Source organism: Eschscholzia californica, unplaced genomic scaffold, assembly GCF_041429995.1.
Source record: "Eschscholzia californica isolate CP2 unplaced genomic scaffold, dmEscCali1.0.p SCAF_3, whole genome shotgun sequence".
Taxonomy (NCBI): Eukaryota; Viridiplantae; Streptophyta; class Magnoliopsida; order Ranunculales; family Papaveraceae; genus Eschscholzia; species Eschscholzia californica.
Genome location: NW_028238420.1, coordinates 19467829 through 19539917, shown reverse-complemented (window position 1 = coordinate 19539917; position 72089 = coordinate 19467829). Strand labels below are relative to the sequence as shown.

Below are 72089 nucleotides of genomic sequence, written 5' to 3'. Positions count from 1 at the left end.
ATCCCGATAACCCTAATACTCCAATACTAAATTAAAACTTCTAAAGCTTTAAATATTTTCTTTTATTCGTAGAGTTTGCAACAGTCTCTTCTTAGAACCTTTCTAGCTTTACTGTTCTTCCAAGTTAAGATTGTCATCTTGTTCTGAAAGTTTGCAACATATGACTGTTTTGTTTTATTTCCTTGCATTGTACTAAGAATCCATCATAAGTCTTTCTCAAATACTTTATGATATTTATCAGCTGCTATCCTGATCAGCTACCTAGATTTGATTGGTGATGACCATAAATACTCCAAGTATTAAAGACGTCAAGGTGAACACTAATCATGTCTAACATGACCGATCTTATGCTTTCAGCATAACTATCTTTTCTCATGCATGCTTGTTCATCAGAATATCTCGAATTCTTAATTTTGCCAAGCTATGTTTCCTAAGACTTGGGTAGAATTACTCTTCTAGAGTCTTTCGCATCAGACTTTTCAAGACTTTTTCTTGAAAAAGTCTTATCATCTTCTCGATTTATTCCCATAGATCTTTGATGCCCAAAAGCTTTTCACCTTTGTGAATGGTTCTTTTATTGAGTCAGTTCTAAACTGTTTTTCAACATCTGAATGTTGATCTGAATCTCTACTATGTCGTCTACATACTGGACCAAAGAAAACTGGGTCACTCCCACTAACCTTCTTGAAGTTCCTGAATTCAAGATTTTTCTTCCTTCTTAAAGAAAGCAACTTTTGATTACTTTGCAGAATCGAAGATTCCTACTCCTATTTGCATGCTTCAATCCTTCGAATTTCTAAAGATTGCAATTGTCACTTAGCTTTCAGGATGGTCAACTCTCATTTGGAATGTGTCATGTGCACATTCTTTTGCTTAGTGATTGATCATTATGATTTTAAGCATCTTCACTCGAGAGATGGTCTTTTCATGGTCTAAACCAAGAATTCTTTTACCTTCTTTCTAATCTAGCTCTGGGAAACACTATTGTTTCAATCCTCGTCCGTTTTTCAAACTCTTTCAAAAATCTATTTGTACTTAACAAGAACCATTCCTTTAAGAAAATAGATTAAGTTCCAAACTTGAATTCAGACGTGGATTCCATTCTGATCTTATGACTCCAAGACATATTTCGGAGTGATTCCATCATAGCTTTTGTGTAGGTAGCTTATCTCTTCTTCAGTAGGATTTAGTCATTTGAGACAAATCTATGAGCCCTCAAGGCCTACGAGGGGTTTGAACAACTTAGAGACGCTCTCAAATCCTTAAGGGCTCTCCTGCGAATCTAATTCGATTTATGCGGAAGGATCTCCGAGATCTACTATCTCTACCCCTATCTCCATATCTATCGTCTAGAATATATAAGAACCGCAATTTCTGACATTCATATACCACCATTGGTTTGTCATACCATTGTCAGTTTGTTGCTCTTATCGAATTTCTTTGATATCTTAAATTTAGGAGTGGATATATGACTAATTACCCCCCCTATTATTGGACCTTAAACTCATAAATCCTTAATCGATATCCGAAGCCAAAAGATAAATCATGTTAATGCTCCCTGGTCTCCTCTCCCGCAGCCTCCTCCTAAGTCTGTCAATTAGTCATTGCCGCACCCCCCTTTTTGATGTATTAGTGTTCTCCTTTTATGCCTTGCACACCCGGTTGCTGAGGGTAAGAGAAGATCCCTTAATTAGTGCTACTGATCTTCCCAAAATCGAAAGAATGAGATCCTTTCTATTCTCCACGTCTGGGCTGCCATTCGTGAGTCACAGGTTCCCACAATTCAACAAAATGAGAAAATCAATTTGTGTTCATTAAGGAATGTCCAATCAATTTCCAAAAGGAAATAAGTGCCCACTTGAATCAACATCCACCACTGCCAAGTTGTTTTCAAACTAATGGGACCCATCTTCAGTTAGAATGTAGGCAGTGGCTAGGAACCAAAAGTTTATTTATTGTCCCATTGACAGTCCTCTGCAAAATGATCCCTATAAACGTCTTTATTGTAAAATAATCCCAAAATTGACTTTAATTGCATCGAGTCAATTCTTCCTACAAAACTATTTAACTTCATTAGTTTTAACACAAATTAGTGACTAACTAATATAAATTAACGATGATTAATTGAGTTCTAACGGACTCATCTTGTACACATCCTCTTCCAGATTTCCATTCAGGAAATCGATTTTGACATCCATAATGGTAAGAGCATTAGGTGTCCAATACGGAAGAGGGAATTTACCGTATTTGTTAAATTAACAGCCAATGTGTATACCTTAACCGGAAACCATTATTCCGTTCTTTTTGTCCTCTTATAAGTTAGGGTGTTTCTCTTCCAATGGCTCTTGCCATCACAGTTCAAACATTTGGTATTAGAAGGAGGCCCTTTGTCCTTTGCTTTAGCAACTCGTTTATATTTTCCTTTGAACACTGGTTTCTTCTTCTGTTTTCCAGCCTTCTTGAACCCTTTGTCCTTCTAAACCCTAAGAACCTCCTCTTTTGATTCCACTATAAAATCCTGTTAGGTTGTCTGAAGCATCGCATGAAGTTCCTCCAAAGATTTTATCTCATATATTAATTTCATGTTGTAGTTCATGTTGAACTAATTGAAACCACTATGAAGAGAGTGAAGGATAGCATCAGTAGCCGCCTCTTGGCTATATGGAAAACCCAACTTTGCCAATTTCTCAATGAGTCTAATCATTTGCCGAACATGAGGCCCTACTGGTTTCCTTTTCTCGAGGCGCATGCTTAGTAATGTCCTCGAGCTTTCAAACCTCTTCAGTCTCGACTTTTTTTGGAACAATTTCCTAAGTTGTCGAATCCTGCGTAGGCATCCATATCAATGAACTGCTCCTGAAGAGTAGGTTCCATGGTGGCCAACATCAGGCACGTTACTGGTTCTGCCATCTTCCGAATAACCTAGGTTATTTTGGAATGTCTAGGTTATTTTGCTTGTTTTCTAATCTGAGAACTATTCCCAGATTGGTTTGGCTTCCGCCTGACCTTAAATAGTCGACAATTAACCGCTGCTCACCCGTAGATAGTCTATTCTGATCTAAAACTACTTCAGACTGATTGGTTAAAGGCTATCCTGGGTTTGTTTTATTAGAATGGAAACTATAATTTTGATTTGTGAAAACTGGTTTTGCGATTGAACCTGGTCGTTGTCGCAGAACAGGACATACTTGAAATTATAACCTAAATGAGGTCTAAAAATAAATAAAAAATGGACAAAATTTGGAGTGAGTCTAAGATAAATCACAAGAACCAATTTCTTGCCTCTTATACCATGTAAGAAATTTAGGGTATGTTTGTTACATGTGAAAATAGCATTATAAAGTGTGAAAGTGGGAAAACATAATTTTCACCCTCTCCCATAAAAAGCACGTTATATCTCTTGTTTATCTAAAAATCTTGTGCTCTCTGTCTAAATCATTACCTAAACTTTTATCTTTCTCTTTATGAAAGGTTCTGTGAATCCTCTCTCTCTCTCTTTCTCTTTCTCAATTGATTAAAACTTCATTCTCTCTTTTGATATCTCTCTCATTCTCTTAAACTTTCTGTCTCTATTGATATCTCTCTCTCATTCTTTTAAACTATCTCTCTCTACCATCGGCAACCATCAGCAACCCAATCTCATAAAACCTAAATTAGGGTGGAAAAATTGCCCATGAGCCAACCAGGCACCCGAGCCTAACGAGGATCATAGACGCCCGCACCCGTCAAAGACACAACCCACCCGACCCTCCAAAGTTTCGTGGGCGTGCTCGGGTTAAAACCTCTACATGAACGCCCTTTCATGCCCGCCCACTAAGCGTCACCAAATGATATCCGACGAAGTTACAACAACTTTTTGGGTTGATAAATCCCAACAATCCATGTTCACAGACGTAGTTGAGATGGAAAACAATATATAAGGACAATCACACGAACCCAATGTATTTCTTTGCAATGGGCCAAGCAAATTCCTAGTGGGCCAGTGAAGCCATGTGATTGGCTTGAAGGAAGCAAGGAGCGGGATAAGTTTATATTACCACACGCTCATGAGAATCTTCATTAGCTTTTAATGTGCGATTAAATTCCAAAAGGAGCAACACAAATAACTTACAGTTTTAGTCTCACATTGCCTCTTTAGAGTTAGGAAAGGTGTTTGGAGACTTTATAAAATGAGAGGAAGAAGTGAGCTTTCTCAAGTTATGGGCTTACCCGCCCGCCGATACCTGAATTATCCAAGCTTCTTAATGGGCTTGGGCGGCAATGGGCAAGGTAAGTTTCCAAATTGCCCGCTCAATTAACCCGCTTACCCTAATAGTCGTTGAAGTTTGTTACCTGACCCAATGCTTCAGGTGCCCATGGACGCCTATACCTACCCAATTCCCACCCTCGTCCTAAATACCATAGACTTGAAGACACATAAAAACGAGAGACAAGTTACGAATCAGAATTTTTTTCTTATTGTTCAACAGATGGTGCAAATTATGGTTTCTTCTTCTTGTTGTTATGAAATTAGAGCTTCTACAAATGACACATATCTGAAATTAGGATTCTCTGAAATTAGGGTTATCTTCCTTTCATTACGGTATTTACAAACAAGTTCCTGGATGACAAGCCTAAAGCTTATCTATTGATAAGTGTAAGAATATCGATATTGATGATAGTGACAATTTGACCTTGACACAGGGCTGCTAACTACAACGAATGCCTTAACAATGTACATGACGTTGAATAATATATGGATTTGATACCACCCTTCATTTTGAATTAGAAAAAAGCAATGTCTCCTTGCATAATATGGATTCCACACATTCATCGTCCACATAATAAGTTCCTATATGATTTCTGGTAGAATCGGGAAGCATTAGAGATTTTTGAAATTATGGTTTCTTAAGTTAGGAGATTTATGATAGAGATATCTGAAATTAGGGTTCATGATGTTGTTAAGTTTTCTTAAATTGTGGTGTATGAAGAGGAGTAATCAGAAATTGAGTTTCTACAATAGGGAAATTTATTTCTACAATTGGGATGTTTATGAATTGAGAAATTTATTTATAATGTTGAGACATTAGAGTTTCTAAAATAATCACCCAACCAGTAGGAAAAAGATGACCACAAAATTTATTTCTAAATATGGAAATTTATTCCTGAAATTGGGACAGTGATGAATTGGGAAGTTTATTACTAAAATTGGGATATTAGGGTTTCCGGTAATATGAAAAAGATAATGACAAAATTTCTCAAGGAACCTATGAGTGAACTGCTTCGTAAAAGAAAAGAGCATTATTTTTAAGGGCACCCATCATTCTCTTATAACTGCTAAACACTTTAAAACTTAATTCACATTGAATTTTTTTAGTTTGTTTCCCATCAGAAAAAAATTGTTTTCACATCTAACATTTTCACACATATCAAACAGACCCTTAGAAATGTAAAAAGATACAAATAGAGATGTAAATTCAAAGGTGATTTTAATCTTTCATTTACACTAGTACTTATATACTTTACACGAGACCTATTGATGGAGACCATCAACATGGGCTTCATGGCCAAGCCATTGGGCCTCACGTCCGAGTCCATTAGGGTTAGATTTGAGAGTTTCTATGTTTTATTATTTCCTACTAAGTCTAGGTTCAGAAGTTTCTATGTTTGAGTATCTTTGAAATTTAGGAATCCTAGTTTGAGTCTATGTGGAAGTGTCTAAGTTCCTATAAAAGGAAGTCCAGTCTGTCTTTGTTATTCAGAATTGAAGTATAATCAATCTAGTTTTTTATTAAGTTTATCGTTTCTTTGTTTATTATTATTTCATCGGTTTATTTAATTAGTTGATCATAGTTTTAATGGTGGATTCCATTACTTTTACGCTTCCGCAACAATCTACATCAGCAGGTATTCAGAGCTTGAAGAATCTGGGAACAGATGAAATTTTTTTTTGGATACGTCTATTCTTGAATGTTAAGTATTTTTTTAACGTTTATGTTGGGATTCTATTCGAGATGCACGTCAATTTTGTGTTGATCGAGAAGATGAGGGAAAAATTAACAAAGTTTCTAAAGTTCCACTCTTCGACAAGCACTTTCACATAGATTTTTGGATTCAACACATGAAAGATTTGTTCAGAAATCAAGAGGTTCGTGCCTAAGATAAGGGTTTTCTCGTTGAGCAACACTTGTCTGAAAGAGTCTACGAAAAATTCAACGAGATGCAATGGAGACTCGTTGATCAAGGAAAAAAGTTCATTGATGATGGGACTCAATTGAAAAGTATTTTCAGGTATGTTTTTCTTCCTATGGACGAATGTTTATCTTATGTTGAAGCAAGAATTGAATCGCGAAAACTATTATCCAAAATTCTTTCGACCACCATGATCGATAAGAGAGGTTTTTGACAACAAAAATACTAGTTTTTCAATGACAGGGGAAGAAATATTCGATGAAACGAATAAGGAAGAAGACATTGAATTGAATAACACAAGTCCGGACAATTTATTCGATTCATATCAAATTCCGGGAGAAGAAATTCTTGTCTCAAACCATAAAATCCTTTCGCTTCAATTCGTATTTTCATGGGTTTCATCTCCTAAATTTCAGACACAAATAGATTTTAGGCTAGCTCAAAGTTTTTGTAATCCAGAAACTTTTCAAAGCTACCAACCAATCTCATCATCAATCCAACAGCTTTACGTCGCTACCCACCTTCCCTTGGCTCCACCTACCCACCCGACCGTGAACCCTCACCATCACCTACAAACTTCTTCACTATTCCTGAGGTTATAAAATTGATTTATTCCCAGGAATATTCCAGTGGGTCTTTTAAATCCTCGGTTTGTGCACTTGTTGATGTTATTCAACATGAGATAACAATTTATGCTCTCGGTGAGCTCCTTGGTGACTAACCTAGGATGATGTTTGATGATGTTTTCTGCCATGAAGAAATTTTACCTTATCAACTTTACAAGGGTTGCCTTCGGATGGACAGTCAAACACTAGTAAACCTAGAGATTTTTGCCAACACTGATGATGGTCTAGCAAGTACCGTATATAAATATGTTGTCAGCTATATACCAACATCTGCTGAACGAATTTTAGGAAACGACATTTGTCTTCCATTGAAGGATGTACGAGAGCTCAATAACATACTTAATGTGGTTGAAAATCTAATCCAACGGCCTGACATATCACTTGTTACGAATCCGTGTCAGCAATAATTTCCTTACCTAGAGAAATTACTCGGATGGGTCAAAGCTATTGTTTATTCTTCTGTTGGTCCTGAGTATTATGTTGAAATTTTGTCTTTGGTTGATATGGGTCGATTTCAACCCGGATGTTCAATTCATGTGCACAATAAAGTGTTAATTCTTGTTAGGTTTCTCGAAGACAAGGTTGATTCAATGGTATCCGTTATGAAGGTCGACACATATCTATTGGATTCTTATGAAGATATATGTTCACAAATTCAGGGAATCAAGGAGACAATGACTTTTCTCAGACGAAATATGGCAACTGTAAAGATGGTTTTGTATGATGAATTAACTCAAGGATTTCATAACTTGACATATTATGATAGAATTATATCATTTAAACTTCATGAAGATGAACGTGGGAAGGTAGTATTTGTGTGTCATAATGAAGCTGAATATTTCCATATCTATACCTTAATTGGAGTTGGTTTCATTAATACTTCGACTCTTGGTGAAGAATTTTTGGGAATTACTACATTGAATCTTTCTTCACACTTGTTCATGTTACTTAACACATTCTTGAAAATTATTAAGTGGCAGATTCCACCATAGGAAGATGGCAAGATCAACATTGTTTATTCTTCACTCGTAGGTCGGAACCTCGATAGTATAATTAAAGTTGGTATTAACAGAACGGAGGTTTGGAACGTGATAGATTGGATGACCAAGTTCATAGTGGATTTTACTTTAGAAAATAACGTGGTGTTTATGATCATCGAATTACTAGATGACAGGAGATGTAGAAATTTGTTGGAAGTTTATTTCCTACCATCTATTTTTTGCAACTATCTTGTCATTATGGGATTCGGATTCTAGTTGGTGGTTTGGTCTATATTTGTCTTCTTCGAAATTTCAGCAAATTTCATGCGAAGTGGGAACTAAGGATCGCATTGTTGAGTCTCACTTGAGGACAAGTTCGTTCTCGAACGGGGAGTATGATGGAGACCATCAACATGGGCCTCACAGCCAAGCCATTGGGCCTCACGTCCGAGTCCATTCGGATTAGATTTGAGAGTTTCTATGTTTTAGTATTTCCTACTAAGTCTAGGTTTAGAAGTTTCTATGTTTGAGTATCTTTGATATTTAGGAATCCTAGTTTGAGTCTATCTAGAAGTCTTAGTTCCTACAAAAGGAAGTTTATTCTATCTTTGTTATTCAGAATTGAAGAATAATCAATCAAGTTTATTAATAAGTTTACCGTTTCGTCGTTTATTATTATTTCATCGGTTTATTTAATTAGTTGATCATAGTTTTAATGGTAGATTCCATTACTTTTACACTTTCGCAACAATCTACATCACCTATTTACATAATTATTAATATAAATAGATGAACAATATAACTCATTTATGAATATTGAATAATAATATTTTCAATGATCGACGATCGTTAGATCGAGACTTGTACTTCGTTTAATTGCCTTCATATTATTCGGACATGTATATATTCTTCTCTTTAATCCATATTATATTCAAAATATATCATTCCAATACAAAGTAATTGGGTATAGCATCCCAAATCAATATATCTGCTTTGAATATTATTCCAATAATTTTCCTTAAAGATTTTAGTATTTAGGAATTATTTTTTGTTCCCATAAAGAGGTTGCCTAACTATAATTAAATCTAAGAATGACGGAATAGACATTATGAAATTGGCCAACACTTAGAGACGAGCATTTAAAATCTTCCCAAATCTAGCAATTTTGAGGAAAGAGGATTGAATTATCAATATGTGGAGGGATACAAACGGGCTACCAGTCATCCATCTGACTTGAAGAAAACCTGAAAAAGAGAAAAGTAACCCTTACCTCTCATAGCATCTTACAAACTAGCTATAATACCAGGTAAGGAATTCAAGAGGGAGAGAGAGATAAGAAAGAAAGAGGAGAGAGACGGAGAGAGAGAAATGGTGGTGGTGGGCAGAGACGATGGCCTGCAAAGATGGAACGTGTTGACGAATATGAAGTTTCGTCGCCCCAAAATTTAACAAAAACCACAATTTTCCTATAAAATTTTTGTACCTGGAAAAAGATTTTGTTTTCCCAAAGCAGTCGCCCAACTATGCAAAACCTAAGAACAACAAAAAAGACATTGTGAAACAAGCAAACACCAAGAGCTGAACATTTTAAAATCTTGAAATTTTAGGAGAACTTATTGAATTACGTAAATATGGAGAACAAACACATGGGCAAACCACGAATCCATTTGACAAATTTTTTTCTTAGAATTTTTGGGTTTATAGCCCAAAAAATGGACCCTAATAAGACATTTAGTCCTCTCTAATCTTACAAAGGGTTTCAAAACCAAAAAAATAATACAAATGGATATCTAGTCCATTTGGTGTCATCTAGAGAGAAAACACAAATCCCTAAAATACATATTAATTTATAATACCTATACTAACCTTTTTTATATATAAAATCTGATTTACATTCTAGAATCCAAAATATCTTTTTCCATTTTTATCTCCCACTTTTTCTCTCCAATCACGTTTCTAAACAAAGTAACCGTGATCTTCATTATCTTTAGTAACTGAAACTTGCTTATTTTCTCTCTCTCTAAACAAAGTAACTGTTTGATAATCATCCATTAATTTTAGAAATCTTGTTTCTTCTTCATTAGACCAACTGAAATCATCTTCTTCATCGTTTATCAGGTAAAACACATTACAAAAGTCATTTTTCATTCCATTGAAACAGATTCTGAATCAGATTTAATATTGCTTTTCAGGTAATGTTAAAGGTTTTAGTTTCTTCTTTTCTGTTTAATGTTTTTCATCTTCATCTTTAACTTTGTTCATGAATTTCATTATAATCAAATTTCTCTCTGTATCATCTTATCAAATCTTTATCATTATTTAGTATTTTCTCTCTCTAAGATTCATAACCGATTTTATGATGTTAATGTTAAATCTGTCTTTACAATTCATTTTATTCGATTAAAAAGTGTTTGTCTCTATGTATTTTGTTACTTTTTAGTAGTTTTAGGTTACAGATTTTGATTTTTAGATCATTTTTTCAAATCTTTATCAAGGTTTCCGTACAATTTTTGATGCAGTGAAGATATCGAACGATTTTGTTATAACTGAATGCAAACGATATATAATCTAAAATAAATTACGGATCGTTTACAATAAATTACATATCATTTTTTTATCCAGAGAAGATCTAGTACGATTTGGTTGTAACAGAATGTAAACGATATATAATGTACACGACATTACATAATGTTTACTGAACATAACACATACATAACGCAAACATCTTCTGTAAGATGTTTTTATAACAGAATGTAAAATATATATATTTTGTTACAAATTATACATATTTTATAAATAATATCAAAAACATCTTATAAATCTGCATAAATTATATATAATTTATTCAACATTACGCGTACTTTTTCCCCAAAACTGTTGTTGTTTATAGTACAATAAATGTTTCAAAAATTATATGTAATTGATTGCACATTATACAAATTTTTTCACATAACAGTGACCTTGTGATTCAAACTAAAGTTATGTTTGTCTCCTAACACATTATGAAGTTTAACAAACAGTGTGCATAATTTATTCCATTATACATGTCATTTCTAGTAAATTATATGTTTTGTTGACAAATGGAATTAGGGTTTATGATGTTGTTAATTTTTCTGAAATTGTGGTGTATGAATAGGAGTAATTTGAAATTAAGTTTCTAAAATTGGGAAATCTGTTTCTACAATTGGGAAGTTTATGAATTGAAAAATTTATTTATAATGTTAAGACATTAGATTTTCTAAAATAATCATCCAACCAGTAGGAAAAAGATGACCACAAAACTTATTTCTAAAAATAGGAAAGTTATTCCTGAAATTTAGACATTGATTTTTTTATCTGTTAACAGGCAATGCATTAAAACAAGAGTCTATTACAGTAACCAAAGTAGAAAAAAAATTACAATAAGCAAAGTAGAAAAACAAAATAACAGAACTAAGGAATTGCATAAGATAACTTCGATTTGTAGAGCATTCTTCATTTTGTAGCTTGCAAGTCCGGCAGCACTTTCAGAGAATGATATGAAATTTGATCTTGAGAGTCCTTCTGGTTGGTTGAAAGATGAAACTTGTACCTAACTTCCTGTAACATTGAAGATGGATTAAACATACACCCAAAGTTTCAAGAAGAATCGAGGGTGTCAGCTAGATGGAACGAAAAGATGATTCCAGGTTATCCCGCCAGTATTCTCCATATAAATAAACCATATCCGCTCGAGTTCTACATAGTAGAATCAAGTCAGATATCTGGTAAGTGCAAATGTTACGGAACTTGGATAAAGTGAAAATGAATGGCAACAAGAGGTGGAAGTGAAAATGTTACGGAACTTGGATAAAGTGTTAAATCTATTTGATAACCAAAGATAAAAGTAAGCAACAAAAAGTGAGCTGGAAGATAAGCAACAAGAGCACGAAAAAGGCACCTACAAGTGAAATTGGGACATTGATGAATTGGGAAATTTATTACTAAAATTGGATATAGGGTTTCTGATAATAGGAAGAACATGGTGACGAAATTCCTAAAGGTACCTATGAGTGAATTGTTAAATAAAAGAAAAGAGCAACATTTTTAAGGGCACCCACCGTTTTCTTATAACTGCCAAACATTTTAAAACTTAATTCACATTAAAAATTTTGATTTTCTTTCCATCAGAAGAAAATGGTTTTCACATCCAACACTTTTACACGTATCAAACGGACCCTTAGAAATGTAAAAAGATACAAATAGAGATGTAAATTCAAAGCTGATTTAATTCTTTCATTTACACAAGGACTTATAAACGTTACACGAGATCTATTACCTAATTAGAAGTATAAATAGATGAACAATGTAAGTTATTTATGAATAGTGAATAATAATATGTGCAATGATTGACGACTGTTAGATCGAGACTTGTACTTCCTTTGATTGCCTTCATGTTATTTGGACATGGCAATATAAAGTAATTGGGTATAACATCCCAAATCAAATAATGACTGAATAAACATTATGAAGTTGGCCAGCACTCAGAGACGAGCATTTAAGATCTTCCAAAAAGTAGGAATTTTGAGCAAAGAAGATTGAATTATCTATATGTGGAGGGATACAAACGGGCTACCAGTGATACATCTGACTTGAATAGAACCTGAAAAAGAGGAAACTAACCCTTACTTCTCATGGCATCTATCAAACTAGCTATAATACCAGGTAAACAATTAGAGATTTAGAAAATCGAAAAGAAGAGAGAGAGAGATGGAAATGAGAAAAATGGTGGTGGTGGTGGGAGGAGATGATGGCTTGCAGAGATTGGATGAGTTGATATAGGAAGTTTTGACGCCCAAAAATTGAACAAAACCAATGATTTTCCTTTAGAAACTTTGTTTCCGGAAGAAGATTTTGTATTCCTAAAGCAGTCGCCTAACTATGTTTAAACCTAAGAACAACGAAAAAGACATTGTGAAACTAGCAAACACTGAGAGAAGAACATTTTAAAATCTAAGAATTCTAGGGCAGAGAATTGAATTCTATGAATATGAAGAACAAACAAATAGGCAAACCAGAGATCCAGCGGACAAACTTTTTTTTATTTTGAGAAAAAAGTTATAGGAGAATATAATCAAGACTTTCTTGGTAGTGTAAAATAAATATATATTTCTTTCCAATAAGAATATTTTTCCATTGCTGAACGAAAAAGTTATCTAAATGTACAAATGACGAGATCAAAATACGGCAAGTGGCTGACCCAGCATAATCATTAAGAAGAAAAAAAACCACTCGTAAGGTGAGATTTTCTACTTCGGAAAGAGTCTGTCAACTCTACGAAATGATGCTACAGGAAAAAACAACAAAAAAAACTAAACTAAACTTACCCACTGTATCTAATTGTACTTTTTCCTAGAACTACAACTAATTATTAATAACCTGAACAAATTAAACCAAACTTGAGGAATAATTCATAGTCAGTTTTCTCCTATGCACGGTGAATCGTTGACCTACAAACTTGACTATCCTATTTTCCTTCTCCCAAACTTTGGATTTTTGTAGAAAACAACGATAAAGACTACCCAGTAACTAGATTGTCGTGGATTATCTTTACAAAATTAGCATCTTCCTACGTTTCGTAAATAACTAATTGGTTTTTTTTAATTTGTATACATAAGTACTCTTTTACATCGCTACTCTCAAAACCTGATCTTTTTCGATAACAAATACTAATCGTATCAACGATTTACACAGAGTTTCTTAAAGAAGTAACACTTCTCTCACTTTTATGGTAAGTCAATGACCGATCAGTCAAACTCTCTTTAGACCCTGCATTACAAAATCTGATTGTAGTTCTAGTATTTATAGCTCTAACGGTACCCTTATGAAGATCTTATTTAAGTATGGGATTGTGATCTGGTTAAAGTGATGTTTTCAAGATTTACAACAAAATCTCAAAGATTTACTTAAAAAAATGGTATTATGGTTGGAAATTAGTTATGGTTATATGAATAACATTTCTCTGGATAGGAAAACAAAATCATCAGAGATTCTCCTAATTATTATTTATCTTGGTCATTTAAAGCAAATATGAAAAGATAAGATCCTATTAAGATCAAAACTGATTTTTTTATGGATTAATTTCATTTCGGCTCTTTTAAGTTGACGTACCAAAATCGCCACCTAAAGATGAACGATTCCAAAAAAGGTCTACTGAACTATTTTTTTCGGTCTCAAGATTTCCCAGGTAATCCGACAAACAATCGCAAATGAACGACAAGAGGTGGAAGTGAAAATGTTACGGAACTTTGATAACCAAAGATAAAGGTAAGCGACAAAAAATGAGCTGGATGATAAGCAACAAAAACTGCACGGCAAAGGCACCTATGACTGAAATTGGGACATTGATGAACTGAGAATTTTATTACTAAAATTGGGATATTAAGGTTTCTATTAATAGGAAGAAGATGATGACAAACTTTCTAAAGGTACCTCATGATGCATAAAATGTTCAGCCGGTGACTAACGTCCGAAGAGTCAATTTCAGACCTGAAGTCAACAAAGTCAGGCCGGCTTAAGGCAGCAGGACCGTTGAGCTCCTGATGGTCCACCGAATGTTCCCCTAATCGGGAGGTCGGCTAGAAGAAACTAGCCCAGCGAGATGCCCTTTGCATGGACAGATCAGCCCTGGGGTCTTCAAAGGAGTGACGGGGGGGGGGGGGGTCCACACAGGTCCGGCCAGTGTCTTACGCCCAGAATTGGGGAGGCAACAACGCCGAGCGATCTATCGACTTAATCCCGAAACTTCTAGAAAGATCTCAGTCGGCCACATATCTCGAAGTGTTTAAGCCAGTTTGGACTCCACGTATCTGAAGGAGGAAACTTCTCCTTTAGAAATTATCACACTGGCAAGATATCTACAGAAAATCCTTAAACTTAGGAACTTCCACTTATCAAAGATCCGGGATAGACTTTAAGAGAAACCCTAGATACTCAAGGGAGGAAACTTTCTCTTCGGATTGACGACAACCGCCTCACCACTGCCACTAATCACAGTCGGCCTAACATCGCCTATAAAAGGCCCCCTACATTATCTTTCACAGGACACGATCTCTTTCCCCTAAAAAGATCACAAGAAACTCAGAGTTCTCATAACTCGCCCCCAAAAGGATCAATCAATATTCATTCTTTTACTGCAAAGAGCACCCTGACTGGCTTGAGCGTCGGAGCGGTTTTCGAACCCCTTACAGGTTTTCCCCCCTCGGGAACAGACGAACAGGAGCAAAGAGCTGGAGCAAGGAGCAAGGAGCATGAGCAGGAGCGGGGAACAGGAGCCAGGAGCTGGCACAAAGAAAAGCAGAGCAGGAAACAGAGATGAAAGCAGGAATACAGAGCTAATCAGTCCCCAACATAACAGAGGATTCATACATAACGGAGGCTGTCATGGATCAACTCCCTATTTCATGCTGATCTAACGGAAAGCCATTTTTTGACGTCGGCATTTGGCGCTAGAAGGAGGGCATCTTTCCAGCAAAATCATCAATTTGGTAACCCGAATCTTATTTAACAAATTGTTTAGACCAACTATTCCTTCGAATCCATCAGGAAAGAATGACGTCGGAACACGACACCTTCACGAACCCGGGGATAAAATCACTTCCCTTAGAAAATCAGGAACCAGAAATGAAAGAATCAGAAAAAAAAAGAAATCCAGGAGGAAGAGGAAAGGACAGGACCTTACCGTACCAATACAGATCGGGGAAAAGGCCCGCGAGGTGACCTACGTCGGAAGTACGTTGGACGAAGTCGAGAAAGAAGAACTGGGTTCCTTTCTGAGGGCACACCGTCATATTTTCGCCTTCGGTACCGACGAGGTTCCAGGATAGATCCCGAGATCATCACTCACAGACTCAATGTGAGAGAAGGGAGCAGATCTGTAAAGCAGAAAAAGAGAAACTTCGCCCTACTTCCAGGCTCACGTAATGATCGTACAGATGGATCAACCACTCAGAATAATACTCCAGAAAATGGACCTTTCAGGAAGACTAACTAAATGGGCGGTGGAGCTGAGTGAATTCGACATCAGATATGAACTATGGACTGCGATAAAAGGACAGGCGTTGGCGCACTTCATAACGGAATGCTCGGTCGCAGCAGCCGACATTGGGCCAGAGCAAGTCTGGACCCTTTTCGTAGATGGAGCTTCGAGCGAAGCCACGAGAGGAGTGGGGGCAGTGCTGATCAGCCCTGAAGAAGAGAAGACTTTTCAAACCACTACGTTCAAATTCGATGTGACCAATGATGAAGCTGAATACGAAGCCTTGCTGGTAGGCTTGAAACTATCTCTGAAAGCCAGAGTTGTTAATATTCGGGTATATAGTGATTCTCAGTTGGTCGTTAATCACGTCAAGCGATTATGAAGCAAAAGGGACTGACATGATAAAGTATTTGGAAAAAGTCAAAGAACTAATTAGACGCTTTGAAAAGTTTACCCTCACCAAGATACCCCGAGAAGAGAACACACTGGCCGACGTTTTGTCAAAGATGATCAATGGCCAAACTACCATTCCTGGAGTAATATTCCACACATTAGAAGAAAGAAGCACTGACAGGGCACAAGAGATAATGGCTATTAGAAATAGCACAAGGGGATGTCTAGACGAGACCGTATATCGAATACTTACTAACCCAGAAGCTACCGGAGGATGTCAATGAAGCTATAAAAAAACGCAGGAACGCGTCGAGATACACCTTGCTTGGAGGACTGTTGTACCGAAAATCCCTCATTTACCCCTTGCGGCGCTGTTTAGCAAAGGATGAGCAAGAGTACGTAATGAACGAGATACACGAAGGGGCTTCGGGGAATCACGCAGGCCCAAGAACGTTGTACATGCAGTTGACCTTAGCCGGGTATTATTGCCGAGGAATGCTAGAGGACTGCGTCAAGTATGCTAAATACTGCGAACCGAGCTAAGTGTAAGCCAACAAAAATCGACTGCACCCCACCGAGCTTACACCGATCACGAGCCCATGGCCCTTTGCGCAATGGGGAATTGACCTGGTAGGTCCCTTCCCAGCATGGACGGGGGGGGGGGGGGGGGGGGGGGGAGGGGGGGAGGGGGGAAGATGCTGCTAGTCATGGTAGATTAGTTCACTAAATGGGCGGAGGCGGTAGCATTAACCAGAACTCGGACAAAGGAGATTATCAGCATATTATGGATAAACATAATAACCCGGTTCGGGGTTCCGAGAATTTTGATTATGGATAACGGGCCCCAGTTCAACAATGAGGCCACGAAGGAGTTTCTTGCGGAATATGGAATCAAACCAGCTTACGTCAGCCCAGCACATCCCGCCGGAACGGACAAGTTGAGGTAACTAACAAAACTCTGGTTAAGTACGTTAAAACCAAATGCTATAAAAATAAAAACTGGGACAAGTTGAGGTAACTAACAAAACTCTGGTTACGTACGTTAAAACCAAATGCTATGAAAATAAAAACTGGGTGGTTGAACTCCCGGAAGTATTGTGGACTTACCGCATCACACCGCGAAGAGACACAGGAGAAAGGCCCTTTCGGATGGTATACGGCATGGACACCGTGCTACCCGTGGAAATAGGTAAATCAAGTGTAAGGATAAATCACTTTGACCCCGAGACCACTGAGCAACTAAGATTAGAACATCTGGACCTAATCGACGAAGTCCGAGATCGGGCAGAGCTGAGAAACCTCGCTTCCGAAGACACAATGACTAAGCATCACCGATCTCACATGAAGATAAGAAAGTTTGATGTCGGAGATATGGTATAAAGGAATTCCAAATTTACCCAAAAACCATTGGCAACCAAACTCTTCCCCACATGGGAAGGGCCTTAAAAGATAGTGAAAGTCGTAGGTCCCGGTACATATGGATTGGGACAGGTCCTCACACATCCCTGGAACGCGGAACATCTCAAGTTCGCCTTCCAGAAGAAAAACGCTGAAGTACCTTGAACACGGTGAAATCAGCAAAGTTCACGAGGCAGTAGATAAATTCGTCTGTATGATGTTAAATTAAACAAGGATGCTATAGAAAATCTAATCAGATTCTAACACACTTAGAAGCATGCGCGGTAAAATTCACTCGACCCTAGTAGAGCTGGCAGCCGTGGCAGTTGAGGTAACGATCAAAAATCTCAATGAGTAGTCCTAGTCAAACTCACTTTGCTTCGGCGAAACAGGTAGCTCTGGTAGCTAAGGCGACGACGAGAAGCCTTAAGGAGCAGTCCTAGTTAAACTGAAACTTTACTTGAGTAAAACTGACACTTAACCAAGGTCCCAAGGAGGAGTCCTAGTTAAACTGACCGTGCTCAAGCCGGCAAATTAGGCAGCTCTAGTAGCCACGGTGACGACCAGAAACCTTATAAGGAGAAGTCCTAGTTAAACTATCTTTACTCGAGTGAAACGCGGTCCCCACTGAGGATCCTAAGGAGAAGTCCTAGTTAACCTACAGCCCTGGCAAAGGTGATCGGGGGTATAAGGAGAAGTCCTTGCCAAACTAGTTGTGCTTAAGCAGACAAAATAACACTGGTAACAAAAGCAACGACCAGGGGTACGGGAGGAGTCCCGGCGAAAACTAGTTGCGCTCATGCCAACGAAACCATCCCTGGTAGCAAAAGCCACAACCAGGGGTCTAAGGAGAAGTCCTAGTTAAACTAGTTTCGCTCAAGCCAACGAAACCAACCCTGGTAGCGAAAGCCACGACCGGGGGTTTAAGGAAAAGTCCTAGCTAAACTAGTTGTGCTATAGCCAACGAAAAACAACCCTGGGAGCAGCAGCCATGATCAAGAAAAAAAAAATCCAGACCTGAAAAACATTCAGAGCTATACAGTTACACTAATTCGGGTTCTATTTTGCCTTTGTGCAGGAGCGAACATTCGGAGCATGCGCAGTAATCTCAGCGTAAATGCATTAGTAAGCTAGGTTTTATATTAACAACGGTGACTAGCCAGTTTTGCAGGACCACCGGAAACGAGAAGGATAAAGATGAAAGTATCTCAGCAATCAAGAACAGAAGAAGCATAACAGTTTAGGGAAATAAAAGTAAAATCCAATTGATAAAAAAGTTTATTACAGAAGAAATTGCAACCAAAAGTTCATCAAGAAGAGTGCGGCCATTCAAATCTATTACAGAAGAAATTGCTGAAAATTAAAAGAAGTTGAAGGTAAGAAAGTGCCGAGAGGACCGAGATCACCCCTATCTCGTGGATCGAGGCCGGAACTTCAAAAGGGCACCCGAGAAAGGTATAATTTAGCACAAAGGATCCTCTGTTGGCGAGAATGCCATGACTGGCACCTGGGCAGACCACCGTTTTTGGGGCCGGACCTAAATTGGTATCCCGGGTAACTATCTCCATTATCGGAAAAGTTACCCCTAACTATCTCCATCATCGGAAAAATATCACCAAAGAGAACAGGAAACATGAATTAAAACAAAGGCCTCATCTCAGATCTCGAATGAAAACAGAAGGTAAAGATCAAAGTGGAAAAATATTTGAAAAGGAAGGACCTTCTCCGATTTTTAATGATGAGGAGTTAAAGAGCCAAAGTAGGTTATTTATACTAGGAAGGAATAACCAAAAGGCTCCTCGAAAAACAGACAAGGGCATATTAAAGCAAAGACCGAACGATTCTCGGGAAAGCTCAAGGGAATAATAACTAAAGGATATGCACAGCTTAAAGACAGGTGAGATTCGAGGGGATATCAGCGGGTTTCGAGGAAACACGTGAACTCCCCCAATGAGGAAATGCCACGTATCCACGCATGATGATGGAACTATCGTGTGCATAGCTGAAAGCGCGTGATCAGAAGGTGGATCTATGACGTCATAGAATCGCGCATGAAAGGGAAATTAACTGCTTGAGCAGAAGTCAAAGCGTGTGTCGGGAGAACATACCACGGGTCTTTCAATCAAAACTTGAGTCAGTTCTGGCAAGAATAGCTTCAGAGAAAAGAGGTTTTACCATCAGCAGTACCTACCAGCTCGGTGTAGATCAGCTCGGGAATACGCAGCTTTGGGAAACCAAAAAGAAAGACCGAGCTTCGCGAAACGGCTTTGGTCTAGGTAAAATCCTTTACTTCAAGGTCTTCACTGTTTAAAACACACAAGTTACTTCTAGTCCTCAGTCTCATTACTTTCGACTCAGGAGTGGCGGGACTCATAATGATGCATAAAATGTCCAGACGTTGACTAACGTCTGAAGAGTCAAGATCAGACCTGAAGTGAACAAAGTCAGGCCGGCTTAAGGCAGCAGGACCGTTGAGCTTCTGATGGTCCACCGAATGTTCCCCTAACTAGGAGGTCGGCCAGAAGAAACCAACCCTCCGAGACGCCCTTGGCATGGACAGATCAGCCCTAGGATCTTCAAAAGATTGAGGGGGGGTCCACACAGGTCCGACCAGTGTCTTACGCCCAGAACTTGGGAGGCAGCAGAGACAAGCGATCTATCGACTTAATCCCGAAACTTCTAGAAAGATCAGTCGGCCACATATCTCGAAGTGCTTAAGCTAGTTTGGACTCCACGTATCTGAAGGAGGAAACTTCTCCTTTAGAGTTTATCACACCGACAAGATATCTACGGAAAATCCTTAAACTTGGGAACTTCCACTTATCAAAGATCAGGAATAGACTTTGAGAGAAACCCTAGATACTCAAGGGAGGAAGCTTTCCCTTTGGATTGACGGCAACCGCCTCACCACCGCCACTAATTACACTCGGCCTAACATTGCGTATAAAAGGCCCCCCACATCGTCCTTTATAGGACACGATCTCTTTCCCCTAAAAGATCACAAGAAACTCAGAGTTCTCATAACTCGCCTCCCAAAAGGATCAATTAATATTCATTCTTTTACTAATAAGAACACCCTAACTGGCTTGAGCATCGGCGATTTTCGAACCCTTTGCGGGATTTACCCCCTCGGGAACAGACGAACAGGAGCAAAAAGCTGGAGGTTTCCTAAAAATTTGTTTTCCTAAAGCATTCGCCTAACTATGTTTAAACCTAAGAACAACAAAAAAGACATTGTGAAACTAGCAACCACCGAGAGAAGAACATTTTAAAATATAAGAATTTTAGGAGAGAGAATTGAAGTCTGTTAATATGACAAACAAATGAATAGGCAAACAAGAGATCCATCGGACAAACTTCTTTTTATTATGAGAAGAAAATTATAGGAGAATATAATCAAGACTTTCTTCGTAGTGTAAAACAAATATATCTTTCTTTTCAATAAAAATATTTTTCCATTGTTGAACGAAAAAGTTATCTTAATGTACAAATGTCGAGATCAAAATACGGTAAGTGGCTGATCAAGCATAACCATTAAGAATACAAAAACCACTCATAAGGTGAGGTTTTCCACTTGGGAAAGAGTCTATCAACTCTAAGAAATGATATTACAGTAAAAAACAACAAAAAAAACGAAACTAAACTGACCCACCGTATCTAATCGTACTTTTTCCTAGAACTACAACTAATTATTAATAACCTAAACAAATTAAACCAAACTTGAGGAATAATTAATAGTCAGTTTTCTCCTATGCACAGTGAATCTTTAACCTACAAGCTTGACTATCCTATTTTCCTTCTCCCAAACTTTGGATTTTTGTAGAATACAACGACAAAGAATACCCAGTAACTAGATTCCCGTGGATTATCTTTACAAAATTAGCATCTTCCTACGTTTCGTAAATAACTAATTGGCTTCTTTTAATTTGTATACATAACTACTCTTTTACATCGCTACTCTCAAAACCTAATATGTTTCGATAACAAAAATAAATACTAATCGTGTCAACGATTTACCATAGAGTTTCTTGAAGAAGTAACACTTATCTCACTTCTATGGTAAATCAGTGACCGATCAGTTTTTATGTCTGGCCAAAATCTTTTTAGACTCTGCATTGCAAAATCTTATTGTAGTCCTGGTATTTATATCTCTCACGATACCCTTCTGAAGATCTTATTTAATTAGGGATTGTGATCCGGTTAAAGTGATGTTTCCAAAATTTGCAACAAAATCTCAATGGTTGACTTAAAAAATATGGTAGTATTATGGTTGGAAATTAGTTATGGTTATACGAATAACATTTCTCTGGATAGGAAAACAAAATCATTAGAGATTCTCTTAATTATTACTTATCTTGGTCATTTAAAGCAAAAAATTAAAAGATAAGATTTTATTGAGATCAAAACTGATTTCCTTTTAGATTAATTTCATTTTGACTCTCTTAAGTTGACAACTTACCAAAGAGGTCTACTAAACTATTTTTTTGTCTGATTTTATAATTACATGTATTTTGGTCTTAAGATTTTCTTATCTTTCATTTGCATCTTTATCGAGTATTTAGTTTATTCTAGTCAGATTAATCATTATTTTATGTTGAACATAAGTCTGAATGATTAATTGACTTTTGTTTTGTTCTTAGAGGATCTTGTCATATTGTTAGTTGAAACATGATTTGCAAGTGTTGAATGATTCGAAATCAAACAACTTCTAGTGTTATCCTTCCGGAGTTCATGTTCATCCTAACTATATGACTAGATTAGAATAACTAAATCAAATCGTATGGTTATAATGTTGTAAGTTAATTAGGCACTCTTAAGAACATCCTAAAATACTGAACTGGAATACTTTATTCTCTCCATAATCTACGAATTACAGAGAAAATGTTGTAACAGAAAACTAAAATCAAATTAAAGTAGTGCCTATAGAAGACTATGATCCTTCTCGAGTCATCTCAGCAACTCTTGCTTCGTTTGTTTTTGACAGGTTGATCTCTTCGTCAATTAAATACTTGGATCCCACATGCTCATGTCATTCAAAATGGTATGATCATTAGGCATGACATACCTAAAGGGAATGTATTTAATTGAATCAACTTCTAACATTTATACCTGAATCGGAACGCTCAGATTTGTTATTTAGCTCTTCCAAGTAGTGTGGACAATTTCTTATCAAATGAAATGTGTCACCATAATAAAAACAGTTGCTATCGGTAAGGGTATCTTTAGACTTGGCAAATCGTTTGCCTTATCTTTTTCCAGATCGTCTCCTTTTTCGAGCGCATCCCGAATCGACACCGTTTTGACTACTAAGAATTTCTTCCTTATCTTAGGTGGCTTGATTTTACTTTCAGCTACTTCTAGTATTGTGAGCAGACATTCCAAGGAAAGATTTCCAAACTTTTCACCAAAGTTTGATATTACTTCTTCAAAACCATCATGAAGAGAAAATAAAATCATGTCGGTTGCCATAGAGGCTTCCATAGGAACTCCCATCCATTCCATGTTTTTAAAGAGATCGATCATTTCTAAAACATGAGGACGGACAGGCTGTCATATTTCAAGCCCTGTTTTCATTACAGTGCTATAGATTTTATATCTCTCCACTCGACATTCTACTCGGAACAAATCCTTTAGTTGTGGAATGCTAGTGTGTGCATCCAGGTCTATGAACCTTTCTTGATTTCCCCTTTCCATGGACATTAACACTAAGTCTATAACTGACCCGACTTCCTTTGGATAATGTCTGCTTTCTCATGTTCCTCTTTAGATGGCGATATTGACCTTCATACGGAGCTGCTAACTATGACGAATGCCTTAACTATGTACACGACGTCGAATATAGACCGATTTGATATCAACCTTTAATTCGAATTAGCAAAAACAATGTCTCCTTGCATAATATGGATTCCAAACATTCATGATCCACATGATAAGGTCCTATATGATTTTTGGTAGAATCGGGAAGCATTAGAGATTTTTGAAATTATGATAGAGATATCTAGAATTAGGGTCTGTGATGTTGTTAAATTTTCTGAAATTGTGGTGTATGAATAGGAGTAATCTGAAATTGTGTTTCTATAAGTGGGATGTTTATAAATTGAGAATTTTGTTTGTAACGTTAAGACATTAGAGTTTCTAAAATAATCATCCAACCAGTAGGAAAAAGATGACCACAAAACTTATTTCTGAAAATAGGAAAGTTATTCCTGAAAAAGGGCATTGATTTTTTTTTTTTTAAAGGAAATGCATTAAAATAAGAGTCTATTACAATAACCAAACTAGAAAAACAAAATTACAATAAGCAAAGTAGAAAAACAAAATCACAGAACTAAGGAATTGCATAAGATAACTTCGATTTGTAGAGCATTCTTTATTTTGTAGCATGCAACTCTGGCAGCTCTTCTTGAGAATGATATGAAATTTAATCTTGGGAGTCCTTCTGGTTGGTTGAAGGATGAAAGTTGTACCTAACTTCCTGTAACATTGAAGATGAATTACCCATACACCCTAAGTTTCAAGAAGAAAAATGGGATCCCCGTCTTAGCCCGAGTATGAATACCCAGCTAATCCGACAAACAATCGCAAATGAATTGCGACAAGAGGTGAAAGTGAAAATGTTACGGAACTTGGATAAAGAGTTAAATCTATTTGATAACCAAAGATAAAGGAAAACAACAAAAATTGAGCTGGAAGATAAGTAACAAAACTGCACGACAAAGGCACCTATGAGTCAAATTGGGAAATTTATTACTAAAATTGGATATTAGGGTTTCTGATAATAGGAAGAAGATAATGACTAAATTTCTAAAGGCACCTATGAGTGAATTGCTTAATAAAAGAAAAGCGCAACACTTTTAAGGGCACCCACCATTTTCATATAACTGCCAAACATTTTAAAACTTAATTCACATTAAAAAAAATTATTTTCTTTCCATCAGAAAAAAGTTATATTCACATCCAACACTTTTACACGTATCAAACGGACCCTTAGAAATGTAAAAAAGATACAAATAGAGATGTAAATTAAAAGTTGATTTAATTGTTTAATTTACACAAGTACTTATAGACGTTACACGAGATCTATTTACATAATTAGAAATATAAATAGATGAACAATATAACTTATTTATGAATAGTAATAATAATATGTGCAATGATTGACGACCGTTAGATCGAGACTTGTACTTCTTTTGATTGCCTTCATGTTATTTGGACATGGCAACATAAAGTAATAGTGTATAATACCAGTGACACATCTGACTTGAATAGAACCTGAAAAAGAGAAAAGTAACCCTTACTTCTTATAGCATCTTTCAAACTAGCTATAATACCAGGTAAAGAAGTAGAGATTTAGAAAATGGAAAAGAAGAGAGAGAGAGAGAGAGAGAGGGAGAGAGAGAGAGAGATAGATAGAGAGAGAAAGAAAAAAAGAAAGTAATAGGAGAGAGATGGAAATGAGAGAAATGGTGGTGGTGGGTGGAGATGATGGCTTACAGAGATGGGACGAGTTGATGAATATGAAGTTTTGTCGCCCCAAAATTGAACAAAACCCACAATTTTCCTTTAAAAATTTTTTACCTGGAAAAAGATTTTGTTTTCCTAAAGCATTTGCTTAACTATGTTTAAACCTAAGAACAACAAAAGAGACATTGTGAAACTAGCAAACACCGAGAGAAGAACATTTTAAAATCCAAGATTTTAGGAGAGAGAATTGAATTCTGTGAATATGACAAACAAACGAATAGGCAAACCAGAGTTCCATCGGACAAACTTCTTTTTATTATGAGAAGAAAATTATAGCAGAATATAATCAAGACTTTCTTTGTAGAGTAAAACAAATATGTCTTTCTTTTCAATAAGAATATTTTTCCATTGTTGAACGAAAATGTTATTGTTAAAATTCATTATTATATAATAATCGGATATATGAACATAGAGTAAAGACACGAGAATTTAACGTGGTTCGGTCGAGTACTCAAGACCTAAATCCACAGAGAAATAATTCTTTATTAATAATCACCACATACAAATGTGGGTTGATCAATTACATTGGTCAGACATAACTCGATGAGTTTGATTCCTAGTACCCTCTGCTATTTATAGATGACTTAGGGTTTAGGGTTTCCTAGTTTCTGATTACTAAAACTAGGAAATAATACAAAAGCTATTTAATATTACCATTAGATAGTTAGAAGAGATATTCGGAATATAAGAAACTAAATCTTCACATATCTTCAATATATATCAATATATCTTCAAATATCTTCAATTTCTGAATTCTTCTTGATCGTCGGATCTCGTCTTCTCGATCCGTCACGTACATACACGTGTTACACACGTATATTATTTCTGCAACTTATCTTGCCCGTCGGATCTCTTATTTTCGATCGTCACGTACATACACGTGTTACACACGTATATTATTTCTGCAACTTATCTTAACCGCCGGATCTCCTATTTTCGATCCGTCTTATGTAACGTATCCTATTAGTTATCTAGATGTACAAATGACGAGATCAAAATACGGTAAGTGGCTGACCAAGCATAATCATTAAGAAAAAAAATCACTAATAAAGTGAGTTTTTCTACTTGGGAAATAGTCTGTCAACTCTACGAAATGATGTTACAGCAAAAAACAACAAAGAAAAACTAAACTAGACTTACCCACTGTATCTAATTGTACTTTTTCCTAGAACTACAACTAATAATTAATAACCTAAACAAATTAAACCAAACTTGAGGAATAATTCATAGTCAGTTTCCTCCTATGCACGGTGAATCGTTAACCTACAAACTTGACTATCCTATTGTCCTTCTCCCAAACTTTGGATTTTTGTAGAAAACAACGATAAAGACTACCTATTACTAGATTCCCGTGGATTGTCTTTACAAAATTAGCATCTTCTTACGTTTCTTAAATAACTAATTGGCTTCTTTTCATTTGTATAGATAAGTACTCTTTTACATCGCTACTCCTAAAACCTGATATTTTTCGATACAAACAATAAATACTAATCGTATCAACGATTTACCATGGAGTTTCTTGAAGAAGTAACACTTCTCTCACTTCTATGGTAAATCAATGACCGATCAGTTTTTATCTCTGGCCAAACTCTCTTTAGACCCTGCATTGCAAAATCTTATTGTGGTTCTGGTATTTATAGCTCTAACGGTACCCTTATGAATATCTTATTTAAGTAAGGGATTGTGATCCGGTCAAAGTGATGTTTCAAAGATTAACAACAAAATCTCAAAGATTGACTTAAAAGATATGGTATTATGGTTGGAAATTTGTTATGGTTATATGAGTAACATTTCCCTGGATAGGAAAACAAAATCATCAGAGATTCTCCTAATTATTATTTATCTTGGTCATTTAAAGCAAAAATGAAAAGATAAGATCCTATCGAGATCAAAACTGATTTACTTATGGATTAATTTCATTTTGGCTCTTTTAAATGACAACGTACCAAAATCGCCACTTAATGATGACCCGATTCCAAAAAAGGTTTACTAAACTATTTTTTTGTCTGATTTTCTAATGACATGTATTTTAGTCTCAAGATTTCCCATTTCTTATCTTTTCATTTGAATCTTTTCATTTGCATCTTAATCGAGTAGTTAGTTCAATCTAGTCAGATTATTCGTTATCTTATGTTAAACGTAAGTCTGAATGATTAATTGACCTTTGTTTTTTCCTAAGAGGATCTTGTCAAATTGTTAGTTGAAACATGATTTGCAAGTGTTGAATGATTCGAAATAAACACTATGTCTGTAACTGGCCCAACTTTATTCGCATAATGTATGCATTCTCATGTTCCTCTTTAGATGACGATATTGACCTTCATACAGAGCTGCTAACTATGACGAAGGCCCTAACTATGTACATGACATCGAATATAAACTGATTTCATATCACCCTTTAATTCGAATTAGCAAAAACAATGTCTCCTTGCATAATATGGTTTCCAAACATTCATGATCCACAGGATAAGTTCCTATTTGATTTCTGGTAGAATCGGAAAGTATTAGAGATTTTTAAAATTATGGTTTCTTAAGTTAGGAGATTTAAAAAAATTATGATAGAGATATGTGGAATTACGGTTTACGATGTTGTTAAATTTTCTGAAATTGTGGTGTATGAATAGGAGTAATCTGAAATTTAGTTTCTAAAATTGGGATTTTTATGAATTGAAAATTTTGTTTATAATGTTAAGACATTAGAGTTTCTAAAAGGTGGCCAATATACGGACAATCAAATAACTTATGTGGACAACAATTTTATGTGGACAAATGAATAAATTAGAAATCATATATGGACAACAATTTATAAGGGGACATCATACTAATATATTTCACTCATGCCCTCTAAAATTTAGAGTGTTTATTTTAAGTCCTCCCCTTTTCTTCTTTATAAACCCTAGACAACACCACCTTCTTCTTCTTCTTCATTGCAAACAACTATCTTCTTCATCACCAAACAACTAAATTTGCACATAGATCATTGGAGGCCATTTTTTAAAAGCTATTTTTACTCTGACTACACTATGCAAACGATTCTTTTTTTCCTTTTCTGCCATGGGTGATCTCTTCTTAAGAACACCATGATGTGTTTAAGAACCTCAGGAAGAACATCTGCTGCTTGGGTTTCATATGAAATTTAAGAATTCAAAGAAGAAGATGAAGAAGGGAAGTTATTGTTATTCTTCTCAACTAGACGGGTAACAAGGTTAGATTCTTGAACGAAGTAAGCACCTTCTGTACTTGCTAATCTTCCTGCTATGAAACTCATCTCTCTATTCTGGTGTAATTTGATTATTGGGTAGGTGGAATTAGTAATTGAAGAACTTGATTTCTATATCAAATGAAGAACAGTCGAGGAAGAAGGCAGAAAATCTTTTAATTCTTTTTGTATTTGTAATGGGTCCTCGGATTAATTACTAATTTAATATTTAAATCTTATAGAGTTGTCCCCCTATAAAATTGAAGTCAATTAAGTCAAGTATAATTGACTTACATCGGGCCCGAAAATAGTTGTCCATATAAGACATTTGGTTGTCCATGTATTGGTCACCTTCTAAAATAATCATCCAACTAGTAGGAAAAAGATGACCAGAAAACTTATTTCTGAAAATAGGAAAGTTATTCCAGAGAGTGGGACCTTGATTTTTTTTTCTGTTGAAAGTCAATGCATTAAAATAAGAGTCTATTACAATAACCAAAGTAGAAAAACAAAATTACAATAAGCAAAGTAGAAAAACAAAATTAGAGAACTAAGGAATTGTATAAGTTAACTTCGATTTGTATAGCATTCTTCATTCTGTAGCCTGCAAGTCTGGCAGCTCTTCTTGAGAATGATATGAAATTTGGTCTTGAGAGTCCTTCTTGTTGGTTGAAAGATGATTCTGGATTACCCCGCCAGTATTCTCCATATAAGACCATATCTTTTCGAGTTCTACATAGTATAATCAGGTCAGATACCTGTAAATGGGATCGCCGTCATATCCCGAGTATAAATACCCAGCTAATCTGACAAACAATCGCAAATGAATTGCGACAAGAGGTGGAAGTGAAAATGTTACGGAACTTGGATAAAGAGTTAATCCAACTAGTTCCTAAAATTTTCTGAAATTGTGGTGTATGAATAGGAGTCATATGAAATTTAGTTCCTAAAATTGGAAAGTTTATTTCAACAATTGGGATGTTTATGAATTGAAAATTTTGTTTATAATGTTAAGACATTAGAGTTTCTAAAAGGTGGCCAATATACGGACAATCAAATAACTTATGTGGACAACAATTTTATGTGGACAAATGAATAAATTAGAAATCATATATGGACAACAATTTATAAGGGGACATCATACTAATATATTTCACTCATGCCCTCTAAAATTTAGAGTGTTTATTTTAAGTCCTCCCCTTTTCTTCTTTATAAACCCTAGACAACACCACCTTCTTCTTCTTCTTCATTGCAAACAACTATCTTCTTCATCACCAAACAACTAAATTTGCACATAGATCATTGGAGGCCATTTTTTAAAAGCTATTTTTACTCTGACTACACTATGCAAACGATTCTTTTTTTCCTTTTCTGCCATGGGTGATCTCTTCTTAAGAACACCATGATGTGTTTAAGAACCTCAGGAAGAACATCTGCTGCTTGGGTTTCATATGAAATTTAAGAATTCAAAGAAGAAGATGAAGAAGGGAAGTTATTGTTATTCTTCTCAACTAGACGGGTAACAAGGTTAGATTCTTGAACGAAGTAAGCACCTTCTGTACTTGCTAATCTTCCTGCTATGAAACTCATCTCTCTATTCTGGTGTAATTTGATTATTGGGTAGGTGGAATTAGTAATTGAAGAACTTGATTTCTATATCAAATGAAGAACAGTCGAGGAAGAAGGCAGAAAATCTTTTAATTCTTTTTGTATTTGTAATGGGTCCTCGGATTAATTACTAATTTAATATTTAAATCTTATAGAGTTGTCCCCCTATAAAATTGAAGTCAATTAAGTCAAGTATAATTGACTTACATCGGGCCCGAAAATAGTTGTCCATATAAGACATTTGGTTGTCCATGTATTGGTCACCTTCTAAAATAATCATCCAACTAGTAGGAAAAAGATGACCAGAAAACTTATTTCTGAAAATAGGAAAGTTATTCCAGAGAGTGGGACCTTGATTTTTTTTTCTGTTGAAAGTCAATGCATTAAAATAAGAGTCTATTACAATAACCAAAGTAGAAAAACAAAATTACAATAAGCAAAGTAGAAAAACAAAATTAGAGAACTAAGGAATTGTATAAGTTAACTTCGATTTGTATAGCATTCTTCATTCTGTAGCCTGCAAGTCTGGCAGCTCTTCTTGAGAATGATATGAAATTTGGTCTTGAGAGTCCTTCTTGTTGGTTGAAAGATGATTCTGGATTACCCCGCCAGTATTCTCCATATAAGACCATATCTTTTCGAGTTCTACATAGTATAATCAGGTCAGATACCTGTAAATGGGATCGCCGTCATATCCCGAGTATAAATACCCAGCTAATCTGACAAACAATCGCAAATGAATTGCGACAAGAGGTGGAAGTGAAAATGTTACGGAACTTGGATAAAGAGTTAAATCTATTTGATAACCAAAGACAAAGGTAAGCAACAAAAAGTGAGTTGAAAGATAAGCAAGAAAACTGCACGACAAAGGCACCTATAAGTGAAATTGGGACATTGATGAATTGGGAAATTTATTACTAAAATTGGGATATTAGGGTTTCTGGTAATAGGAAGAAGATGATGACGAAATTTCTAAAGGTACCTATGAGTGAATTGTTTAATAAAAGAAAAGAGCAACATTTTTAAGGGCACCCACAGTTTTCTTATAACTACCAAACATTTTAAAACTTAATTCACATTAAAAAAATTTATTTTCTTTCCATCAGAAGGAAATGGTTTTCGCATCCAACACTTTTACACGTATCAAACAGAGCCTTAGAAATGTAAAAAGATACAAATAGAGATGTAAATGATTTAATTCCTTCATTTACACAAGTACTTATAGATGTTACACGAGATCTATTTACGTAATTAGAAATATAAATAGATGAACAATATAAGTTATTTATGAATAGTGAATAATAATAATATGTGCAATGATTGACGACCGTCAGATCTAGACTTGTACTTCCTTTGTTTGCCTTCATGTTATTTGGATATATCAATATAAAGTAATTGGGTATAACATCCCAAATCAATATATATCTTATTTGAATATTATTTCATAATTTTCCTTAGAAATTTTTGTATTTCGGAATTATTTTTTGTTCACGTAAAGCGGTCGCCTAACTATAATTAAATCTAATAATGACATAATAGACATTATGAAATTGGCCAACACTTACAGATGAGCATTTAAAATCTTCCCAAAACTAGGAATTTTTATAAAAAAAATATTGAATTAGCTATATGTGGAGGCATACAAACGGGTTACCAGTGATAAATTTGACTTGGATAGAACCTGAAAAAGAGAAAAGTAGCCCTTACTTCTCATAACATCTTTCAAACTAGCTATAATACCAGGTAAGGAATTAGAGATTTAGAAAATCGTAAAGAAGAGAGAGAGAGAGAGAGAGAGATTATAGTGCCCCTATTATTCTAGGAGGTGCCTATAGCATCAACCCTTTACACCCTCCCTAATAACCCTACTGCCAACACTTTCTCCATTTTCTTTCTTTCCCCATTCAGCCATGAGTTGAGTAAGAGAAGGGGTATTAGCTTTTTAGTTAGAGAAAGTATAGAGGAAGGGGAGAAAGAAGAAGGGTTTGGGGCTTGGAGCTTGGAGGTTCTTTATCTTTTCTTTATTGTTCTTGGTGTGTGGGAGTTTTCTTCATTGGTTCGCTTTGGATCTAAGTTAGATTTCCATCTCTCTAGGGCTTGAATAGCCATTTTTATAGAAAACCTAGACAAATTAGATAACACTACAAACCCTAGGTTTTAGTATTACTTGAACATAGTTTAGGGTTCTTGACACAAATGTATATATTAGAAGTAGTAGATCATTAATTTCTACATACTCATTCTTAGGTCACTTTAAAATCCCAACTATGTGTGTTAGGTTTTGTAGGATATTTGACTAAATGTCATACTTGATGAACCATACAATCTCTATTAACATTCTCATGCTACATTCATGTACTACAATGATATTTAGGGCTAAACCCCTTTATTTGCCATGATTTTAGCATATAACAATATAATTAGATGTCTCTCACTATTTAACAATACTCTTTATATAGATACATGATCATGTCCTAGAACTCAACATGATATGAGAATTTTAGGCTATTATCATCATTGATTCATTACTTGCAAACATTATAAATATGAAACTCGTATGTCGTAATATACTAACGAATATGATTGTGATTTATGTATGTTGTGGTGTGATGCAATTACATGTGTGTGATGTGATGGAGTTGGTGGAGGGTTGTGAGAGTTTTGTGGTTGGTTGGACCCTCTCTACCGGATGTGATATGGGTATGGAGCGTATGGGGTAGGCGCTAACACAATGGATGACCTTGTGGACCACACTCTCATACAACGTCGATACCTACTTGTCATATTGCTTTTGGTTGTTTACTACAAATGGTTTGATGTTATGTATGTGTGACGTGATGGAGTTGGTGAAGGGTTGTAAGAGTTTTGTGGTTGATCCGACCCTCTCTACTGGATGTGATATAGGTATGGAGCGTATAGGGTCGGCGCTAACACAATGGATGACCTTGTGGACCACACTCTTACATAAGGTGGACACCAACCCATCATGTCGTTTTTTGTTCTTGGTTACATATGTGGTACACTTTATTTCTAATGGTCACAACTCGGATACTATACTTGGACATCTTTACATGATATGTGGTTGTCTATTTGTTTTGGTAGCTCTTGAAACTGTCAATTGAGGCTTTAGAGGTTTCGAAATCTACTTGTTGGGGTCTGACCCAACCTTTTATTTTTCAGGACAAGGAAATCGAGAAGTGCCACCTGCTTGAGTCATAGTTAGCCTTGGAGGAGTTTCTTTAGTGGTTTTCTTTCTTTCTTTAGGTAGTTAATTGGAGTTGTATCTCCTAAATACTTGGTGTTGTTTTTGTTTGATCTTGTCCGACATATGTGTCGATGATTTAGAGACATCATGTGAGTTTTGAGAAACTTGGTAAAGTTTTATTAGATGATTTATTGTTACTTTTTGGGCTTCATGTTCGATACTATTTGTCTCCTTGATGAGTATATCGTATATGTTTACTGTTCCGCGGAGAAATGCCTTAAGTTTAGGTTTTCATGGCGACCGATGTGGAAATCTGGATTTGAGGTGTTTCATACCCACTGTATCTAATTGTACTTTCTTATAGAACTGCAACTAATTATTAATAACCTAAACAAATTAAACCAAACTTGAGGAATAATTCATAGTCAGTTTCCTCCTATGCACGGTGAATCGTTAACCTACAAACTTGACTATCCTATTTTCCTTCTCCCAAACTTTGGATTTTTGTAGAAAACAACGATAAAGACTACCCAGTACTAGATTCCCGTGGATTATCTTTACAAAATTAGCATCTTCTTACGTTTCGTAAATAACTAATTGGCTTCTTTTCATTTGTATACATAAGTACTCTTTTACATCGCTACTCCTAAAACCCGATATTTTCGATACAAAAATAAATACTAATCGTATCAACGATTTACCATAGAGTTTCTTAAAGAAGTAACACTTCTCTCACTTCTATGGTAAATCAATGACCGATCAGTTTTTATCTCTGGCCAAACTCTCTTTAGACCCTGCATTGCAAAATCTTATTGTGGTTCTGGTATTTATAGCTCTAACGGTACCCTTATGAAGATCTTATTTAAGTAAGGGATTGTGATCATGTTAAAATGATGTTTCAAAGATTAACAACAAAATCTCAAAGATTGACTTAAAAAGTATGGTATTATGATTGGAAATTAGTTATGGTTATATGAATAACATTTCTCTGGATAGGAAAACAAAATAATCAAAGATTATCCTAATTATTATTTACTAGGTATAACCCGTGCCTCCGGCACGAACACTTTCTTTGTGCAATTTATGTAAGTAAGCAGGGGGTGAGTTGAAAGAACAAAAATAAAAAGATTAGATAAAATTATGGGCTGATGGCATAACAAAAGAAGAAAGAAAGGTAGTAAACTTATGTTCGGGATTAAAAAAAGTGTTAGGAAAAAAACTTTTTATGTTTGGATAATAGAAAGTTAATCGTAACGAAAAATAAATTGATGTATTATCATTTCTCAATACCTAAATGTATCTTCTAATTACTAAAGTTATGTCACTATAGAGAGACATATACATAATAAATTAAGAGGATCTGGTATCTGACATGGGGAAAAAAATAGTAGGAAAAATCAAAGAAAAATAAACCATACTTATTTTTTCAAGATTGTAGCAAGACTCTTATGATGTAAAATTTAACCAAATCTCTATGTATATTAATCATAAGCATAATATAATGAAAAGTGTATTGTGAAGAGCCAAAACTGAAAAATTAAATATGTGTTCTTAATATGAGATGTTATTGTTCAATTTTTTGTTCGGACATAGAAGAAATCTGAATGGAAAATAGATATAATTAAGAGTCTCACCTTTACATTAAGACAAAATATTAAATTTCCTCAATTTAACTTACCCAAATACTTCAAACTCTCTTGGAAAATCGAATTCGGATGTGAATGAGACATCTCTTCCTCTAAGCATTAATGTATTCCAAGTAAACACTTTAGTTAGTCTGGTTGACCCTATTATAGCTATAGGTACGCATTGAGGTGTATTGAATAACTAACTGAAAGAAAACAGAAAACCTTGAATTATGAAAAATATATTAGGTTAGAGATAGAACCAGGATGTTACCTATAACATTCGAAAACAAAAGTAACATAACACAACTAGAGAATGAGCTATATATTACCTGTAGAGTTTGATAACAGAAATCAATTTGGTCTTTGTGATGATATGTGTAAATCTACAGTTGAAATAAAATTGAAACATAATTTAGCTTGATGGTAGACCATTTTTTGGGATTATTTTTCAATTGAAATAGGAGTAAATCCTGGTATTAATTATTTTCCCCATTTATGGTGTAAAAAATAATGGAGTAAAAGTTGTTGTTACTAATGGGATTTGTAACTGAAGAAATAGGAGTAAATCCTAGTATTAATTATTTTCTCCATTTATGGTGTAAAAAATAATGGTGGAGTAAAAGTTGTTGTTACTGATGAGATTTGTCACTTAAATGTGACAATGGAGAATCATTTCGACGGAGGGTCAAGATTTATCATGGGATAACGGACGGCTAGATTTATCTTTGGTTTGTCTTTTTTTTTGTCTTTTTTTTCGTCTTTTTTTTTTGTCTTTGGTTTGTCCCAGTCAGCACTCAACATCCTATTTTATATAATAGATCTTGGACATTTAAAGCAAAAATGAAAAGATAAGATCCTATTGAGATCAAAACTGATTTCCTTATGGATTAATTTCATTTTGGCTCTTTTAAACTGATAACGTCCCAAAATCGCTACCTAAAATTGACCCGATTCCAAAAAAGGTTACTAAACTATTTTTTTGTCTAATTTTCTAATGAAATGTATTTTAGTCTCAAGATTTCTCATTTCTTATCTTTTCATTTGAATCTTTTCATTTGCATCTTAATCGAGTAGTTAGTTAATTCTAGTCAGATTATTCGTTATCTTATATTAAATGTAAGTCTGAATTATTAATTGACCTTTGTTTTTTCCTAAGAGGATCTTGTCAAATTGTTAGTTGAAACATGATTTGCAAGTGTTGAAAGATTCGAAATAAACACTATGTCTGTAACTGGGCCGACTTTATTCTCACAATGTCTGCATTCTCATGTTCCTCTTTAGATGACGATATAGACCTTCATACAGAGCTGCTAACTATGACGAATGCCCTAACTATATACATGACATCGAATATAGACCGATTTGATATCACCCTTTAATTCGAATTAGCAAAAACAATGTCTCCTTGTATAATATGGTTTCCAAACATTCATGATCCCCATGATAAGTTCCTATATGATTTCTGGTGGAATCGGAAAGTATTAAAGATTTTTGAAATTATGGTTTCTTAAGTTAGGAGATGAAAAAAATTAAGATAGAGATATTTGGAATTACGGTTTACGATGTTGTTAAATTTTCTGAAATTGTGGTGTATGAATAGGAGTCATATGAAATTTAGTTCCTAAAATTGGAAAGTTTATTTCAACAATTGGGATGTTTATGAATTGAAAATTTTGTTTATAATGTTAAGACATTAGAGTTTCTAAAATAATCATCCAACTAGTAGGAAAAAGATGACCAGAAAACTTATTTCTGAAAATGGGAAAGTTATTCCAGAGAGTGGGACCGTGATTTTTTTTTTCTGTTGAAAGTCAATGCATTAAAATAAGAGTCTATTACAATAACCAAAGTAGAAAAACAAAATTACAATAAGCAAAGTAGAAAAACAAAATTAGAGAACTAAGGAATTGTATAAGTTAACTTCGATTTGTATAGCATTCTTCATTCTGTAGCCTGCAAGTCTGGCAGCTCTTCTTGAGAATGATATGAAATTTGGTCTTGAGAGTCCTTCTTGTTGGTTGAAAGATGAAACTTCTACCTAACTTCCTGTAACATTGAAGATGGATTAAACATACACTCATAGTTTCAAGAAGAAACGAGGGTGTCTGCAAGATGGAACAAAAAGATGATTCTGGATTACCCCACTAGTATTCTCCATATAAGACCATATCCTTTCGAGTTCTACATAGTATAATCAGGTCAGATACCTGTAAATGGGATCGCCGTCATATCCCGAGTATAAATACCCAGCTAATCAGACAAACAATCGCAAATGAATTGCGACAAGAGGTGGAAGTGAAAATGTTACGGAAGTTGGATAAAGAGTTAAATCTATTTGATAACCAAAGATAAAGGTAAGCAACAAAAAGTGAGTTGGAAGATAAGCAAAAAAACTACACGACAAAGGCAACTATAAGTGAAATTGGGAAATTAATGAATTCGGAAATTTATTACTAAAAATTGGGATATTAGGGTTTCTGATAATAGGAAGAAGATGATGAGGAAATTTCTAAAGGTACCTATGAGTGAATTGCTTAATAAAAGAAGAGAGAGACAGAGAGAAAGTAAGAGGAGAGAGATGGAAAGGAGAGAAATGGTGGTGGTGGGCGGAGATGATGGCTTGCAGAGATGATACGATTTGATGAATAAGAAGTTTTGACTCCCCAAAATTGAAAAAAACAAACGATTTTCCTTTAAAATATTTGTACCTGGAAAAAGATTTTGTTTTCCTAAAGCAGTCGCCTAACTATGTTTAAACCTAAGAACAACAAAATAGAAGATATTGTGAAACTAGCAAACACCGAGAGAAGACCATTTTAAAATCTAAGAATTTTAGGGCAGAGAATTGAATTCTGTCAATATGATGAACAAACAAATAGGCAAACCAGAGATCCATCGGACAAACTTTTTTTTATTAAGCGAAAAAAATTATAGGAGTATATAATCAATACTAAAAAACGACAAAGAAAAACTAAACTAGACTTACCCACTGTATCTATATGTACTTTTTCCTAGAACTACAACTAATTATTAATAACCTAAACAAATTAAACCAATCTTGAGGAATAATTCATAGTCTGTTTCCTCCTATGCACAGTGACTCGTTAACCTACAAACTTGACTATCCTATTTTCCTTCTCCAAAACTTTGGATTTTTGTATAAAACAACGATAAAGACTACCCAGTACTAGATTCCCGTGGATTGTCTTTACAAAATTAGCATCTTCTTACATTTCTTAAATAACTAATTGGCTTCTTTTCATTTGTATACATAAGTACTCTTTTACATCGCTACTCCTAAAACCTGATATTTTTCGATACAAAAATAAATACAAATCGTATCAACGATTTACCATAGAGTTTCTTAAAGAAGTTACACTTCTCTCACTTCTATGGTAAATCGATGACCGATCAATTTTTATCTTTGGCCAAACTCTCTTTAGACCCTGCATTGCAAAATCTTATTGTGGTTCTGGTATTTATAGCTCTAACGGTACCCTTATGAAGATCTTATTTAAGTAAGGGACTGTGATCCGGTCAAAGTTATGTTTCAAAGATTGACAACAAAATCTCAAAGATTGACTTAACAAGTATGGTATTATGGTTGGAAATTAGTTATTGTTATATGAATAACATTTCCCTGGATAGGGAAACAAAATCTTCAAAGATTCTCCTAATTATTACTTATCTTGGTCATTTAAAGCAAAAATGAAAAGATAAGATCCAATTGAGATCAAAACTGATTTCCTTATGGATTAATTTCATTTCGGCTCTTTTAAACTGATATCGTCCCAATATCGCCACCTAAAGATGACCCGATTCTAAAAAAGGTTACTAAACTATTTTTTTGTCAGATTTTCTAATGACATGTATTTTAGTCTCAAGATTTCCCATTTCTTATCTTTTCATTTGAATCTTTTCATTTGCATCTTAATCGAGTAGTTAGTTCATTCTAGTCAGATTAGTCGTTATCTAATGTTAAACGTAAGTCTGAATGATTAATTGACCTTTGTTTTTTCCTAAGAGGATCTTGTCAAATTGTTAGTTGAAACATGATTTGCAAGTGTTGAATGATTTGAAATAAACGCAATGTCTGTAACAAGGAAGAATTTATTCGCATAATGTCTGATTTGTCATGTTCCTCTTTAGATGACGATATTGACCTTCATACAGAGCTGCTAACTATGACGAATGCCCTAACTAAGTACATGACATCGAATATTGATCGATTTGATATCGGCTTTTAATTCGAATTAGCAAAAACAATGTCTCCTTGCATAATATGGTTTCCAAACATTCATGATCCACATGATAAGTTCCTATATGATTTCTGGTAGAATCGGAAAGTATTAGAGATTTTTGAAATTATGGTTTCTTAAGTTAGGAGATTTAAAAAATTATGATAGAGATATTTGGAATTACGGTTTACGATGTTGTTATATTTTCTGAAATTGTGGTGTATGAATAGGAGTAATTTGAAATTTAGTTTCTAAAATTGGGAAGTTTATTTCTACAATTGGGATGTTTATGAATTGAAAGTTTTGTTTAGAATGGTAAGACATTAGAGTTTCTAAAATAATCATCCAACTAGTAGGAAAAAGATGACCAGAAAACTTATTTCTGAAAATAGGAAAGTTATTCCAGAGAGTGGGACGTTGATTTTTTTTTCTGTTGAAAGTCAATGCATTAAAATAAGAGTCTATAACAATAACCAAAGTAGAAAAACAAAATTATAATAAGCAAAGTAGAGAAACAAAATAAGAGAAATAAGGAATTGCATAAGATAACTTCGATTTGTATAGCATTCTTCATTTTGTAGCCTGCAAGTCTGGCAGCTCTTCTTGAGAATGATATGAAATTTGGTCTTGAGAGTCCTTCTTGTTGGTTGAAAGATGAAATTTGTACCTAACTTCCTGTAACAATGAAGATGGATTAAACATACACTCATAGTTTCAAGAAGAAACGAGGGTGTCTGCAAGATGGAACAAAAAGATGATTCTGGATTATCCTGCCAGTATTTTCCATATAAGACCATATCCGCTCGAGTTCTACGTAGTATAATCAGGTCAGATACCTGTAAATGGGATCGCCGTCATATCCCGAGTATAAATACCCAGCTAATCTGACAAACAATTGCAAATGAATTGCGACAAGAGGTGGAAGTGAAAATGTTACGGAACTTGAATAAAGAGTTAAATCTATTTGATAACCAGAGATAAAGGTAAGTAACAAAAAGTGAGTTGGAAGATAAGCAACAAAACTACACGACAAAGGCACCTATAAGAAAATTTGGGACATTGATGAATTCGGAAATTTATTACTAAAATTGGGATATTAGGGTTTCTGATAATAGGAAGAAGTTGATGACGAAATTTCTAAAGGTACCTATGAGTGAATTGCTTAATAAAAGAAGAGAGAGGGAGAGAGAGAGAGAGAAAGTAAGAGGAGAGATGGAAAGGAGAGAAATGGTGGTGGTGGGCGGAGATGATGGCTTGCAGAGATGGGACGAGTTGATGAATAAGAAGTTTTGACTGCCCAAAATTGAACAAAACAAACGATTTTCCTTTAAAAGTTTTGTACCTGGAAAAAGATTTTGTTTTCTTAAAGCAGTCGCCTAACTATGTTTAAACCTAAGAACAACAAAATAAAAGACATTGTGAAACTAGCAAAGACCGAGAGAAGAACATTTTAAAATATAAGAATTTTAGGGCAGAGAATTGAATTATGTCAATAAGAAGAACAAACAAATAGGCAAACCAGAGATCCATCGAACAAAGTTTTTTTATTATGAGAAAAAAATTATAGGAGTATATAATCAATACTTTCTTGGTAGTGTAAAATAAATATATATTTCTTTTCAATAAGAATATTTTTTCATTTTTGAACGAAAAAGTTATCTAAATGTACAAATGACGAGATCAAAATACGGTAAGTGGCTGACCAAGCATAATCATTAAGAAAAAAAACACTCATAAAGTGAGATCTTCAAGTTGGGATGAGTCTGTCAACTCTACGAAATGATGTTACAGCAAGAAACGACAAAGAAAAACTAAACTAGACTTACCCACTGTATCTAATTGTACTTTTTCCTAGAACTACAACTAATTATTAATAACCTAAACAAATTAAACCAAACTTTAGGAATAATTCATAGTCAGTTTCCTTCTATGCACGGTGAATCGTTAACCTACAAACTTGACTATCCTATTTTCCTTCTCCAAAACTTTGGATTTTTGTAGAAAACAACGATAAGGACTACCCAGTACTAGATTCCCGTGGATTGTCTTTACAAAATTAGCATCTTCTTACGTTTCGTAAATAACTAATTGGCTTCTTTTCATTTGTATACATAAGTACTCTTTTACATCGCTACTCCTAAAACTTGATATTTTTCGATACAAAAATAAATACTAATCGTATCAACGATTTACCATAGAGTTTCTTAAAGAAGTAACTCTTCTCTCACTTCTATGGTAAATCAATGACCGATTAGTTTTTATCTCTGGCCAAACTCTCTTTAGACCCTGCATTGCAAAATCTTATTGTGGTTCTGGTATTTATAGCTCTAACGGTACCCTTATGAAGATCTTATTTAAGTTCGGGATTGTGATCCGGTTAAAGTGATGTTTCGAAGATTAACAACAAAATCTCAAAGATTGACTTAACAAGTATGGTATTATGGTTGGAAATTAGTTATGGTTATATGAATAACATTTCCCTGGATAGGAAAACAAAATCATCAAAGATTCTCCTAGTTATTATTTATCTTGGTCATTTAAAGCAAATATGAAAAGATAAAATCCTATTGAGATCAAAAATGATTTCCTTATGGATTAATTTCATTTTGGCACTTTTAAACTGATAACGTCCCAAAATCTCCACCTAAAGATGACCCAATTCCAAAAAAGGTTACAAAAATATTTTTTTGTCTGATTTTCTAATGACATGTATTTTAGTCTCAAGATTTCCCATTTCTTATCTTTTCATTTGCATCTTATTCGAGTAGTTAGTTAACTCTAGTCAGATTATTCGTTATCTTATGTTAAACGTAAGCCTGAATGATTTATTAACCTTTGTTTTTTCCTAAGAGGATCTTGTCAAATTGTTAGTTGAAACATGATTTGCAAGTGTTGAATGATTCGAAATAAACACTATGTCTATAACAAGGCCGACTTTATTCGCATAATGTCTGCATTCTCATGTTCCTCTTTAGATGACGATATTGACCTTCATACAGAGCTGCTAACTATGACGAATGCCCTACCTATGTACATGACATCGAATATTGACCGATTTGATATCACCCTTTAATTCGAATTAGCAAAAACAATGTCTCCTTGCATAATATGGTTTCCAAACATTCATGATCCACATGATAAGTTCCTATATGATTTCTGGTAGAATCGGAAAGTATTAGAGATTTTTGAAATTATGGTTTCTAAAGTTAGGAGATTTAAAAAATTATGATAGAGATATTTGGCATTACGGTTTACGATGTTGTTAAACTTTCAGAAATTGTGGTGTATGAATAGGAGTAATCTGAAATTTAGTTTCTAAAATTGGGAAGTTTATTTCTACAATTGGGATGTTTATAAATTGAAAATTTTGTTTATAATGTTAAGACATTATAGTTTCTAAAATAAACACCCAACTTGTAGGAAAAAGATGACCAGAAAACTTGTTTCTGAAAATAGGAAAGTTATTCCAGAGAGTGGGACGTTGATTTTTTTTTTCTGCTGAAAGTCAATGCATTAAAATAAGAGTCTATTACAATAACCAAAGTAGAAAAACAAAATTACAATAAGCAAAGTAGAAAAACAAAATAAGAGAACTAAAGAATTGCATAAGATAACTTCGATTTGTATAGTGTTCTTCATTCTGTAGCCTCAAGTCTGGCAGCTCTTCTTGAGAATGATATGAAATTTGGCCTTGAGAGTCCTTCTTGTTGGTTGAAAGATGAAACTTGTACCTAACTTCCTGTAACAATGAAGATGGATTAAACATACACTCATACTTTCAAGAAGAAACGAGGGTGTCTGCAAGATGGAACAAAAAGATGATTCTGGATTATCCCGCCAGTATTCTCCATATAAGACAATATCCGCTCGAGTTCTTCATAGTATAATCAGGTCAGATACCTGTAAATGGGATCGCCGTCATATCCCGAGTATAAATACCCAGCTAATCTGACAAACAATCGCAAATGATTTCCGACAAGAGGTGGAAGTGAAAATGTTACGGAACTTGGATAAAGAGTTAAATCTATTTGATAACCAAAGATAAAGGTAAGCAACAAAAAGTGAGTTGGAAGATAAGCAACAAAACTACACGACAAAGGCACCTATAAGTAAAACTGGGACATTGATGAATTGGGAAATTTATTACTAAAATTAGGATATTAGGGTTTTTGATAATAGGAAGAAGTTGATGACGAAATTTCTAAAGGTACCTATGAGTGAATTGCTTAATAAAAGAAGAGAGAGAGAGAGAGAGAGAGAGAGAGAGAAAGTAAGAGGAGAGAGATGGAAAGGAGAGAAATGGTGGTGGTGGGCGGAGATGATGGCTTGCTGAGATGGGACGATTTGATGAATAAGAAGTTTTGACTCCCCAAAATTGAACAAAACAAACGATTTTCCTTTAAAAGTTTTGTACCTGGAAAAAGATTTTGTTTTCCTAAAGCAGTCGCCTAACTATGTTTAAACCTAAGAAAAACAAAATCAAAGACATTGTGAAACTAGCAAACACCGAGAGAAGAACATTTTAAAATCTAAGAATTTTAGGGCAGAGAATTGAATTATGTCAATATGAAGAACAAACAAATGGGCAAACCAGAGATCCATCGGACAAACTTTTTTTTTATTATGAGAAAAAGATTATGGGAGTATATAATCAAAACTTTCTTGGTAGTGTAAAATAAATATATATTTCTTTTCAATAAGAGTATTTTTCCATTGTTGAACGAAAAAGTTATCTAAATGTACAAATGACGAGATCAAAATACGGTAAGTGGCTGACCAAGCATATTCATTAAGAAAAAAAAACACTCATAAAGTGACATTTTCAAGTTGGGAAGAGTCTATCAACTCTACGAAATGATGTTACAGCAAAAAACGACAAAGAAAAACTAAACTAGACTTACCCACTGTATCTAATTGTACTTTTTCCTAGAACTACAACTAATTATTAATATCCTAAACAAATTAAACCAAACTTTAGGAATAATTCATAGTCAGTTTCCTCCTATGCACAGTGAATCGTTAACCTACAAACTTGACTATCCTATTTTCCTTCTCCCAAACTTTGGATTTTTGTAGAAAACAACGATAAAGACTACCCAGTACTAGATTCCCGTGGATTGTCTTTACAAAATTAGCATCTTCTTACGTTTCGTAAATAACTAATTGGATTCCTTTCATTTGTATACATAAGTACTCTTTTACATCGCTACTCCTAAAACTTGATATTTTTCGATACAAAAATAAATACTAATCGTATCAACGATTTACCATAGAGTTTCTTAAAGATGTAATTCTTCTCTCACTTCTATGGTAAATCAATGACCGATCAGTTTTTATCTCTGGCCAAACTCTCTTTAGACCCTGCATTGCAAAATCCTATTGTGGTTCTGGTATTTATAGCTCTAACGGTACCCTTATGAAGATCTTATTTAAGTTAGGGATTGTGATCCGGTTAAAGTGATGTTTCAAAGATTAACAACAAAATCTCAAAGATTGGCTTAACAAGTATGTTATTATGGTTGGAAATTAGTGATGGTTATATGAATAACATTTCCCTGGATAGGAAAACAAAATCATCAAAGATTCTCCTAGTTATTATTTATCTTGGTCATTTAAAGCAAATATGAAAAGACAAGATCCTATTGAGATCAAAAATAATTTCCTTATGGATTAATTTCATTTTGGCTCTTTTAAACTGATAACGTCCCAAAATCGCCACCTAAAGATAACCCGATTCCAACAAAGGTTACTAAACTATGTTTTTGTCTGATTTTCCAATGGCATGTATTTTAGTCTCAAGATTTCCCATTTCTTATTTTTTCATTTGCATCTTAATCGAGTAGTTAGTTAATTCTAGTCAGATTATTCGTTATCTTATGTTAAACGTAAGTCTGAATGATTTATTAACCTTTGCTTTTTCCTAAGAGGATCTTGTGAAATTGTTAGTTGAAACATGATTTGCAAGTGTTGAATGATTCGAAATAAACATTATGTCTATAACAAGGCCGACTTTATTCGCATAATGTCTGCATTCTCATGTTCCTCTTTAGATGACGATATTGACCTTCATACAGAGCTGCTAACTATGACGAATGCCCTACCTATGTACATGACATCGAATATTGACCGATTTGATATCACCCTTTAATTCGAATTAGCAAAAACAATGTCTCCTTGCATAATATGGTTTCCAAATATTCATGATCCACATGATAAGTTCCTATATGATTTCTGGTAGAATCAGAAAGTATTAGAGATTTTTGAAATTATGGTTTCTAAAGTTAGGAGATTTAAAAAATTATGATAGAGATATTTGGCATTACAGTTTACAATGTTGTTAAATTTTCTGAAATTGTGGTGTATGAATAGGAGTAATCTGAAATTTAGTTTCTAAAATTGAGAAGTTTATTTCTACAATTGGAATGTTTATGAATTGAAAATTTTGTTTATAATGTTAAGACATTAGAGTTTCTAAAATAATCATCCAATTAGTAGGAAAAAGATGACTAGAAAACTTATTTCTGAAAATAGGAAAGTTATTCCAGAGAGTGGGACGTTGATTTTTTTTTTTGGTTGAAAGTCAATGCATTAAAATAAGAGTCTATTACAATAACCAAAGTAGAAAAACAAAATTACAATAAGCAAAGTAGAAAAACAAAATAAGAGAACTAAGGAATTGCATAAGATAACTTCGATTTGTATAGCATTCTTCATTCTGTAGCCTCAAGTCTGGCAACTCTTCTTGAGAATGATATGAAATTTGGTCTTGAGAGTCCTTCTTGTTGGTTGAAAGATGAAACTTGTACCTAACTTCTGTAACAATGAAGATGGATTAAACATACACTCATAGTTTCAAGAAGAAACGAGGGTGTCTGCAAGATGGAACAAAAAGATGATTCTGGATTATCCCGCCAGTATTCTCCATATAAGACAATATCCGCTCGAGTTCTTCATAGTATAATCAGGTCAGATACCTGTAAATGGGATCGCCGTCATATCCCGAGTATAAATACCCAGCTAATCTGACAAACAATCGCAAATGATTTGCGACAAGAGGTGGAAGTGAAAATGTTACGGAACTTGGATAAAAGTTAAATCTATTTGATAACCAAAGATAAAGGTAAGCAACAAAAAGTGAGTTGGAAGATAAGCCACAAAACTACACGACAAAGGCACCTATAAGTAAAACTGGGACATTGATGAATTGGGAAATTTATTACTAAAATTAGGATATTAGGGTTTTTGATTATAGGAAGAAGTTGATGACGAAATTTCTAAAGGTACCTATGAGTGAATTGCTTAATAAAAGAAGAGTGAGAGAGAGAGAGAGAGAGAAAGTAAGAGGAGAGAGATGGAAAGGAGAGAAATGGTGGTGGTGGGCGGAGATGATGGCTTGCAGAGATGGGACGATTTGATGAATAAGAAGTTTTGACTCCCCAAAATTGAACAAAACAAACGATTTTCCTTTAAAAGTTTTGTACCTGGAAAAAGATTTTGTTTTCCTAAAGCAGTTGCCTAACTATGTTTAAACCTAAGAAAAACAAAATCAAAGACATTGTGAAACTAGCAAACACCGAGAGAAGAACATTTTAAAATCTAAGAATTTTAGGGCAGAGAATTGAATTATGTCAATACGAAGAACAAACAAATAAACAAACCAGAGATCCATCGGACAAACTTTTTTTTATTATGAGAAAAAACTTATGGGAGTTTATAATCAATACTTTCTTGGTAGTGTAAAATAAATGTATAATTCTTTTCAATAAGAGTATTTTTTCATTGTTGAACGAAAAAGTTATCTAAATGTACAAATGACGAGATCAAAATACGGTAAGTGGCTGACCAAGCATAATCATTAAGAAAAAAAACATTCATAAAGTGAGATCTTCAAGTTGGGAAGAGTCTGTCAACTCTACGAAATGATGTTACAGCAAAAAACGACAAAGAAAAACTAAACTAGACTTACCCACTGTATCTAATTGTACTTTTTCCTAGAACTACAACTAATTATTAATAACCTAAACAAATTAAACCAAACTTTAGGAATAATTCATAGTCAGTTTCCTCCTATGCACGGTGAATCGTTAACCTACAAACTTGACTATCCTATTTTCCTTCTCCCAAACTTTGGATTTTTGTAGAAAACAACGATAAAGACTACCCAGTACTAGATTCCCGTGGATTGTCTTTACAAAATTAGCATCTTCTTACGTTTCGTAAATAACTAATTGGCTTCTTTTCATTTGTATACATAAGTACTCTTTTACATCGCTACTCCTAAAACTTGATATTTTTCGATACAAAAATAAATACTGATCGTATCAACGATTTACCATAGAGTTTCTTAAAGAAGTAACTCTTCTCTCACTTCTATGGTAAATCAATGACCGATCAGTTTTTATCTCTGGCCAAACTCTCTTTAGACCCTGCATTGCAAAATCTTATTGTGGTTCTGGTATTTATAGCTCTAACGGTACCCTTATGAAGATCTTATTTAAGTTCGGGATTGTGATCCGGTTAAAGTGATGTTTCGAAGATTAACAACAAAATCTTAAAGATTGACTTAACAAGTATGGTATTATGGTTGGAAATTAGTTATGGTTATATGAATAACATTTCCCTGGATAGGAAAACAAAATCATCAAAGATTCTCCTAGTTATTATTTATCTTGGTCATTTAAAGCAAATATGAAAAGATAAAATCCTATTGAGATCAAAAATGATTTCCTTATGGATTAATTTCATTTTGGCACTTTTAAACTGATAACGTCCCAAAATCTCCACCTAAAGATGACCCGATTCCAAAAAAGGTTACAAAAATATTTTTTTGTCTGATTTTCTAATGACATGTATTTTAGTCTCAAGATTTCCCATTTCTTATCTTTTCATTTGCATCTTATTCGAGTAGTTAGTTAACTCTAGTCAGATTATTCGTTATCTTATGTTAAACGTAAGTCTGAATGATTTATTAACCTTTGTTTTTTCCTAAGAGGATCTTGTGAAATTGTTAGTTGAAACATGATTTGCAAGTGTTGAATGATTCGAAATAAACACTATGTCTATAACAAGGCCGACTTTATTCGCATAATGTCTGCATTCTCATGTTCCTCTTTAGATGACGATATTGACCTTCATACAGAGCTGCTAACTATGACGATTGCCCTACCTATGTACATGACATCGAATATTGACCGATTTGATATCACCCTTTAATTCGAATTAGCAAAAACAATGACTCCTTGCATAATATGGTTTCCAAACATTCATGATCCACATGATAAGTTCCTATATGATTTCTGGTAGAATCGAAAAGTATTAGAGATTTTTGAAATTATGGTTTCTAAAGTTAGGAGATTTAAAAAATTATGATAGAGATATTTGGCATTACGGTTTACGATGTTGTTAAACTTTCTGAAATTGTGGTGTATGAATAGGAGTAATCTGAAATTTAGTTTCTAAAATATGGAAGTTTTTTTCTACAATTGGGATGTTTATAAATTGAAAATTTTGTTTATAATGTTAAGACATTAGAGTTTCTAAAATAAACACCCAACTAGTAGGAAAAAGATGACTAGAAAACTTATTTCTGAAAATAGGAAAGTTATTCCAGAGAGTGGGACGTTGATTTTTTTTTCTGTTGAAAGTCAATGCATTAAAATAAGAGTCTATTACAATAACCAAAGTAGAAAAACAAAATTACAATAAGCAAAGTAGAAAAACAAAATAAGAGAACTATGGAATTGCATAAGATAACTTCGATTTGTATAGCATTCTTCATTCTGTAGCCTCAAATCTGGCAGCTCTTCTTGAGAATGATATGAAATTTGGTCTTGAGAGTCCTTCTTGTTGGTTGAAAGATGAAACTTGTACCTAACTTCTGTAACAATGAAGATGGATTAAACATACACTCATAGTTTCAAGAAGAAACGAGGGTGTCTGCAAGATGGAACAAAAAGATGATTCTGGATTATCCCGCCAGTATTCTCCATATAAGACCATATCCGCTCGAGTTCTTCATAGTATAATCAGGTCAGATACCTGTAAATGGGATCGCCGTCATATCCCGAGTATAAATACCCAGCTAATCTGACAAACAATCGCAAATGAATTGCGACAAGAGGTGGAAATGAAAATGTTACGGAACTTGGATAAAGAGTTAAATCTATTTGATAACCAAAGATAAAGGTAAGCAACAAAAAGTGAGTTGGAAGATAAGCAACAAAAGGCCGCGGCTTTGGGGAATAAAGAAAATTCTCCGGGGAATAAAGACTTTTCTTAAAACTAGTCAAATAAGATTGACTTTTATGTTTCTTTTTTATTGCTAAGGGGCTTTTACTTTTAGAAGATGCTATAGAAAAAGGCTCCTTCATCTCATCACTTCTTTCTACCACCTCATCTTCTCGCCACCTCATCTTCTTCTCGGCGATGGTCGCCGGCCGGCCAATTTTTCGGCCAGCGACCTTCAGACATAAAAAAAAAAAAAAAAAATTCTCTCTTCCTCTCTCTCTCTCTCTAACACTCCGGCGAAGGGAGACCTTTGCCGGAGGTCTAGTCTGTCCATGAACAGACCAGATCCGGTCTGTTCGTGGACAGACCAGATCCGGTCTGTCCGTGGACAGACCTTCGCCGGAGGTCTGGTCTGTCATCTGGTCTGTCCGTGGACAGACCAGACCTCCGACGAAGGTCTCCCTTCGCCGGAGTGTTAGAGAGAGAGAAAGGAAGAGAGAAAAAAAAAATGTTTGAAGGTCGCCGGCCGGAAAATTGGTCGGCCGGCGACCTTCGCCGGAGAAGATGATGAGGTGGCGAGAAGATGAAGTGGCAGATAGAACAGATGAGATGGAGGAGAACTTTCAAAAAAAATGTATTCTGTATTCCCCATAAAAATATATTCCCCAGAGAATTTTCAAAAAAATCTGGATTCCCTCGAGAATTTATTCCCTGGAGAATTTTCTTTATTCCCCAAAGCCGCGGCCCAACAAAACTGCACGACAAAGGCACCTATAAGTGAAATTGGGACATTGATGAATAGGGAAATTAGGGTTTCTGATAATAGGAAGAAGATGATGAACAAATTTATAAAGGTACCTATATATGATTAAAACTTAATTCACATTAAAAAATTTAAAACTTAATTCACGTTAAAAAATTTAATTTTCTTATAACAGCCAAATATTTTAAAACTTAATTCACATTAAAAAGTTTAATTTTCTTTCCATCAGAAGAAAATGGTTTTCACATCCAACACTTTTACACGTATCAAAATAACCCTTAGAAATGTAAAAAGATACAAATAGAGATGTAAATTCAAAGCTGATTTAATTCTTTCATTTACACAAGTACTTATAGACGTTACACGATATCTATTTACATAATTAGAAGTATAAATAGATGAACAATATAAGTTACTTATGAATAGTGAATAATAATATGTGCAATGATTGACGACCGTTAGATCGAGAGTTGTACTTCCTTTGTTTGCCTTCATGTTATTTGGACATATCATTATAAAGTGATTGGGTATAACATCCCAAATCAATATATATCTTATTTCAATATTATTTCAATAATTTTCCTTAGAAACTTTGGTATTTCGGAATTATTTTTTCTCACGTAAAGCGGTTGCCTAACTATAATTAAATCTAATAATGACATAATAGACATTATGAAATTGGCCAGCACTCACAGATGAGTATTTAAAATCTTTCCAAAACTAGGAATTTTGATCAAAGAAGATTGAATTATCTATATGTGGAGGGATACAAACGGGCTACCAGTGATAAATTTGACTTGAACAGAACCTGAAAAAGAGAAAAGTAGCCCTTACTTCTCATAACATCTTTCAAACAAGCTATAATACCAGGTAAAGAATTAGAGATTTAGAAAATCGTAAAGAAGAGGGAGAGAGAGAAGAGAAAGAGAGAGAGAGAGAGAGAGAGAGAGAGAGAGGATCTGCTACCGTTGTGGCTCGATGATGTATAGGGAAATGTTTTCTTCCTCAACCGTCGCCACTACTTGGATAGATCTCTCTCTTTAGGTTTCTTGTTAGGGATAGAACTGGCGGCTGCACCGCTGCAACGACTGTAGTAGTAGGGATTGAATATACAAAGGGGATTTCGTCCTCAACCGTCCGATTATTATCGGAGATACAAACCCGTGGCTGCTGCCCGGCGCAACGATGATGTACTTACTCAACATACGTGGTATGCTAGCAACTCAAGACGTGGTGGAAATCCAAGTGTAGTTGCAATTCAAGGGCCCACGGGTTAGAAGCTTCACTTTAGACCCATGGGTTTATGAAGTTTGCTAATTTCGGTCACATTCAGTTTAACTTGATTACAGTTTACTCCCTGTTTGGACATTGTTTTATCATTAAGTCAGGACAAATTGTAACTGTTTATATTATATCGATAATGATAAACTTCCAAAAAGTTTTACAAACAACTTGCACAAAATGTTGATGTGGACTAGAGACTAACCCAAATTCACAAAGCTTAATATTAACGGGAAGATCGTTATGTCAATACTGGGTTGACTCACCGAGTTCATTAGAACTGAAAACCTAGTCGACTTTTGGAACCAAAATTCATTTGAAGCAAATCAAAACCGATAGGTCCTCCTCCGCTTTGTTACTCAACCGAAAAGAGAGAGAAATCAAGAACAATGTCAGAAGAGAGAGAGAAAGAGAGAGAGAGAGAGAGAGAGAGAGAGAGAGAGAGTTTGCAAGAACACTGCTCAAAGAAGAACAAAGAGATCGATCGTACAAGCCCCGAAGAAGAACAGTCGACAAGCGAGTAAGTGATTGAATTGTTTTTTCAGAACAACTTACTCCACAAGGGTGGGTATTCAGTGCCTCCAAAATTTGGGGTAAATTATTCAAGAAGTTTTCTTTCCGAAAAGTTCAATCCCGATCAATCATATTATATTCATCAAGGGAGGATGAATCAAAGATTTTATTTTCATGGTTCGTATGATTACCAATGAAATCCTAGAGTACCCCTAAGAAAAAATTGATCACAACCTCCATCATATTATTACCCATCACCATCTCAACCATCGCAACCTCCATCTCATTATTATGTGACACCTTCTCCACCATCACAACCTCCATCTTATTATTATCCAACACCATCTCCATGTTGGGTTTCGTAGTCACCTGGTGTTCTAATCGAAATCTCAAACGTCTAATATGTCTAACATTAGCTACAAGGATCACATGTAAGAACTAAAGATGAACTAGAGCGGGATAGAGATTATACCTGAATCACTTTCCCTCAAACTAAATCTGATGCCTTTCTCTCGGAGATCAGAATTTCAAATTGCAGCTCCTCTACTTCAGAAACCTGAGCAAACAACTTGATCTCCCGCCATCAGAGTCAGCTAGGTCCTTATTAGGAGGTTGAGATGAAAAACTCTTCTTCTTTAACTAGATAGATAGGTTAGGAGCATTTTCTCTAAAATCTCTCTCTCTCTCTACTTAATGGTCTTAGAGATGGATTTTCTCTAGAGAAAAATCCACACCTTTTCTGTTCTAATATAGACCTTATATAAAGACCCTAGAGATAGAATCTCATTTGAAATGGTATTCAATATTAACCACAACAAAGATAAAATTCAAATTCCCAATCTGAACAGGATTCCAGTACGGGATTTCTGTCCCATCTTGGACCCCTATATGTGGTCGGTCAGGGCATCCCCTTTAGTGGGTTGGGTGACCGCCCCATAGCTTTTGTCGGCCATAACATGGCCAAGTCATTCCTCTTGATCAAGGCCTCCCTTGTAGACCTAGTTCTCCTATATTTACCCGGTAGACACGGGTTATACCCTCCTCCTTACTAAATCCTTGATGAAGGGGTGTTACATTATCATTATTTGACTATCACACCTTTCGGTCAAAATTTGTAATCTTTTATAAAAAAAACAAAAAAAAAAAATCATGTTTTGTTTTGTGGAGAAGCTTCAATGCCCCTCAACCTCTTGGGGTCAAATTTGCATGCGCTTTATATCAAAGGAGCTCAATTTTTCACATATGTAAAGACATGTGTATGGACCAAATTAAAAAATAAAAGTAGGGGGTTATTGTCCCACCATTTGGACTTCTTCTCAATTCACCAATTCTTGCTTGAGTGTGACTCCCTTCCATCACAAAATGGATTCCAAGGTGAAAAGGAACCTAAGTTGAAGATCAACTCAATCAATTAATGAACTTTAGGCTATTGATCAAGGTACGATCCGTGATTATATTCATCTCTTTGAATCTTTTGGAGGGCAACTATATAGTTCAGATTATATATGCTTACTATGTGGTGAATGTTTTATTAGTCTATATGCATGTAGTTAATTTTAACTAACACAGACATCTTTTGAAATTGAACCATCATTTGGTGTTGAAGTTTGAGAGATTTATGTAGAAGTACACTACAGTCGATGAATATCTTGATCAATTTGTCTAATTAATACCTTCCATGGGTGGGACAATATCAATATGTGAACCTTGAGATCAAATCTAAATGTAGTTCGAGTACTTTCGATTTCTAAATGAACAAATAAATCAAATCAAATTGAGATCATTGTTATTTGGCTCTTGCTCCTTTTATTATTGTTTAATTTTTTTTGTTGCTTAAGGTCCTATTGAGTAGAGATTTATGACACTACTCGGCAAGTACTAGTAGAAGTAGGTACTCGGCAAGGACATGGTTTGAATGGATCCCTTGCTCAAAGGACGGTAATTTCTTTCTCCAATATTTATTTGCCCCTAAACGGAAAAGAAAAAGGAATACTTTTGAGACCGAGAAGACACACTAAGGCAATCATATTTTGATTTTCATGTTTTCTCATCTGACTAGAGACCCTCTAAGATGAAGACCTTCGATGAAGACGAGCTCAAAGAGCAGATTGAGAAGAGGAAGGATAAAAGGGGTTAAAATGGGTATACCTTCGATGAAGACCTTCTAAGATGAAGACCTTCTAAGATGAAGACCTTCGATGAAGACGAGCTCAAAGAGCAGATTGAGAAGAGGAAGGATAAAAGGGGTTAAAATGGGTATACCTTTGCTCCCGAAATACTTAGTGGCTCTTTTGGGGTACGAATAGGCCACTGTTTGCACTGGGCATTACAAAGAACATGCCAAAATTAGGTCAAAATCTGATACCAATATGAAAGGAAATCAAACAAAACTTGGGCTACATATATAAGAAACAAGAAGATGAAGTAAACAGCTTTAAACCATAAATGCAAACAAGAATAGAATGTCAAAATTCAAAGCTTCAACAACTTTAGTGGTCTCTTAAGTATAGAAGGCTTTTTTTTCCTTTCCCTTTGGGTCCTTTCTAGGCTGACACTCTTAATTTCTTACTAGCTTTTCCTTTCAGGCCTGCTTTGTCCTTCCTGGGCCCTTCATTGAACCTTCTCAAGTTGTCTACCTGCAACTGACCTATGGCATGGAAAACCCTGTCCCTGGGCCGTTCATGGATCTCCTTCAACTTGGCTTGCATTGCAATTATCTCAGCTTTCGTGTAACAGGCTTTATTAGTTGCCAATATCTCTTTTCCTCGTCCACTAACCATCTGGGTAGAGACCCCATCATCAAATATGTACCTGTTAGTCTGGTCCAAAATAGTGTTTGCCTTCTTATGAACCTTCTCAGGTTGTTTACATGCAACTCTCTTCTTTTGACCAATGGCATGGAAAACCCTGTCCCTGGGCCGTTCATGGATCTCCTTCAACTTGGCTTGCATTGCAATTATCTCAGCTTTCGTGTAACAGGCTTTATTAGTTGCCAATATCTCTTTTCCTCGTCCACTAGCCATCTGGGTAGAGACCCCATCATCAAATATGTACCTTTTACGTCCATCATCTAATAACTGCTCCATCTGCTTCTTCCTTAACATCTTCTTTGCAGTACCTAATATCCCAGCTTTTGTATAGTTATCTTCTTCCTCTGATTCATCTGAGGATGAGGATGAATCACTTCTTGAATCTGTGGCTAGAGCAGGAACTATCTCAAAATCTTCCTCCGCATCTTTGGATTGTTTTTTGTTTCTGGAGAGGTTTGATTCAGACTTCTTATTGATCTTTTCTTTCAGTTTTTCGGGAACTGAAAGCTTTTTATCCTTTATGTCCTCCATTTCGTCTCCGGTATCCCTTTTCCCCAAATCCTGGTTATTATCTGCTGCTTCAGCAAAGATATCTTGACTGAACAATTTCTCAGTAATTTGATCTTGGGTTTGGACTTCTTCCTCATGGAGTGGGACTATGAGAGGATTAGCTTCACTTTCAACGATTTCATTTTCTGATTCATTATCAGAATGAACAATATCATCACCCTTCAAAACAGATTCGGATTTATCAGAGAGAGAAGGAACGTTAATAAAATCACCATAAGCTAATAATATATTAAATTGTTGAAACCATTAGATCCTCTAAAACTGATCCTAACAATACCTCGTAAAGTTCTTTCCCATCATAAGCCCTCTTAGCATGCTTCCGCTGTTTGGAGCTTCCTTCCTTTATAGTCACAAATCGCTCGTATGCTTCATCAAGGAAACCCTCCAGTAGGTCATCATACCTAATCAAAAACAAAAATGCTATTTATATAGATGTCTGTAACCAAGTAGTGTCAAGAGACAGAAACTTGCCTCTGTTGCTCTTCATCAATGTCAACCTCGCTCGTTGAATCTACTTCCCCACCAAGCTGATGGGAATCTTCATTCTCACTGTCTCCGTAGTTGCCACTTTCATCGTCAAATTTAGCCGAATCGACAACTTCCAGATCTTTCTTTCCCTATTAAACATTGATGAGAACAAGTATATTATACAAAACCTAATCCTTACTAACGAAACAATGGTGTTAACAGAGTGAAAATCCAAATTGATATATGTATAAGCATAAATAAATTAGGTTACTATGTGATTTCAGAAAATATCTTTATTTCTGCGAATAATAAAATACACAAACGGGAAAATATCTCAGTGAAGGTGAAAACCTTGATAGCAGAAAGAGAAAATAACTCATGGTCACCATAACCATCTTCTGGTGCATCAATTTGCATACCAGTTGATCTGTGTGCTTTACCCTGGAGATATCCACAAATATAATCAGTTCAATCTACCTAACAAAAGTATCTGGTAGATGACTTCACAAAATCAAAATCTTACAGACCTTGGTCTGTCTCTTGGCAAGAAGTTTTGTTGCACGTTTCTTCCTGCGTTCTACAGCGTATGCCATCTCCTCCATTTCATTGAGTATTTTTTCATCCTCGTCGACCTTATTTTCATCTTTCTCAACTGCAGCTTTAGAGACAGCCTTTTCTGTGGGGGACAAGGATTTCCTCACATGCACCCTCCACCTACACATAACGAACAAATGAAAAACAGTATCTGGTATAAACTAAGTTGCATTAAATTGAAGAAATTGGCAGTATGCCAAAAAAGAACTGTTAAACGGAGAAATGCAATATATATGTAGAAGACCCAACTCTAGCAATTTCAAAATCAGACAGTTAGGTGATCCAAGCATGGATAACCCCAGTTACTTCCAATGGCTCTTGAGCCAACTCCTGAACTTATCAAATTAGCATATTTTCTCATTTGGCCCACTGGTATCTATTTCGTGTAGTAACATGAACGTATTCAAGTACAAAAGCACAGCACAGCGCAATCTTACTACTGGGTACTACAAAGTTATAGCTCTATATATTAACTAGTATGATTTTACTAGTAACATTAACCAGTAAAGTTGGCTTTCAATATATGTATGACTGGGTGTTGGTGTACGTGTAGTGTGACTTACTTCCGCAGCTGCTTCAAGTCTTTCTTCCCTAGAACTCGTAAATCGTCACATAGTGCCTTGATCTGCAAAGACAATGAAGCCCAAAAATTAGTTGACACAAGAATGATGAGCACAAACACACCATTAATACATAAAGAAAATATTAGCAGACAATAAGTTGTGCATCAAGACAGTAGCCAATCGTTATTGTTGGCAAATATACAACCCGAATATAAATTATAAAAAAACATACTTCGTCATTGGTTCTCTCATGGTCCTTTATAGATAAGCAAGCCGGATCATCGAAGGAGATGGAAGAAACTATCCCAAGAATGTCAAGTGGAGTCTCAGACCACACAAAATCTGAAGCTGAACACACCTCCCTCAAAGTTGTATTTCCTTCCTCATACCTGCATTTATGATTTTAGTGATGATAAGACACGACATCAAGTGACTTAATAAAAAGTACTGACAGGTATCTAGGAAAAAGATATACCCATAACGGTGCCTCATCTGCTTGGTGTCTGGAAGAACATCAAAAACCTACAATTGCGAGATCACAAATAAGGATAACCAATTTGAGAGAATATATTTGAGTAGTTGTCAAATTTTAATGTATTCATTCCCCCTCCCCAACAAGGATCAGAGTAGTTACTGCTTTGACACTAAATGCGGAAAAGTTCATATTGATTACCTTTGTGCGCTCAGTGGCTAAATTCAACAAATGCTTCATATCAAGCAGACGAGGATCAATCTTGGCAGGGGCTTTGTAGTATAGACCCACAACATAAATTTCTGCCGATGCAGAACGACTTGCAGCTGGTTTGGTCACTTCAACCTTATCAAATAACTGTTGTATAAATCCAAGAATTATGTAAATCAACCTTTGCCTTGCCCATCTCTCTCTCTCTACTCTTTTCTTCTGCCCCCTCTGCGCTTGTTTTATTAGGGTTTTTTTTTTTTTGACGGAAAAGGGGAACGATTTAAAAAAAGAAATAAAGACAGTAGATATTTTAGGCCAGCGCTTTGAGGAAAGCTAAATAGTTTCCAGGGTGTGAAATTTTAAAGGGAATATGTAAAATTTTGAAAATTTTCCGGAGAAATATATTTTATGGGGAAATTTTCCACCTCACCTCTCTCTCACCACCTCACCTCTCTCTCTTCTCCGACAAGATCGCCGGTCGGAAATTTTTTCCGGCCGACGACTTTTGAAGCTAAAAAAAAAAAATTTTTGCTCTCTCTCTCTAAAACTATTTTCTTTTTTTTTTCTTTTTCTCCTCTCTCTCTCTAGATGTAGAGAGAGAGATGAACAGACCTTGAACAGATCTGTTCAAGGTCTGGTCGGGACCTTGAACGAATTTTCCTCTCTCTCTAGATCTAGAGAGAGAGGAAGAAAAAAAAAATTTTGAGTGAGAAGGAGAGAGATTTGCCGGAGAAGACAATGAGGTGGCGAGAAGGTGAGGTGGCAGAGAGAGTGAGGTGGTGAGAGAAAGGTGAGGTGGAGAGAGAGAGAGGTGAGGTGGAGTGAGAGTGAGGTGAGGTGGAGGGAAGTGAGGTGGAGGTTTTTATTTCCCTCTAACAACTTACAAAATAAAATTGTCAAACAAAGTCGACCAATTTTTTACCACACCCCGGAAACTATTTTGCTTTCCTCAAAGCGCTGGCCATATTTTATGAGGTCGTAGCCCTTTTTAGGGTTTATCTGTGGGCGTAAGGTTTCAAAAGGCCGGCCCGGCACCTAGTCAACCCTGGGTTAGAATAGTCATGGATTGGGTCTCACCCGGGTTGGCTATATAAGGCCCAACAAAAGACCGGGTATCGACCAAGGCCGGGTTGGGTCAACCCTTTTTTTATTTAATTTAAAAAATAACAAATTATAAATAAAAAAAGGGGAACGATTTAGAAAGAAATAAAGACAATAGATATTTTATGAGGTTGTAGCCCTTTTGTAGTGTTTATTTGGGTCGCAGCTTTGGGGAATAAAGAAAGGCCACGACTTTGGGAATAAAGAAAAATCTCCGGAGAATAAAAATTTTCTACAATATTGGTCAACTAAGATTGACTTCGTTTTATTTCTATTGGTTATTATATGGCTTTCAATATTGAGAGTTACGAAAGTTTAATTTTTTGAACCAACAAAAGAATTTAGAAGGAACTTTCATAAACTTAAACAAATCTTTCTAGAGATCAAAACCCTAGACTCTAAGGTTGTGTTTGATTGCAAGTTGGGGAAAGGAAAAATTACCGAGAAACATTTACTCCGAGAAACATTTACTCGGAGAAACATTTACTCCATAATTTTTTATTCATTTTCAGTTGTTTGGATAGTCGTTTGTTTTCATTTTCTCATTTCCACTTCCATTGTTTGGCTAAAATCATGCATCTCTCTGTACAATTGTGCTTCTCTCTCTACAAGTTTTATAAATTGAAGGTGAAGAAAGAAACCTAACCAACTAAGAAACAACTTTCAAGTTCTCAACACACCAGTCGCCATAGAAGTGGGAATGGAGAAGTTAAAACCAAAGAGATTATACTACTCACCAAATTCAATACCATACCCATCTCCGCTATCTACTTTCTTTTTACTTAAAAGAGTATGAATTGGTTTTGTGTGAGGAAAACCATTAACCTCCCTTGTATATTTATATTATTAATAGTTTACATAAATATGTAATTGACATAGATAGCTATACATAAGATAGGAAAGAAAATACATAAGAGAGGAAATAATATATACAATATATTAGAAAGAATCAAGTCCAATCTCATCCAAGATCCTTAGTCAATTATTTCCCGAATCTCATTGAATTATCTATATGTGGAGGGATACAAACGGGCTACCAGTGATAAATTTGACTTGAATAGAACCTGAAAAAGAGAAAAGTAGCCCTTACTTCTCATAACATCTTTCAAACAAGCTATAATACCAGGTAAAGAATTAGAGATTTAGAAAATCGTAAAGAAGAGAGAGAGAGAGAGAAAGAGAAAAAGAAAGAGAAAGAGAGAGAGAGAGAAAGTAATAGGAGAGAGATGGAAAGGAGAGAAATGGTGGTGGTGGGCGGAGATGATGGCTTGCAGAGATGGGACGAGTTGATGAATAGGAAGTTTTGACGCCCCAAAATTGAACAAAACAAACGATTTTCCTTTAATAATATTGTACCTAGAAAAAGATTTTGTTTTCCTAAAGCAGTCGCCTAACTATGTTTAAACTAAGGAACAACAAAAAAGACATTGTGAAACTAGCAAACACAGAGAGAAGAACATTTTAAAATCTAAGAATTCTAGGGCAGAGAATTGAATTCTACGAATATGAAGAACAAATAAATAGGCAAACCAGAGATCCATCGGACAAACTTTTTTTTATTATGAGAAAAAAATTATAGGAGTATATAATCAATACTTTCTTGGTAGTGTAAAATAAATATATATTTCTTTTCAATAATAAAATAAATATATATTTCTTTCCAATAAGAATATTTTTCCATTGTGAACGAAAAAGTTATCTAAATATACAAATGACCAAGCATAAATTTATGAACATTTTGTTACATGTTAACAGTACTTTATCATGTGTTAACACATTTGTTTCATAGCTATGGAATTATCACTTTGACCAACATTTGATAGAATGATCAGACATTGCTTCTTGGACCACCTGATTATACCACATATTCGAAACATTCAGTAAAATGTTATCCATCATTTTCACATAAACTCACACATTTCATATAATTGTAAAACATTCTCCCTGTTAATTTAACATTCCCACGCATGTCGGTACATTCTGTTTGGTGGCCCGACATTACACCAGATGTTCATACATTAAACAACCTGTTAAGACATTTGACAATATTTTCATAACATTTTATTCAATTTTGCAGTATGGAAACTGATAGGTCACTTTCTACATCTCAAAACAATGATAAGAAGTTAGTATGTGAATCATGGGGCGACATATTTACTGAGATTGGGCAAATATTTCCCGGTGGTGTCAAAGCTTTTCGACACGCTCTTGGTCGATATACCATTGCGATAAAGAACAACTACAAATATATCAAGAATGAACCAGGTCGTGTGACTGCCGTTTGCTCTAAACCCGGATGTAATTGGAGAGTCCACGCGGTTGCACCATTGGGATGTAAATCTGTGTTTCTGTTGAAAGAGTACGAACCGAAACACGATTGTTCCGATGTTGTTCTCAAACCTGCGGATCCCAAGTTGTCTAGTAAACTTGTTGGCAGCCTAATTGATCATGACATCAGAAAACACCCAGATTGGAGTACGGCTGAAGTTAAAGAAAAGTTTCAAGACGATTATGGTGTTGAGTTGAGCTATTACTTTTCTTACGGTGGTAAGAAGGTTGCGATGGACAAAGTATTTGGGCAGGAGGGTGATTCCTATGCAAAGTTGAAGTGGTACGTAGATGCTTTGGCGACTGTAGACGGTAAAATGTCTACGGGTCGGATAGTCTGACAGTCAACGGGTCGACGGTCAAAAGTCTTGTCGGGTCGGGTCGGAAGCTTTGGGGACCGGCTACGTGTCGAAAAGAACCTGCACACAAAAAGAGAGAAGAGATCGTGAAGCCTCTGGGACACCGGGATGGTGCCGACCTAAAGGGGCTCCGACGGTCAAGTCAGATACTCGATCAAATATAATTAAAGTGAAAGTGGGCTATAGGGAGGTAACCGTTGTCGGAGGGCTTAGGTGTCGCGACTCGTGGAGTTGTCGGAACAGATCCCCACGGTAATGATATACTTACTGTAATTAAGAAGGTGATGGTGATGATATATTATCGTTAACTTGCTAGTCGTAGGTGAACTTGCGATAAGGTGTTGGTCGTAAAGGAATCGGCAATAAGGTGCTGGTCGTAAATGGATCGGACGGTGAGGATCGTTGGATGGATGATGACGATACGCCTAGCGCGTGGAGACTTCTCTTGTGCTTGGAAGTGTTGGCCTACCTACAGCAGGTAGAGCTTTCAGCTAGCGATGTAGTTCGCTTCTATCACTTGACGAGCCATTCCAGGGATAATGGTCGTTATGGTTTCAAATTGCGGAAGCCTGGTGCTCATTTAATCACTGCAATGCCGGCTACCGACCGAAAGTGCCAAATTGGTTATTTTCTTGCCCGCGGTGACCTTGTATATGGTGACCGAGGGGTAGGACAGATTCCTTCCCGTTGGCAAGATGCTCGTAAGTATGTTATTGTTTATCGTGGAATACTTCGTGTGTTTACATTGTTGTGGTTTAAGTGTGTATTGTCCCTTTGACAGACTGTTCGTTCAACAATAAGAACGTTGAGCGGCTAGAGAATTGGAAGGAGAGGATCTCCAAGTTGTTTGAGCGTCGTGATCCAGAGAGGAGTTATGCCTTCCTTCTGAGTCACTCCCTTATTTCAGGTACTCCTTTGTGGGACTTTGTTCCTGGTGCGACTCTAACAAATCGCCTTTCTGTTCCTGCGACGGCTATAGAGATTCGAGGTGCGCTTCTAGCCTACCAAGAGTCATCTGGTGCTTCGGTACTCTTCCCACCTCCTTCGGCAAGTACAGAGTCATTCGCATCGTCGCAAATGGTGGGATCTGGTTACATCCCTGCTCCTTACGCGGACATCCGGAAGGGTGGCCAGAGGAAGAGGTCCAAGGCAGGTACTGGTTCGAGTTCTCTTCCGCATTCTTCTTCGTCTACTCCTGTTACCGAGGAGGTCCCAGCTTCGGAGCCGGTTTATTCGGCGATACCTCTATCTGGGTCTTCTGGTGGGGTTCCCATGTGGAGGCATCATCCTTCTGCTTCTCCCTTTGATGGCTCCACTTTCCTGTCTACTGGAGGGGACCAGCTGCTCTCTTCTGAGGATCACCAGATGTTCCTTGCTTATGGTCCTTGTGGAGGCGCGGACTATGGTGTTTCGCACCATTACCTGGTATTCGCCTCTCATTTAAGTTGCAGCTATCCCTTGTTATATTTACGTGCTCATCCTTATTTTTTGGTTTTTGTAGGCTTTCATGGCATCGATTTCCTCTCGTCGTCAGTTCAGCGAGAGTGTGGACCGAGTTGCAGAGCTGACAGGATCATTCTCCTAATTGCAGACTCGCTACGACAGCCAGGCGTTTTCCTTTCAGGAGCAGGGTGACAGGCTGCGTGTCCGAGAGAGAGAGCTGGAGGATCTTCAAGGGCGGTACACTGTGCTGGAGCGAGAAGCGGCGTACAACCAACAACTAGTTGACGACTTTCCCCGTGAGAGGGATCAGATTGCGACTGACGCGGCGTTACGGACCCGTGCAGACTTGTTCGTCGAGTACCGCGAGAATGGGCCCGACGGATGGGATATGGATGATAACATAGAGGCCTGGCGGGTCCGTCACGAGGAGCTCCTGGCAGAGCAGCGGGCGGGAGAGATGACGATAGATATGGACGAGGTGATGAGGGGTGATGATGCAACTGGAGGTAGTTCGCCTCATTAGAGCTTTCCTTTACTTGACTTGTTTAGAAATACTATGTGTGTTGTTGATTTCTTTTCTATGTGACGAACCATATGTGGTCGTCGTCGTGTGTCGTCAGGCGTTCAGCCCTTTTGTTTGGACGACACGCGTCGGATATATGTTGTTGTTGATGAACTATATGTAGTCGTCATCGTGTGTCGTCAGGCGTTCAACCCTTTTGTTTGGACGACACGCGTCGGATATACGTTGTTGTTGACTCCTGGTTCAGCTAGACTTCTGGATTTGTATTTTAACGGTTTAAGTGAACCCACTGGATTTCTTTGAGACTCTTCGTTTAAAGATATATTGCTATGGTTATGTACCTGTTGTTTTTCTTCTTAGTTGAGTGGTTGTGATACCAGCTTATGTAGGGAAGACGACTAGCGCCTTATTGCGTTTAGGCGTAGACCACAATTTACTGTCTCATCTTGGATAGATTACTAACTTATGTAAGTGATACGGCCAGCAGCTTGTTGCCCCCACTTGAATGGATTGTAAATCCTAACTTATATATGGGATACGACCATCACCTTACCGTGTTCAGGTGACAGCTAGCAGCTTGTTGTCCCAACTTGAATGGATTAAAAATCCTACTTATATACGGGATACGGCCAGCACCTTACTGTGTTTGATGTGACAGTAAAATGTCACATTTGGAGAGCCTAACTTAGACTAATTAGTCCTTTTCGAGTGTTATGAATAACATTTTATGTGTTTTTCTTGTTTAGGTACCATATTTGGAATAAAGAACTTAATTCGGAATAAAGCGAGTGAATTATCACTATCATTTCATGTGCCCAAAACGAGAGAAAAAGACTTCAAACAAATCAAATGAGAAGAGGAGTCAAAGACGAGTCCAACGGTGAAAACGGAAATCCATTCCGAGTTCGGACGGGGAAGTTGTGAAAGAAAGAAGTCGAGGTTCGGTCTTAAAACAAAGATTCTATGAAGGCACCCCCTTTGATTTCCAAGTGAAGATTAAAGCCTAAGTCTAAAACCCAAGAGCCTAGATATGAAGGAATAAAACCTAAGCCCAAAGAAGATGAAAGAAGGAAGATATTTTGGAGGCACCCAACGGACTCAAGTTTGAGTCAAAGTCAAGGTTGACTAAGTCTAGGGTTTGAGTAAAATACACTATTCATCTTCTTCCTCATTCATCATAGGAGAGATTAAAAAGAAAAGAAGAGAGAGAAAAAGAGGCAAGGAGAAACTAGGGTTTGAGGGTTTGAAAGAGAGCAAGAGTTTGGTTGGAGAGAGAAGGGGAGAAGAAGGAGACCGGCCAAGCAAGGTCCGCCTAGCCGGCCTAGCTTGGCCGGCACAAGAGTGTGCACGGGAGCAGCCGAGCTGCTGCTCGGGAAGCTTCCCGAGCTCGGACGGAAGCTTCCAGCAGCAGCAACAGCTTCTAAGGCCGGAACAGCAGCACGCGGGAGATAGCAAGACCGGCAGCAACAGCAACTCGGCAGCAGCTTCCTCTCGGCCGAACGCGCACACGGGACGCGACCTGCAGCAGCTACCGGAGCAAGGATGCGTCCACAGGAAGCTTCCACAGCAGCCGAGACGCATCTGCAGGCGCGCACAAGGCTCGGACAGCACTCCTTTGGCCCGGATATAAGTGTTTTGGCCGGAATTTGTGTTTCTTTGACCGGATTTTTCATAGTGTTCCGGCAACTTTCTTGGTCTAAAACCATAGGGCTTTTACTCCCCATGTCTTGATCAATCTTTCCATTTAATTTGATTTGATTTTGGGTGAAAAATCTTTAGAGAGAGAAAGCTTGGTGAAGCTTTAATGGTGGATGTTCTTGAGATGGAGAAGATGATGATGGGTGCTATGGGGAAATCTGATTTTTACTCGGGGACACCCAAAAGTGCCATATTAAAGGGAAATCCGAAAATTCACTACGGGGAGATCGACTACACTTAGTGATGCAGGGAGATTTTCAGAAGATTTTCTGAAAATCTTATATATCATCAAATAGGTTATTTTAGTAGTTTCCTATTTTTTTTAGTAGAGAATTGTTAATTTTAGTAGTTTTATATTTTTAGGAAACTTTCTAGGTTTCAGATTCTAGTATTTTATTTATTTAGAACTTGTTATTAGAATATGATTAGGTTTAGGAAACTAGTATTTTATTTATTAGAAATTGTTAATTAAAGTCTGTTTAGGTTTAGGAAAACTCTAATGTCTATATAAAGGGGATTCAATAGTTGTTTTATTCATTCAGTTCAACAATAAAATTCAAGTTTATCAATAAAATTCAGTATTTAGTAGTATATCTTCTTAGTTTCGGTTTTATAGTCTTTAGAAGGAGTTCTAAGGCTCTTTTCTGGGTTCTATAAGTTTTAGACGGAGTTCTAATTCTTTTACGGATTTTTCCGCTGCGTCAGTTGGCATCAAGAGCGAGGGTTTGCCTGGTTCGATATCATCTACGCGAAGATCACTTTAGAACACATCGATGGATTTGCCAAAGATGCATCTAAAGTTAGTTTAAAAAAAAAAAAGAATCAGATTATTATTAGTATTCTCTATTTTGTTATCAATCAGTCAATATGAAGAATTATTATCATGGTAACAGTTTTTTAGTTCAAGTGCACCCACGTAGAGAGTACAATGAGTATAAGATCAACGAAGAGATACCAATTTTCGATGGATATTTAACTATTGAAGAGTTCCTGGATTGGCTAGAGAAGGTTGAACGACAAGTAAATATGTCAACTAATATTCTCAATGAGAAGATGGTTAAAATTATTGCTTGTAGATTTAAAGGGGGTGCCGCAGATTGGTGGGATCAATTACAACATCAAAGAATGAGACAAGGAAGGCCACCCATCCAGAATTGGCCGTCTATGAAAGAGAACCTGAGAGATAGGTTTTTACCTCCTGATTATCAACAACACTTGTTTATGACTTACAAGAACTGTAGACAAGGGTTGCGTTCGGTGGGTGATTACTACAAAGAGTTTTCAAAACTGGCGCAAAGAAACAATATGGAAAACATTGCAGAATATGAAGATGTTGTAGCAAATCGGTTTCTAAGCGGATTAAAATTTAGTCTGCGAGAAAAGGTGGGGATAGTTACAGTATGGACTATTCAAGCTGCGTACAACTTAGCCCTAAAACTTGAAGCTCAGGAGCGGGAATATAGGAACTTTGGATTTCGAAGGGAAGAACAACCTCGCTTAAACATAAAAAAGGTAAAAACAGCTCCCTTAGAGAATGTTGAACCACCACAAATTGTGAGCATAGAAAATTCAAGTAATATTACTCACGAATCAAAATCTAACATTATTGTGTTCACAAATAAGTCTCCTGATATCAATTTACACGGTAAGGAATTTGTTTCTGAAGAAATTATTCAGGAAATTGAGTTAAAGGAAGTGGTTCAACCAATTGAGTCAAAAGTTGTTCAGGAAATTGAGACAATGGATGTTGTTCAGGAAATTGAGACAAAAGACGTCGTTCAAGAAGCGGAACCAAGGGAAGTTGATTCAAAAGAAGAACTTCGCAAGTTAGACTTTAGTCCAATTAAAATTCCTTCATATGAAGTTCCATTCTCAGAATTTTGCGAATCTCAAATTGTTTCACATGGATTGACAAGTAATTTTATTCGAAAGTCTTCATCGAAGTTCATAATTTTCAATCACTATACTCATGATCTGTACAAGTTTATTTTTGGGGTGAAAAGTGAGTTTGGGTCACATTACAAATATGGACAGAAAATATTCTATGGCATAATAAAATCGTCAGTCAAATCTGAAAGTTTGGTAATTCCTATGCATAGTTCACGAGAAGGATATATCAAGGGAGTATCAATCAAGATAACATTCAAGTCAATCAGTAAACTCGAGGCGAGTTTCTTTGAAGTGGAGGAGACTGATGCAGGGAGATTTTCAGAAGATTTTCTGAAAATCTTATATATCATCAAATAGGTTATTTTAGTAGTTTCCTATTTTTTTTAGTAGAGAATTGTTAATTTTAGTAGTTTTATATTTTTAGGAAACTTTCTAGGTTTCAGATTCTAGTATTTTATTTATTTAGAACTTGTTATTAGAATATGATTAGGTTTAGGAAACTAGTATTTTATTTATTAGAAATTGTTAATTAGAGTCTGTTTAGGTTTAGGAAAACTCTAATGTCTATATAAAGGGGATTCAATAGTTGTTTTATTCATTCAGTTCAACAATAAAATTCAAGTTTATCAATAAAATTCAGTATTTAGTAGTATATCTTCTTAGTTTCGGTTCTATAGTCTTTAGAAGGAGTTCTAAGGCTCTTTTCTGGGTTCTATAAGTTTTAGACGGAGTTCTAATTCTTTTACGGATTTTTCCGCTGCGTCACTTAGAGACTTATTTTTTCTCGACGAACCTAGCCTCGAATCACATCGAAAAAGGGGGATTTCTCATCATCTTCTTTTCATTTATTATTCATTCCACATGTTTAGCTAAATCAAGTGTCGAATATATGAGATGAAATGTGATAAATTCGTGATTATGTTTAATATGATTTCATGTTTTGATTATGAATTGATGTTCATTTGATTCGATTATCGTTTCGATCGTATTTTCATGTGTCTTGTCATGCATTTCACATAGTTAGGCGACTAGACGACGATTTCGACGACTCGGGATTAACCGATTTAGGACGTTTATTTGACTAAGTATAATTTCCGGATATACGTAGTACTTATAGACATCACCTTAAGAGTCGAACATCGCTTGTATTTGACACATTAAATCGGACAATACATAGTTGTAGATTTATCATTATGGATTCCCGGATTTCGATACATGAACTCTCATATTCGGATACTCTTGAAGCATGATTTGAATGTGATGATTGGCTTATTATTTGTTTACATGTGAGTTTAATTGTCTTCGTCTAGTTTTATAAACTAGAAGCCTCGATCTTAATCGTCTAATTGACATGAAGTTCGATAATGTGTACTTAGTTGATAATCGATACTTAGTGACGTTTGATCGATTACACTTAATTGGACATATTATGCTTATTAGTGTCATACTTGTTCATTCTCAATCCATTAGATAGTGTGTGTAAGTTTGATAGTCGACGCCTATTGCTTGTCATGTCATGTTGAATCTATGATCTCTTTCTCATTCATGCATTATAATTAGATATTTCATGCTTTTATTAAGTTATTAGATGAGATATGCTTTTTAGATAATGAATGATAGTTTAGGAATTTAGATTCATATGATAGTCAATCAAACATTCTTGATTTTGAATTGTGTTTTTTAAAGAATATCTTCCGAAATCTAAATAGTTCATTATGTTAGATTTCGAGTTATATATGACACCTAGGATTGTCAATGTGGGTGAAGTTAATTACATTTTCATGCGAATAAATACATAGTATTTGTCATTGTCAATCTTTTGGATCGAAGTATCCGTCTCACTTAACTTTTGCCTGAATCAACTTTTGTCGTTTCCCGACTCTTGTTCCTCCGACTCTTCTCTCGAATCTCTCTCGCCCGTTTTACTTAGATAGTTTAGCTAGTTTATTTGTTTTCATTGTTTCTCCTCAATCAATCATTTAAAACCCCAAAGAGCGTACACAAAACCCAGATTGGGTTTCCCTGGCACAAAGGAAGAGGGCTAAGCTCACCCACAACATATTGAAGGAAAATACGATATATTGGAGGATGGCCCGAGCTTGAAAGTGTGGTTGCCCCCACAGATGTTTTTTTTTTGTAAATGATCTTTTAATAAAAAATGAAGTAGTTTTTCAGGTAACGGGTTATGTTCATATCACTAAACCCGAAATGACTTCATTCTTGATTAGATTACAATGGTTTGTAAATTATTTTGGGATGTTAAGTACTTACAATAATTTGGAATGGGATATTTTATGTGGAAACAATATGAAGTAAATTTGAATATATTATTATTTTTCTTTTGGAACATATGTGACATGCATTGACGACAAAGAGTTTGTTTCAGGAAAAAACATACACAGAAATGTTAGAACATTCCTCCAAATGTTAAAACATAGTGACAAATGTTTGTGAAATATGTAATAATGTTCATTCATTAATCAGAATGTTCTCAAGAAACTTCATAACGTTGACACATAGTAAATAATAGCTAGCCATGTAAGGATTCATTCACTGAACATTTAGTAGAATGTAAGGATTCATTCACTAGACAAAAAAATATGTACTAAGACATTTAAGTCGATTTACTAAGACTAAAAGATTTTACTAATACATTCAACACAATGTAGAGACAGTCTCTTACATGTTGAGACATATCGTTGAATGTTAAAGCATTTAGTAAAATGTGAACTACAGTTGGGCTCGACATGTCGCATTGTTGTGATAAGCGGGTTGGTTGCACCTGCGACATATTCTTTTTCTCCTCGTAACATCTCCGGAACTCTGCAACCGTGTTGTACGTGGTCTGCCGGGTGTCCTTTTAAGTAGTGGAGGAAGAGTCTTGGTTAATGGATGAAAAGTATAGGGTTCGTCAAAATTTGGAACGGGGTAAACACAATGTTGGTATGTGTTTCTGTAAGCCTCCACCGTCCAGATGGGATCATAAAAACATGTACTATCACCACGAGTCTTGTTGATGCATAACATTGCATGTTGACACGGAAGCGAATCTACTTGCCAACGCCGACAAGAGCATGTGAGAGTACCAAGATTTACGGAATGACGTGGAGTCGAATATACTTCATAAATAAGTGGGGCTGCCTCAACGTATCTCCACGTCTCCGCAACTTTGTATTTCGCTTGCTGTTCCAAGTTAATGGATGGGCAAAGAAATGTATTCCATCCAATAGCGGCGTCTCTATACTTTCTCATCTTGTTCATAATCTTCTGTCTTATGGCATCCAACAATGCTGTAATAGGGAGGACGCGGGCTTTCTTTACCATGTTGTTGAAGCTCTCAGACAGTTGAGAAGTGATGGCGCTATACCTGTAAGAAAACATTATAACGAATGTCACAACATTTAATGGAATGCTTAGAATAAATCATGTCGTGTTAGAACAGTTCACTAAATGTGGTAACATGTAACAGAATGACGGAACACTAGAAAGAATGCCCTTCCATAACAGAAGATATGATTAAATGTGAAAAAATAACTGAGTAAACTTAAAATGTGTCGATAACAGGGTTAATGGTGTTTCAACATTTCAAGTGAAAAAATAAAAGAGTAACCAAAATACCTATCCCCTGGAAAAAAAGAATCGGCCCATGATTCCGGATTAAGGGATTGGAAAAACCTCTCCACATTGGTTCCACCCATCTCAACCATTTGTTCAATGGTTGCGTGATACTCACTCTCGGGTAATGCCCGTGCCGCCGTAAACATAAGACTCTGAAAATAACGTGACTGGCGCGCCCCGTTCCGTATTCTCAAGTTCAGATTACATCGTAAGTGCCAAGCACATAATGAGTGATGAGCGGTGGGAAAAACATTCTTTACGCCTTTTAGAATTCCAGCATGTCTATCCGAAATAAAGGTGTAACGTTTTATCGGATCCACCACTAATTTCAAATTTTGCAGAAACCAATCCCAATTATGATCATTCTCAATGTCCACAACTGCGTAAACAATGGGGAAAATACCTAACAAAAAAAAGAAAGAAATACAAAATTAGTTATGTTGATGCATAAAGCAATATTGCATAAGCATTTTCAGAAATGTCTACACATAATTGGCGAATGAAAATTGACATATATAAATGATGCAGCATCGCACCGTCTGCCGCGACATTTAAGATAATGTTCATAAAATCTTGTGAAGTGTTAGCAGGAACATTAGAATGTAAACGTAAGATGTGGAAATGAAAACATACCGTCGTTTCCGTCCTTGGTAACCGCAGCTAAAAGGCAGCCATTAAAACGAGTTTTTGTGAATGTTCCATCAATATAGATCACAGGGCGACAGTGTTGAAACCCAAGGATAGATGCGTGAAGGGCAATAAAAACTCGAACAAATCTGTTGGTAGTGGGTTCGATTTGCAAAGCAATTCTGCTATTGGGATTAGTAGTCGCTGTATGGGCAAATATCCGCCCCACGAGGTGGCGGTAGAATAAAGGGAACAACCGCTTCGTAAGGGTAAAATCCGCGAGGCTAAATAAGAAGGCCCGATAATGGCCCAAGTCGCTACTCGGATCACCGAATCCATACCCGTTTGGCACTAAGCGTATCTGACACGTGTCACGCGATAGCCACCTGCTAGTACTAGGCAATCTTACGGCCAGAGGGTTATTGCGCAATCCATAACCACACTAGTGGTAAATATTCCGTATCTGCCACTTAAAGACGGACGTTACCGGCCAGTAGCTTACCGCACACGCGGTAACATCTTGGCCGTCCCTCGAGAAATTCGAATATTCATCTGACGGTCAGATCCTATAGCCCTTAACGTATCTCTCAGGAGTCATGTCACGGAATAAATACGTCGGTTACTAGCTGGTTGTCATCAAGGCAATCCCTCTCCACCACTATAAATACGAGAAGCAAGACTCAGACAAGGGCATCCAATATTCGACAGCAATACTCGAGTAATCCACCTCCACTACCATTTCCTTCGATAAACCTCTCAAAGACCTCTTCACCTTTCCAAAGTCTCTGACTCATCGTCTTAGAAGTTGGGAGATAAGAGCTTGGTAGTCCCGAATTGAACAGTAATTCGCTAGTCGTATCGACACCATTACCACCACCACCTTATCGCATAAGAAAGCTCTCAGGTCTCATATACCTCTCATCCAGCAGTAACTAGCTGGCCGTAACACCATTTCGCAGTAACTAGCTGGCCGTATCACCATCCTAATACGACCACCTCCTCACCGCATCATTCACCTAGCGATAAGACGCTAGGCGTATCGTCATCATCCATCCAACGATCCTC

At 35.9% G+C, this 72089-nt stretch overlaps 1 protein-coding gene, 1 long non-coding RNA gene and 1 pseudogene across 3 annotated transcripts; 2 read left to right on the top strand and 1 right to left on the bottom strand.

Annotated features, from left to right (window-relative positions):
* The first annotated feature begins 53073 nt into the window (after nucleotides 1-53073).
* On the top strand, nucleotides 53074-63494 carry LOC147548897 (uncharacterized). The gene is made up of 4 exons (XM_086669985.1): nucleotides 53074-53188; nucleotides 60616-61926; nucleotides 62007-62650; nucleotides 62727-63494. The coding sequence occupies exons 2-4, from the start codon at nucleotides 61632-61634 to the stop codon at nucleotides 62808-62810; spliced, it is 1023 nt and encodes a 340-aa protein (XP_086526111.1). The 5' UTR covers nucleotides 53074-53188; nucleotides 60616-61631; the 3' UTR covers nucleotides 62811-63494.
* Nucleotides 54131-57689, bottom strand: LOC147548898 (adoMet-dependent rRNA methyltransferase spb1-like; annotated as a pseudogene). The gene is made up of 9 exons (XR_015237874.1): nucleotides 57429-57689; nucleotides 57231-57277; nucleotides 56988-57144; nucleotides 56756-56817; nucleotides 56126-56312; nucleotides 55950-56039; nucleotides 55602-55747; nucleotides 55408-55531; nucleotides 54131-55289 (listed from the first exon to the last, which is right to left on the bottom strand). The product of XR_015237874.1 is annotated as an adoMet-dependent rRNA methyltransferase spb1-like (transcript).
* Nucleotides 63495-64385: 891 nt separating the features above from the next.
* LOC147548896 (uncharacterized) lies at nucleotides 64386-67726 on the top strand. The gene is made up of 2 exons (XR_015238786.1): nucleotides 64386-65129; nucleotides 67550-67726. It is a non-coding gene; the product is annotated as an uncharacterized LOC147548896 (long non-coding RNA).
* Nucleotides 67727-72089: the final 4363 nt, after the last annotated feature.

Coding starts and splice junctions, on each gene's coding strand:
- LOC147548897 (XM_086669985.1), top strand. CDS start 61,632: ATGGATGATGACGATACGCCTAGCGCGTGGAGACTTCTCTTGTGCTTG. Junction 61,927..62,006: donor TTCCCGTTGGCAAGATGCTC/GTAAGTATGTTA, acceptor TCCCTTTGACAG/ACTGTTCGTTCAACAATAAG. Junction 62,651..62,726: donor GTGTTTCGCACCATTACCTG/GTATTCGCCTCT, acceptor TGGTTTTTGTAG/GCTTTCATGGCATCGATTTC.